We start from the raw sequence: 72089 nt of genomic DNA, 5'->3' as shown, positions 1-72089 counted from the left end.
GACAAAAATGACATATAATGTGTGTGCTCCTGAGTAAATATTGGCAGCATGACCGGGCGTGAAGCAGCAAGGTTAATAGTGGAGGTCCTCCATATATATGCTGCCACTGTGCTCTTACCAACACACACATCGTCCTGCTCTCAGCTGACACTCCACCATGGTAAGCTATGTGAATATTTTTTTCCTTCAGTATAAATTGAAGCTCTGATATTACACTAACATTTTTTTGATGTTAATGTCAGTTTTAATAGCTGTTAACCATAACTTTCGGTTTAACCTGAGATTAACACTAGTTTTGAAGCTCCCAAAGAAAAAGAAAAAGAATTTCTCTAGTATTTTAGCCTTAAGATAGAAAAGACAGAAGAAAATTAAAGTTTTCGTTATGTTTTCGTTATTAATTGGCTCAATATTTTGTTCATTTTTTGTACCGAAAAGTATATTTATTTTAAGATATTATGATGAGGCGAAATTCTGATTTTAAATAGCTGTTTACAGAACTTTTTAAAACTAATTCAAACAAGATTATTGAGCAGTTTTCCAAAATTCTTGCAACATTGATCAATGGTTATTTATATGTACATTGCAGAGGTTGGCTTGCATCTTTGTTGTGGTTACGCTGCTGGTCGTCTCCTGCAACGCTGATCCTGGAGGCTCAGGTGGAGGTGGAGGCGGTGGCGGCTACGGAAGAAGATCACGAGGAGGTGGAGGCGGAGGTTATGGAGGAGGAGGAGGAGGAGGCGGTGGTGGAGGAGGATACAGAGGCGGTGGACGTTCCGGAGGTGGTGGAGGCTACAGTGGTGGTGGTGGAGGTAGAGGAGGCGGAGGTGGTGGTGGTGGCGGATACGGAGGACGATCTCTAGGAGGAGGAAGCGGAGGCTACAGTGGTGGTGGTGGTGGAAGAGGAGGTGGTGGGGGCTACAGAGGAGGTGGTGGTGGCGGCTACAGTGGAAGTGGAGGCGGTGGTGGCGGCTACAGTGGAGGTGGTGGCGGCTTCAGTGGAGGTGGAGGCGGTGGTGGCGGCTACAGTGGAGGTGGAGGCGGTAGTGGCGGGTACAGTGGAGGTGGTGGCGGCTTCAGTGGAGGTGGAGGCGGTAGTAGTTATGGCAAATAAGTTGAAGATTTTCCATACAACGTGACAGTAGCACAGAGATATAAACAAAACTCGTCCATTTAAATGTTCAACAACATATCTCTCGACCTGAGAATTACAAACTATAAGCCACACACACACACCTCTGATATTTTACACAATTCGGAAATTGTCTGGTTTTCACCTCATAAAAATACGCAATTTTATGTAATGTTATTGATAATAAACAAAGAAAATTATTTAAAATTTTATTTATTCTTGACAGAAATTTTTGCCTAATTGTTAGGTGCTGAGGGCTCGATTTTGGTTAACAACGTCTAATTATTTTTTGTCTCTGAGGAAGGAGAAGGAGTTTCTCTAGGGCAATATATCCACTGGTACGTGACTGTCAGGTCACAATACATAACAAATATGCTTCTTCATTAGCGTATGAAATTTATAAATGACTACGTCTCACTTGGTTTACGAAGAATTGTAAGTCACTGACTATACAAGACTTGTAAATCATGCGAGAGAGTTGCCCTATGTTAAGTTTCACATACCACATAAGTGTATCTTATTTTCTCCCATTCATTGATTTCCTCATGACTTCCAGTTACGGTCAAAGAATACTGGTTCAAAGGTGGTTATAAAAGACACTACGACAGAATGGACACCTTTACTGAGACTACAGTTGCTTGCACACAAAACATATCAGGTCTACAAACTTGAAAAGGTTTAGTCTCGAAGCGAACCGTTTCCTCAACAAAGGTTTACATTCGCCAAAAATCATTTTATCAGTTTCATTGTTATGCAACCTATCCAGACAGCTGGCTTATCCAAGACGATTCTGAACTTTCTTCAGCTTCTTGAAGGCCGTTGATCAGATGCTGTCAAAATATTTTTGTTGCTCCTTAACAAACTAGTCTCTCATCCAATATTTCCTTCTAATACCATTAATTTTTTGCTGCATTGTATATTAAACTTTATGTACTAGATATATTTAGGAATGAAACCAAGGCACCATGTACATTCAGTTTCGTTGAATTTCCATGTTCAATCAAGTGCTGATCGAACCTATTAAGACAATATTAGGTATTTAAGTTTTTTGATGTTCTCAAATACATTTTGCATTTCAATAAAATGAAACGATGTATTCATTTTTTTTTTGTTTTAAGACTTTACAGCAACTCAAGGAAAATTTAAAGTATTTCATACAAAAATATATTTAAAGAAAAGAATTATACTGATTCTTTTCACTTTTACTTTTTTCTAGTGGAAATCGAAGACACAAATAAAGAATGGATGTTTTATTAATAAAACGTTTCGCTTGTAAATCAAGCTTTTCCAAATCTTAGAGAATATACTGGAAACGTGAGAATATAAAGGGAGAGTGAGAGAGAGATGTACATGGCTGAGTGTATGTACATTTGTGATGGTCACGTTGAGGAGTTTTCTGACGAAAAGGGATTTGTCAAGTTAAAAATTTCTTAATCCCTTTATCTGCTTGCTAATAGTATCTGTGATGTAGACTGTTTCATACTTATGGCCTCTGGTTACGCTGTTTTTCCCGTGGCTGTTTGAACATAGTTTTGCTTTCTGAGAAGAGGAGAGCAATTGGTGAAAATATTATTCCTGTTCGGGCGGCTGCTCACAAATTCTTTGGTTGAATACTAAGTGTCCCTGGAAACAAGAGGTATTCTAGAGATCAGGACCGCCGAAAACATTTGTGGAACTATTTGAAGGTGATTGTAGTATAGAGTGAAGCTAATCTATGGTCTATTACTTTACTTTCAACAGCACGTTGCCGTTGAAAGTACGATTGTGCAGGAACCTCTAATCTACACTGCCAATAGTAACTACACTGCATATATACTGAGCTGCGTTTGTATGTGCAATGTGTCACTAGTTCCTGAAGCGAGGTTCTCGGCACAATCTAAAAGACAAGTCCATTCCCGAAGAGGAGAAATGAAGTTCAGAACAGCAGAATCATGCGAGGGTAGAACTGAGAGATTACATATTTCCAGAGCAGTAAAGAAGCGAAACAAGTCTGTCGAGAAGATCAAGGATCAATCAAATAAACAGTATTTGGACCTAGTAAAAGTCTATAGTCTTCACAAATAAATAACAAAAAGGCACAATACCGTGACTGGAACGATACACAAATAACCCTGTTAGTGTGACTTTGTCAATGGTCCAAATCGGACCGAAACGTCGTCGTAAGCTTCTCTCTTTTATGTGCGGGTTATTTGTGTATAGTCTTCACATCTGGCATACTTTTCTATTTTTATGCCACTTTATGATTGAACGTCACAGCCGCACAAAGACATTCATTTCGCCGGTATAGTATGTATAACATTCTATATGGAAATTAATACAAGTCTGAGTAAGAGGGGTATTTAAGGGAACAGCGAAAATCCTAGACAAGAAGATCACTTAGCATGAATATGCACTACGCACCTACAAAAATAATGATTTTGTCACGCCCGCGAGCACACACACACACACACACACACAGGCGGGTCCAGGAGCTGAGTCTCGACCCCTGCAACTTCAACTAGGTGAGTAAACACACACACACATACACACACACACACACACACACACAAACAAACACACACACACACTAGCAAGTGATGTAGTGGAGGCAGGAACCATACATAGCTTTAAGACGAGGTATGACAAAATTCATGAAGCAGAGAGAGGACCTAGTAGCGGTCAGTGAAGAGAAGGAGCCAGGAACTGAGTCTCGACCCCTGCAACCACAATTAGGTGAGTACAATTAGGTGAGTACACACACACACACACACATACACACACACATACACACACACATACACACACACATACACACACACATACACACACACATACACACACACATACACACACACAGACATATATATATATATATATATATATATATATATATATATATATATATATATATATATATATATATATATTGAATCTCTAAGTGACATCTTATAAAATGGATTAAAGCTAAACCTAACATAAAGGAAGATGACCTATACAAATACAGTTGTTTAAATCACTGATGTGGAAAGCACCAGAGGATCCAGTGTATCAAAAAGGTCTTGGCCAAGTTAATCTTACAAGACACTGCCTTCATTCTGTATTACACCGGACCTTATTCATATGTATTCTCTAATTTTATTTACTCTGTATTAGACTGAAGAAGCTCATGGTGGGGGAAACATCTAGCAAGCATAAATACTCCATACTTTGGAACACTGTCTTCTTTATGGGCTAGTAGTATTAATAGTGAGGATCTGTTCGAAGTATGAAGGAGTTCATTTCTACAGACAAGGAAAACTCTTGGGAGAAAATTAATTTATTTCTCGTTCTGAAGTGTAATTACAAGATGAGAAAATTATATTGACTGGTGACTTTCCAATGGACTTTGATACAAACTTTCAGCGAGATTTGGACAGGAAACAGTCAAGAAATGGCAGTGTCATTGGCTCTTGCTCACACTCTCAAACAACGTTTTCCGGTGGGCGAATTAATAAAGCCCATTGACTGGGTGAAACTTCATTAGTAAAGATTTTTATTTAATTCCAATGTGTCTTTATCTCATACCATTACCTATCAAACACATATGTTACTTAAGTGTATACAGCGATATTAAGTAAAATTTCAAGGATAAATGCTTCAGCTATTATATGCAGTCAAAGATTTTATTTAAAAAAGAAGAGTGGAGCTTACGACGACGTTTCGGTCCGACTTGTTATTTTATACAAACTTTGTGTGTAATGATTCATGCTTTGTTAGAGGGTCAAAATAATAACTTTTGTTTTACCTCTTTTCTATTTTCTCAGAAGACGTTTCACAGATAAATATCAGTTTCAATTTCACTTTCAATAAGAGGAGATCATCTGCGCGAAGCACTGCGTTTTATGGTATAATGTTCGATATGTAAATTATGAGTGGCGAGTATATATCGAGCAAGCTTTCTCGCGCCGTACACCATCTGTTAGTCGAGCACCTGTGGCACAAACCTTTTGATATACGTCGGCAAGGATGACAGTACAAGCATTTACTCACAAGCAACTGTGAAGGCTTTAACTTCACTGCATTAAAATTGCTCACAATATACACAGGATGAATTGCTCTGTTAGAAACCTGTGATTCATAGATTACAACAACGAGCGATAAACTATACTGTCATCCTCAATACGATGCATCGACAAAAATGACGTATAGTGTGTGTGCTCCTGAGTAAATATTGGCAGCATGACCGGGCGTGAAGCAGCAAGGTTAATAGTGGAGGTCCTCCATATATATGCTGCCACTGTGCTCTTACCAACACACACATCGTCCTGCTCTCAGCTCGCACTCCACCATGGTAAGCTATGTGAATATTTTTTTTTCCTTCAATATAAATTGAAGCTCTGATATTACACTAACATTTTTTTCGATGTTAATGTCAGTTTTAATATCTGTTAACCATAACTTTCAGTTTAACCTGAGATTGACACTAGTTTTGAAGCACTAAAAGAAAAAGAAAAAGAATTTCTCTAGTATTTTAGCCTTAAGATAGAAAAGACAGAAGAAGATTAAAGTTTTCGTTATGTTTTCGTTATTAATTGGCTCAATATTTTGTTCATTTTTTGTACCGAAAAGTATATTTATTTTAAGATTTCATGATGAGGCGAAATTCTGATTTTAAATAGCTGTTTACAGAACGTTTTAAAACTAATTCAAACAAGATTATTGAGCAGTTTTCCAAAAGTCTTGCAACATTGATCAATGGTTATTTATATGTACATTGCAGAGGTTGGCTTGCATCTTTGTTGTGGTTACGCTGCTGGTCGTCTCCTGCAACGCTGATCCTGGAGGCTCAGGTGGAGGTGGAGGCGGTGGCGGCTACGGAGGAAGATCACGAGGAGGTGGAGGCGGAGGTTATGGAGGAGGAGGAGGAGGAGGCGGTGGTGGAGGAGGATACAGAGGCGGTGGACGTTCCGGAGGTGGTGGAGGCTACAGTGGTGGTGGTGGAGGTAGAGGAGGCGGAGGTGGTGGTGGTGGCGGATACGGAGGACGATCTCTAGGAGGAGGAAGCGGAGGCTACAGTGGTGGTGGTGGTGGAAGAGGAGGTGGTGGGGGCTACAGAGGAGGTGGTGGTGGCGGCTACAGTGGAAGTGGAGGCGGTGGTGGCGGCTACAGTGGAGGTGGTGGCGGCTTCAGTGGAGGTGGAGGCGGTGGTGGCGGCTACAGTGGAGGTGGAGGCGGTAGTGGCGGGTACAGTGGAGGTGGTGGCGGCTTCAGTGGAGGTGGAGGCGGTAGTAGTTATGGCAAATAAGTTGAAGATTTTCCATTCAACGTGAAAATAGCACATAGATATAAACAAAACTCGTCCATTTAAAGGTTCAACAACATATCTCTCGACCTAAGAATTACAAACTATAAGCCACACACACACACCTCTGATAATTTACACAATTCGGAAATTGTCTGATTTTCACCTCATAAAAATACGCAATTTTATGTAATGTTATTGATAATAAACAAAGAAAATTATTTAACATTTTATTTATTCTTGACAGAAATTTTTGCCTAATAAATTGTAAGGTGCTGAGGGCTCGATTTTGGTTAACAACGTCTAATTATTTTTTGTCTCTGAGGAAGGAGAAGGAGTTTCTCTAGGGCAATATATCCACTGGTACGTGACTGTCAGGTCACAATACATAACAAATATGCTTCTTCATTAGCGTATGAAATTTATAAATGACTACGTCTCACTTGGTTTACGAAGAATTGTAAGTCACTGACTATACAAGACTTGTAAATCATGCGAGAGAGTTGCCCTATGTTAAGTTTCACATACCACATAAGTGTATCTTATTTTCTCCCATTCATTGATTTCCACATGACTTCCAGTTACGGTCAAAGAATACTGGTTCAAAGGTGGTTATAAAAGACACTACGACAGAATGGACACCTTTACTGAGACTACAGTTGCTAGCACGCAAAACATATCAGGTCTACAGACTTGAAAAGGTTTAGTCTCGAAGCGAACCGTTTCCTCAACAAAGGTTTACATTCGCCAAAAATCCTTTTATCAGTTTCATTGTTATACAACCTATCCAGACAGCTGGCTTTTCCAAGACGATTTTGAACTTTCTTCAGCTTCTTGAAGGCCGTTGATCAGATGCTGTCAAAATATTTTTGTTGCTCCTTAACAAACTAGTCTCTCATCCAATATTTCCTTCTAATACCATTAATTTTTTACTGCATTGTATATTAAACTTTATGTACTAGATATATTTAGGAATGAAACCAAGGCACCATGTACATTCAGTTTCGTTGAATTTCCATGTTCAATCAAGTGCTGATCGAACCTATTAAGAAAATATTAGGTATTTAAGTTTTTTGATGTTCTCAAATGCATTTTGCATTTCAATAAAATGAAAACGATGTATTCATTTTTTTTTTTTGTTTTAGCACTTTACAGCAACTCAAGGAAAATTTAAAGTATTTCATACAAAAATATATTTAAAGAAAAGAATTATACTGATTCTTTTCACTTTTACTTTTTTCTAGTGGAAATCGAAGACACAAATAAAGATTGGATGTTTTATTAATAAAACGTTTCGCTTGTAGATCAAGCTTTTCCAAATCTTAGAGAATATACTGGAAACGTGAGAATATAAAGGGAGAGTGAGAGAGAGATGTACATTGCTGAGTGTATGTACATTTGTGATGGTCACGTTGAGGAGTTTTCTGACCAAAAGGGATTTGTCAAGTTAAAAATTTCTTAATCCCTTTATCTGCTTAATAGTATCCGAGATGTAGACTGTTTCATACTTATGGCCTCTGGTTACGCTGTTTTTCCCGTGGCTGTTTGAACATAGTTTTGCTTTCTGAGAAGAGGAGAGCAATTGGTGAAAATATTATTCCTGTTCGGGCGGCTGCTCACAAATTCTTTGGTTGAATACTAAGTGTCCCTGGAAACAAGAGGTATTCTAGAGATCAGGACCGCTGAAAACTTTTGTGGAACTATTTGAAGGTGACTGTAGTATAGGGTGAAGCTAATCTATGGTCTATTACTTTACTTTCAACAGCACGTTGCCGTTGAAAGTACGGTTGTGCAGGAACCTCTAATCTACACTGCCAGTAGTAACTACACTGCATATATACTGAGCTGCGTTTGTATGTGGAAAGTGTCACTAGTTCCTGAAGCGAGGTTCTCGGCACAATCTAAAAGACAAGTCCATTCCCGAAGAGGAAAAATGAAGTTCAGAACAGCAGAATCATGCGAGGGTAGAAATGAGAGATTACATATTTCCAGAGCAGTAAAGAAGCGAAACAAGTCTGTCGAGAAGATCAAGGATCAATCAAATAAACAGTATTTGGACCTAGTAAAAGTCTATAGTCTTCACATCTGGCATACTTTTCTATTTTTATGCCACTTTATGATTGAACGTCACAGCCGCACTTAGACATTCATTTCGCCGGTATAGTATGTATAACATTCTATATGGAAATTAATACAAGTCTGAGTAAGAGGGGTATTTAAGGGAACAGCGAAAATCCTAGACAAGAAGATCACTTAGCATGAATATGCACTACGCACCTACAAAAATAATGATTTTGTCACGCGCGCGAGCACACACACACACACACACACACACACACACACACACACACACACACAGGCGGGTCCAGGAGCTGAGTTTCGACCCCTGCAACCGCAATTAGGTGAGTACACTCGACCCTTGCAACTTCAACTAGGTGAGTAAACACACACACACACACACACACACACACACACACACACACACACACACACACACACAAACACACAAACACACACACACAAGCAAGTGATGTAGTGGAGGCAGGAACCATACATAGCTTTAAGACGAGGTATGACAAAATTCAGGAAGCAGAGAGAGGACCTAGTAGCGGTCAGTGAAGAGACGGGGCCAGGAACTGAGTCTCGACCCCTGCAACCACAATTAGGTGAGTACAATTAGGTGAGTACACACACACACACACACACACACACACATACACACACACAGACATATATATATATATATATATATATATATATATATATATATATATATATATATATATATATATATATATATATATATATATATATATGCAATAAGATCACAGTAAACAGGTGATTTCAAAATATGCAAAACAACCACTCTGAAAGAATAGAGAAATTCCAAGCGCTTTCGTGATTACTCACATTATCAAGGAACTATGTTCGTTGATAATGTGAGTAGTCACGAAAGCGCTTGGAATTTCTCTATTCTTTCAGAGTGGTTGTTTTGCATATATATATATATATATATATATATATATATATATATATATATATATATATATATATATATATATATATATATATATATATATATATTTATGTATATATATATATTATTTTTATTTTTTTTTTATTATCACACCGGCCGATTCCCACCAAGGCAGGGTGGCCCGAAAAAGAAAAACTTTCACCATCATTCACTCCATCACTGTCTTGCCAGAAGGGTGCTTTACACTACAGTTTTTAAACTGCAACATTAACACCCCTCCTTCAGAGTGCAGGCACTGTACTTCCCATCTCCAGGACTCAAGTCCGGCCTGCCGGTTTCCCTGAATCCCTTCATAAATGTTACTTTGCTCACACTCCAACAGCACGTCAAGTATTAAAAACCATTTGTCTCCATTCACTCCTATCAAACACGCTCACGCATGCCTGCTGGAAGTCCAAGCCCCTCGCACACAAAACCTCCTTTACCCCCTCCCTCCAACCCTTCCTAGGCCGACCCCTACCCCGCCTTCCTTCCACTACAGACTGATACACTCTTGAAGTCATTCTGTTTCGCTCCATTCTCTCTACATGTCCGAACCACCTCAACAACCCTTCCTCAGCCCTCTGGACAACAGTTTTGGTAATCCCGCACCTCCTCCTAACTTCCAAACTACGAATTCTCTGCATTATATTCACACCACACATTGCCCTCAGACATGACATCTCCACTGCCTCCAGCCTTCTCCTCGCTGCAACATTCATCACCCACGCTTCACACCCATATAAGAGCGTTGGTAAAACTATACTCTCATACATTCCCCTCTTTGCCTCCAAGGACAAAGTTCTTTGTTTCCACAGACTCCTAAGTGCACCACTCACTCTTTTTCCCTCATCAATTCTATGATTCACCTCATCTTTCATAGACCCATCCGCTGACACGTCCACTCCCAAATATCTGAATACGTTCACCTCCTCCATACTCTCTCCCTCTCTCCCTCATTTAGAGATTCAATATATATATATATATATATATATATATATATATATATATATATATATATATATATATATATATAAATATATATATATATATATATATATATATATATATATATATATATATATATATCAGATATATATATATATATATATATATATATATATATATATATATATATATATATATATATATATATATATATATATATATATATATATATATATATATATATATATATATATATATATATATATATATATATATATATATATATATATATATATTGAATCTCTAAATGACATCTTATAAAATGGATTAAAGCTAAACCTAACATAAAGGAAGATGACCTATACAAATACAGTTGTTTAAATCACTGATGTGGATTATTATTATTATTATAATCATGGGGAAGCGCTAAACCCGGAGGATTATACAGCGCCTGGGGGGGGGGATGTGGAAGGCATTCAGGCTTAATTCGGGGAACTGGAGCACAGATCCAATTCCCTAAATCAAGAGCCCCTCACCAACATCAAGGAACCTTCCTTGAGGGGACTCACTGATGTGGAAAGCACCAGAGGATCCAGTGTATCAAAAAGGTCTTGGCCAAGTTAATCTTACAAGACACTGCCTTCATTCTGTATTACACCGGACCTTATTCATATGTATTCTCTAATTTTATTTACTCTGTATTAGACTGAAGAAGCTCATGGTGGGGGAAACATCTAGCAAGCATAAATACTCCATACTTTGGAACACTGTCTTCTTTATGGGCTAGTAGTATTAATAGTGAGGATCTGTTCGAAGTATGAAGGAGTTCATTTCTACAGACAAGGAAAACTCTTGGGAGAAAATTAATTTATTTCTCGTTCTGAAGTGTAATTACAAGATGAGAAAATTATATTGACTGGTGACTTTCCAATGGACTTTGATACAAACTTTCAGCGAGATTTGGACAGGAAACAGTCAAGAAATGGCAGTGTCATTGGCTCTTGCTCACACTCTCAAACAACGTTTTCCGGTGGGCGAATTAATAAAGCCCATTGACTGGGTGAAACTTCATTAGTAAAGATTTTTATTTAATTCCAATGTGTCTTTATCTCATACCATTACCTATCAAACACATATGTTACTTAAGTGTATACAGCGATATTAAGTAAAATTTCAAGGATAAATGCTTCAGCTATTATATGCAGTCAAAGATTTTATTTAAAAAAGAAGAGTGGAGCTTACGACGACGTTTCGGTCCGACTTGTTATTTTATACAAACTTTGTGTGTAATGATTCATGCTTTGTTAGAGGGTCAAAATAATAACTTTTGTTTTACCTCTTTTCTATTTTCTCAGAAGACGTTTCACAGATAAATATCAGTTTCAATTTCACTTTCAATAAGAGGAGATCATCTGCGCGAAGCACTGCGTTTTATGGTATAATGTTCGATATGTAAATTATGAGTGGCGAGTATATATCGAGCAAGCTTTCTCGCGCCGTACACCATCTGTTAGTCGAGCACCTGTGGCACAAACCTTTTGATATACGTCGGCAAGGATGACAGTACAAGCATTTACTCACAAGCAACTGTGAAGGCTTTAACTTCACTGCATTAAAATTGCTCACAATATACACAGGATGAATTGCTCTGTTAGAAACCTGTGATTCATAGATTACAACAACGAGCGATAAACTATACTGTCATCCTCAATACGATGCATCGACAAAAATGACGTATAGTGTGTGTGCTCCTGAGTAAATATTGGCAGCATGACCGGGCGTGAAGCAGCAAGGTTAATAGTGGAGGTCCTCCATATATATGCTGCCACTGTGCTCTTACCAACACACACATCGTCCTGCTCTCAGCTCGCACTCCACCATGGTAAGCTATGTGAATATTTTTTTTTCCTTCAATATAAATTGAAGCTCTGATATTACACTAACATTTTTTTCGATGTTAATGTCAGTTTTAATATCTGTTAACCATAACTTTCAGTTTAACCTGAGATTGACACTAGTTTTGAAGCACTAAAAGAAAAAGAAAAAGAATTTCTCTAGTATTTTAGCCTTAAGATAGAAAAGACAGAAGAAGATTAAAGTTTTCGTTATGTTTTCGTTATTAATTGGCTCAATATTTTGTTCATTTTTTGTACCGAAAAGTATATTTATTTTAAGATTTCATGATGAGGCGAAATTCTGATTTTAAATAGCTGTTTACAGAACGTTTTAAAACTAATTCAAACAAGATTATTGAGCAGTTTTCCAAAAGTCTTGCAACATTGATCAATGGTTATTTATATGTACATTGCAGAGGTTGGCTTGCATCTTTGTTGTGGTTACGCTGCTGGTCGTCTCCTGCAACGCTGATCCTGGAGGCTCAGGTGGAGGTGGAGGCGGTGGCGGCTACGGAGGAAGATCACGAGGAGGTGGAGGCGGAGGTTATGGAGGAGGAGGAGGAGGAGGCGGTGGTGGAGGAGGATACAGAGGCGGTGGACGTTCCGGAGGTGGTGGAGGCTACAGTGGTGGTGGTGGAGGTAGAGGAGGCGGAGGTGGTGGTGGTGGCGGATACGGAGGACGATCTCTAGGAGGAGGAAGCGGAGGCTACAGTGGTGGTGGTGGTGGAAGAGGAGGTGGTGGGGGCTACAGAGGAGGTGGTGGTGGCGGCTACAGTGGAAGTGGAGGCGGTGGTGGCGGCTACAGTGGAGGTGGTGGCGGCTTCAGTGGAGGTGGAGGCGGTGGTGGCGGCTACAGTGGAGGTGGAGGCGGTAGTGGCGGGTACAGTGGAGGTGGTGGCGGCTTCAGTGGAGGTGGAGGCGGTAGTAGTTATGGCAAATAAGTTGAAGATTTTCCATTCAACGTGAAAATAGCACATAGATATAAACAAAACTCGTCCATTTAAAGGTTCAACAACATATCTCTCGACCTAAGAATTACAAACTATAAGCCACACACACACACCTCTGATAATTTACACAATTCGGAAATTGTCTGATTTTCACCTCATAAAAATACGCAATTTTATGTAATGTTATTGATAATAAACAAAGAAAATTATTTAACATTTTATTTATTCTTGACAGAAATTTTTGCCTAATAAATTGTAAGGTGCTGAGGGCTCGATTTTGGTTAACAACGTCTAATTATTTTTTGTCTCTGAGGAAGGAGAAGGAGTTTCTCTAGGGCAATATATCCACTGGTACGTGACTGTCAGGTCACAATACATAACAAATATGCTTCTTCATTAGCGTATGAAATTTATAAATGACTACGTCTCACTTGGTTTACGAAGAATTGTAAGTCACTGACTATACAAGACTTGTAAATCATGCGAGAGAGTTGCCCTATGTTAAGTTTCACATACCACATAAGTGTATCTTATTTTCTCCCATTCATTGATTTCCACATGACTTCCAGTTACGGTCAAAGAATACTGGTTCAAAGGTGGTTATAAAAGACACTACGACAGAATGGACACCTTTACTGAGACTACAGTTGCTAGCACGCAAAACATATCAGGTCTACAGACTTGAAAAGGTTTAGTCTCGAAGCGAACCGTTTCCTCAACAAAGGTTTACATTCGCCAAAAATCCTTTTATCAGTTTCATTGTTATACAACCTATCCAGACAGCTGGCTTTTCCAAGACGATTTTGAACTTTCTTCAGCTTCTTGAAGGCCGTTGATCAGATGCTGTCAAAATATTTTTGTTGCTCCTTAACAAACTAGTCTCTCATCCAATATTTCCTTCTAATACCATTAATTTTTTACTGCATTGTATATTAAACTTTATGTACTAGATATATTTAGGAATGAAACCAAGGCACCATGTACATTCAGTTTCGTTGAATTTCCATGTTCAATCAAGTGCTGATCGAACCTATTAAGAAAATATTAGGTATTTAAGTTTTTTGATGTTCTCAAATGCATTTTGCATTTCAATAAAATGAAAACGATGTATTCATTTTTTTTTTTTTGTTTTAGCACTTTACAGCAACTCAAGGAAAATTTAAAGTATTTCATACAAAAATATATTTAAAGAAAAGAATTATACTGATTCTTTTCACTTTTACTTTTTTCTAGTGGAAATCGAAGACACAAATAAAGATTGGATGTTTTATTAATAAAACGTTTCGCTTGTAGATCAAGCTTTTCCAAATCTTAGAGAATATACTGGAAACGTGAGAATATAAAGGGAGAGTGAGAGAGAGATGTACATTGCTGAGTGTATGTACATTTGTGATGGTCACGTTGAGGAGTTTTCTGACCAAAAGGGATTTGTCAAGTTAAAAATTTCTTAATCCCTTTATCTGCTTAATAGTATCCGAGATGTAGACTGTTTCATACTTATGGCCTCTGGTTACGCTGTTTTTCCCGTGGCTGTTTGAACATAGTTTTGCTTTCTGAGAAGAGGAGAGCAATTGGTGAAAATATTATTCCTGTTCGGGCGGCTGCTCACAAATTCTTTGGTTGAATACTAAGTGTCCCTGGAAACAAGAGGTATTCTAGAGATCAGGACCGCTGAAAACTTTTGTGGAACTATTTGAAGGTGACTGTAGTATAGGGTGAAGCTAATCTATGGTCTATTACTTTACTTTCAACAGCACGTTGCCGTTGAAAGTACGGTTGTGCAGGAACCTCTAATCTACACTGCCAGTAGTAACTACACTGCATATATACTGAGCTGCGTTTGTATGTGGAAAGTGTCACTAGTTCCTGAAGCGAGGTTCTCGGCACAATCTAAAAGACAAGTCCATTCCCGAAGAGGAAAAATGAAGTTCAGAACAGCAGAATCATGCGAGGGTAGAAATGAGAGATTACATATTTCCAGAGCAGTAAAGAAGCGAAACAAGTCTGTCGAGAAGATCAAGGATCAATCAAATAAACAGTATTTGGACCTAGTAAAAGTCTATAGTCTTCACATCTGGCATACTTTTCTATTTTTATGCCACTTTATGATTGAACGTCACAGCCGCACTTAGACATTCATTTCGCCGGTATAGTATGTATAACATTCTATATGGAAATTAATACAAGTCTGAGTAAGAGGGGTATTTAAGGGAACAGCGAAAATCCTAGACAAGAAGATCACTTAGCATGAATATGCACTACGCACCTACAAAAATAATGATTTTGTCACGCGCGCGAGCACACACACACACACACACACACACACACACACACACACACAGGCGGGTCCAGGAGCTGAGTTTCGACCCCTGCAACCGCAATTAGGTGAGTACACTCGACCCTTGCAACTTCAACTAGGTGAGTAAACACACACACACACACACACACACACACACACACACACACACACACACACACACACACACACACACACAAACACACAAACACACACACACAAGCAAGTGATGTAGTGGAGGCAGGAACCATACATAGCTTTAAGACGAGGTATGACAAAATTCAGGAAGCAGAGAGAGGACCTAGTAGCGGTCAGTGAAGAGACGGGGCCAGGAACTGAGTCTCGACCCCTGCAACCACAATTAGGTGAGTACAATTAGGTGAGTACACACACACACACACACACACACACACATACACACACACAGACATATATATATATATATATATATATATATATATATATATATATATATATATATATATATATATATATATATATATATATATATATATATATATGCAATAAGATCACAGTAAACAGGTGATTTCAAAATATGCAAAACAACCACTCTGAAAGAATAGAGAAATTCCAAGCGCTTTCGTGACTACTCACATTATCAAGGAACTATGTTCCTTGATAATGTGAGTAGTCACGAAAGCGCTTGGAATTTCTCTATTCTTTCAGAGTGGTTGTTTTGCATATACATATATATATATATATATATATATATATATATATATATATATATTTATATATATATATATATATATATATATATCTATATATATTTATGTATATATATATATATATATATATATATATATATATATATATATATATATTATATATATATATATATATATATATATATATATATATATATATATATATATATATATATATATATATATATATTGAATCTCTAAATGACATCTTATAAAATGGATTAAAGCTAAACCTAACATAAAGGAAGATGACCTATACAAATACAGTTGTTTAAATCACTGATGTGGATTATTATTATTATTATAATCATGGGGAAGCGCTAAACCCGGAGGATTATACAGCGCCTGGGGGGGGGGATGTGGAAGGCATTCAGGCTTAATTCGGGGAACTGGAGCACAGATCCAATTCCCTAAATCAAGAGCCCCTCACCAACATCAAGGAACCTTCCTTGAGGGGACTCACTGATGTGGAAAGCACCAGAGGATCCAGTGTATCAAAAAGGTCTTGGCCAAGTTAATCTTACAAGACACTGCCTTCATTCTGTATTACACCGGACCTTATTCATATGTATTCTCTAATTTTATTTACTCTGTATTAGACTGAAGAAGCTCATGGTGGGGGAAACATCTAGCAAGCATAAATACTCCATACTTTGGAACACTGTCTTCTTTATGGGCTAGTAGTATTAATAGTGAGGATCTGTTCGAAGTATGAAGGAGTTCATTTCTACAGACAAGGAAAACTCTTGGGAGAAAATTAATTTATTTCTCGTTCTGAAGTGTAATTACAAGAGGAGAAAATTATATTGGCTGGTGACTTTCCAATGGACTTTGATACAAACTTTCAGCGAGATTTGGACATGAAACAGTCAAGAAATGGCAATGTGTCACTGGCTCTTGCTCACACTCTCAAACAACGTTTTCCGGTTTGCGAATTAATAAAGCCCACTGACTGGGTGAAACTTCATTAGTAAAGATTTTTATTTAATTCCAATATGTCTTTATCTCATGCCATTACCTATCAAACACATATGTTACTTAAGTGTATACAGTGATATTAAGTAAAATTTCAAGGATAAATGCTTCAGCTATTATATGCAGTCAAAGATTTTATTTAAAAAAGAAGAGTGGAGCTTACGACGACGTTTCTGTCCGATTTGTTATTTTATATAAACTTTGTGTTTAATGATTCATGCTTTGTTAGAGGATCAAAATAATAACTTTTATTTAACCTCTTTTCTATTTTCTCAGAAGACGTTTCACAGATAAATATCAGTTTCAATTTCACTTTCAATAAGAGGAGATCATCTGCGCGAAGCACTGCGTTTTATGGTATAATGTTCGATATGTAAATTATGAGTGGCGAGTATATCTCGAGCAAGCTTTCTCGCGCCGTACACCATCTGTTAGTCGAGCACCTGTGGCACAAACCTTTTGATATACGTCGGCAAGGATGACAGTACAAGCATTTACTCACAAGCAACTGTGACGGCTTTAACTTCACTACATTAAAATTGCTCACAATATACACAGTCAGGAAGAATTGCTCTGTTAGAAACCTGTGATTCATAGATTACAACAACGAGCGATAAACTATACTGTCATCCTCAATACGATGCATCGACAAAAATGACGTATAGTGTGTGTGCTCCTGAGTAAATATTGGCAGCATGACCGGGCGTGAAGCAGCAAGGTTAATAGTGGAGGTCCTCCATATATATGCTGCCACTGTGCTCTTACCAACACACACATCGTCCTGCTCTCAGCTCGCACTCCACCATGGTAAGCTATGTGAATATTTTTTCCTTCAGTATAAATTGAAGCTCTGATATTACACTAACATTTTTTTCGATGTTAATGTCAGTTTTAATAGCTGTTAACCATAACTTTCGGTTTAACCTGAGATTGACACTAGTTTTGAAGCTCCCAAAGAAAAAGAAAAAGAATTTCTCTAGTATTTTAGCCTTAAGATAGAAAAGACAGAAGAAAATTAAAGTTTTCGTTATGTTTTCGTTATTAATTGGCTCAATATTTTGTTCATTTTTTGTACCGAAAAGTATATTTATTTTAAGATTTCATGATGAGGCGAAATTCTGATTTTAAATAGCTGTTTACAGAACTTTTTAAAACTAATGCAAACAAGATTATTGAGCAGTTTTCCAAAAGTCTTGCAACATTGATCAATGATTATTTATATGTACATTGCAGAGGTTGGCTTGCATCTTTGTCGTGGTAACGCTGCTGGTCGTCTCCTGCAACGCTGATCCTGGAGGCTCAGGTGGAGGTGGAGGCGGTGGCGGCTACGGAGGAAGATCACGAGGAGGTGGAGGCGGAGGTTACGGAGGAGGAGGAGGAGGAAGAGGAGGAGGAGGAGGAGGCGGTGGTGGAGGAGGATACAGAGGCGGTGGACGTTCCGGAGGTGGTGGAGGCTACAGTGGTGGTGGTGGAGGTAGAGGAGGCGGAGGTGGTGGTGGTGGCGGATACGGAGGACGATCTCTAGGAGGAGGAGGAAGCGGAGGCTACAGTGGTGGTGGTGGTGGAAGAGGAGGTGGTGGGGGCTACAGAGGAGGTGGTGGTGGTGGTGGCTACAGTGGAAGTGGAGGCGGTGGTGGTGGCTACAGTGGAGGTGGTGGCGGCTTCAGTGGAGGTGGAGGCGGTGGTGGCGGCTACAGTGGAGGTGGAGGCGGTGGTGGCGGGTACAGTGGAGGTGGTGGCGGCTTCAGTGGAGGTGGAGGCGGTAGTAGTTATGGCAAATAAGTTGAAGATTTTCCATACAACGTGAAAATAGCACATAGATATAAACAAAACTTGTCCATTTAAAGGTTCAACAACATATCTCTCGACCTAAGAATTACAAACTATAAATCACACTCACACGCACTGATATTTTACACAATTCGGAAATTGTCTTATTGTCACCTCATAAAAAATACGCATTTTTATGTAATGTGTTTGATAATAAACAAAGAAAATCATTTAAAGTTTTATTTATTCTTGACAGAAATTTTTGTCTAATAAATTGTAAGGTGCTGAGGGCTCGATTTTGGTCAACAACGTCTAATTATTTTTTTATCTCTGAGGAAGGAGAAGGAGTTTCTCTAGGGCAATATATCCACTGGTACGTGACTGTCATGTCACAATACATAACAAATATGCTTCTTCATTAGCGTATGAAATTTATAAATGACTACGTCTCACTTGGTTTACGAAGAATTGTAAGTCACTGACTATACAAGACTTGTAAATCATGCGAGAGAGTTGTCCTATATTAAATTTCACATACCACATAAGTGTATCTTATTTTCTCCCATTTATTGATTTCCACATGACTTCCAGTTACGGTCAAAGAATACTGGTTCAAAGGTGGTTATAAAAGACACTACGACAGAATGGACACCTTTACTGAGACTACAGTTGCTAGCACGCAAAACATATCAGGTCTACAGACTTGAAAAGGTTTAGTCTCGAAGCGAACCGTTTCCACAACAAAGGTTTACATTCTGCCAAAAATCCTTTTATCAGTTTCATGGTTATACAAGCTATCCACACAGCTGGCTTATCCAAGACGATTCTGAACTTTCTTCAGCTTCTTGAAGGCCGTTGATCAGATGCTGTCAAAATATTTTTGTTGCTCCTTAACAAACTAGTCTCTCATCCAATATTTCCTTCTCATACCATTAATTTTTTACTGCATTGTATATTAAACTTTATGTACTAGATATATTTAGGAATGAAACCAAGGCACCACGTACATTCAGTTTCGTTGAATTTCCATGTTCAATCAAGTGCTGATCGAACCTATTAAGAAAATATTAGGTATTTAAGTTTTTTGATGTTCTCAAATACATTTTGCATTTCAATAAAATGAAAACGATGGATTCATTTTTTTTATTTGTTTTAGCACTTTACAGCAACTCAAGGAAAATTTAAAGTATTTCATACAAAAATATATTTAAAGAAAAGAATTATACTGATTCTTTTCACTTTTACTTTTTTCTAGTGGAAATCGAAGGCACAAATAAAGAATGGATGTTTTATTAATAAAACGTTTCGCTTGTAGATCAAGCTTTTCCAAATCTTAGAGAATGTACTGGAAACGTGAGAATATAAAGGGAGAGTGAGAGAGAGATGTACATTGCTGAGTGTATGTACATTTGTGATGGTCACGTTGAGGAGTTTTCTGACCAAAAGGGATTTGTCAAGTTAAAAATTTCTTAATCCCTTTATCTGCTTAATAGTATCCGAGATGTAGACTGTTTCATACTTATGGCCTCTGGTTACGCTGTTTTTCCCGTGGCTGTTTGAACATAGTTTTGCTTTCTGAGAAGAGGAGAGCAATTGGTGAAAATATTATTCCTGTTCGGGCGGCTGCTCACAAATTCTTTGGTTGGATACTAAGTGTCCCTGGAAACAAGAGGTATTCTAGAGATCAGGACCGCTGAAAACTTTTGTGGAACTATTTGAAGGTGACCGTAGTATAGGGTGAAGCTAATCTATGGTCTATTACTTTACTTTCAACAGCACGTTGCCGTTGAAAGTACGGTTGTGCAGGAACCTCTAATCTACACTGCCAGTAGTAACTACACTGCATATATACTGAGCAGCGTTTGTATGTGGAAAGTGTCACTAGTTCCTGAAGCGAGGTTCTCGGCACAATCTAAAAGACAAGTCGATTCCTGAAGAGGAAAAATGAAGTTCAGAACAGCAGAATCATGCGAGGGTAGAACTGAGAGATTACATATTTCCAGAGCAGTAAAGAAGCGAAACAAGTCTGTCGAGAAGATCAAGGATCGATCAAATAAACAGTATTTGGACCTAGTAAAAGTCTATAGTCTTCACATCTGGCATACTTTTCTATTTTTATGCCACTCTATGATTGAACGTCACAGCCGCACTTAGACATTCATTTCGCCGGTATAGTATGTATAACATTCTATATGGAAATTAATACAAGTCTGAGTAAGAGGGGTATTTAAGGGAACAGCGAAAATCCTAGACAAGAAGATCACTTAGCATGAATATGCACTACGCACCTATAAAAATAATGATTTTGTCACGCGCGCGAGCACACACACACACACACACACACACACACACGCGGGGCCAGGAGCTGCAACCGCAATTAGGTGAGTACACTCGACCCTTGCAACTTCAACTAGGTGAGTAAACACACACACACACACACACTAGCAAGTGATGTAGTGGAGGCAGGAACCATACATAGCTTTAAGACGAGGTATGACAAAACTCAGGAAGCAGAGAGAGGACCTAGTAGCGATCAGTGAAGAGGCGGGGCCAGGAGCTGAGTCTCGACCCCTGCAACCACAATTAGGTGAGTACACACACACACACACACACACACACACACACACACACACACACACGCACACACACACACACACACACACACACACACACACACACACACACACACACACACACACAAGAGATTGGTGCAAAAACTGGAGGACCAAGCAGGGATAACAGGGAAGGCACTACAATGGATCAGGGAATACTTGTCAGGAAGACAGCAGCGAGTCATGGTACGTGGCGAGGTGTCAGAGTGGGCACCTGTGACCAGCGGGGTCCCGCAGGGGTCAGTCCTAGGACCAGTGCTGTTTCTGGTATTTGTGAACGACATGACGGAAGGAATAGACTCTGAGGTGTCCCTGTTTGCAGATGACGTGAAGTTGATGAGAAGAATTCACTCGATCGAAGACCAGGCAGAACTACAAAGGGATCTGGACAGGCTGCAGACCTTGTCCAGCAATTGGCTCCTGGAGTTCAATCCCACCAAGTGCAAAGTCATGAAGATTGGGGAAGGGCAAAGAAGGCCGCAGACAGAGTACAGTCTAGGGGGTCAGAGACTACAAACCTCTCTCAAGGAAAAAGATCTTGGGGTGAGTATAACACCAGGCACATCTCCTGAAGCGCACATCAACCAAATAACAGCTGCAGCATATGGGCGCCTAGCAAACCTCAGAACAGTATTCCGACATCTTAATAAGGAATCATTCAGGACCCTGTACACCGTGTACGTTAGGCCCATATTGGAGTATGCGGCACCAGTTTGGAACCCACACCTAGCCAAGCACGTGAAGAAACTAGATCGTTCTGAAGTGTAATTACAAGAGGAGAAAATTATATTGACTGGTGACTTTCCAATGGACTTTAATACAAACTTTCAGCGAGATTTGGACAGGAAACAGTCAAAAAATGGCAAAGTGTCATTGGCTCTTGCTCACACTCTCAAACAACGTTTTCCGGTGGGCGAATTAATAAAGCCCATTGACTGGGTGAAACTTCATTAGTAAAGATTTTTATTTAATTCCAATGTGTCTTTATCTCATACCATTACCTATCAAACACATATGTTACTTAAGTGTATACAGTGATATTAAGTAAAATTTCAAGGATAAATGCTTCAGCTATTATATGCAGTCAAAGATTTTATTTAAAAAAGAAGAGTGGAGCTTACGACGACGTTTCGGTCCGACTTGTTATTTTATACAAACTTTGTGTGTAATGATTCATGCTTTGTTAGAGGATCAAAATAATAACTTTTGTTTTACCTCTTTTCTATTTTCTCAGACGACGTTTCACAGATAAATATCAGTTTCAATTTCACTTTCAATAAGAGGAGATCATCTGCGCGAAGCACTGCGTTTTATGGTATAATGTTCGATATGTAAATTATGAGTGGCGAGTATATCTCGAGCAAGCTTTCTCGCGCCGTACACCATCTGTTAGTCGAGCACCTGTGGCACAAACCTTTTGATATACGTCGGCAAGGATGACAGTACAAGCATTTACTCACAAGCAACTGTGAAGGCTTTAACTTCACTGCATTAAAATTGCTCACAATATACACAGGATGAATTGCTCTGTTAGAAACCTGTGATTCATAGATTACAACAACGAGCGATAAACTATACTGTCATCCTCAATACGATGCATCGACAAAAATGACGTATAGTGTGTGTGCTCCTGAGTAAATATTGGCAGCATGACCGGGCGTGAAGCAGCAAGGTTAATAGTGGAGGTCCTCCATATATATGCTGCCACTGTGCTCTTACCAACACACACATCGTCCTGCTCTCAGCTCGCACTCCACCATGGTAAGCTATGTGAATATTTTTTTTTCCTTCAATATAAATTGAAGCTCTGATATTACACTAACATTTTTTTCGATGTTAATGTCAGTTTTAATATCTGTTAACCATAACTTTCAGTTTAACCTGAGATTGACACTAGTTTTGAAGCACTAAAAGAAAAAGAAAAAGAATTTCTCTAGTATTTTAGCCTTAAGATAGAAAAGACAGAAGAAGATTAAAGTTTTCGTTATGTTTTCGTTATTAATTGGCTCAATATTTTGTTCATTTTTTGTACCGAAAAGTATATTTATTTTAAGATTTCATGATGAGGCGAAATTCTGATTTTAAATAGCTGTTTACAGAACGTTTTAAAACTAATTCAAACAAGATTATTGAGCAGTTTTCCAAAAGTCTTGCAACATTGATCAATGGTTATTTATATGTACATTGCAGAGGTTGGCTTGCATCTTTGTTGTGGTTACGCTGCTGGTCGTCTCCTGCAACGCTGATCCTGGAGGCTCAGGTGGAGGTGGAGGCGGTGGCGGCTACGGAGGAAGATCACGAGGAGGTGGAGGCGGAGGTTATGGAGGAGGAGGAGGAGGAGGCGGTGGTGGAGGAGGATACAGAGGCGGTGGACGTTCCGGAGGTGGTGGAGGCTACAGTGGTGGTGGTGGAGGTAGAGGAGGCGGAGGTGGTGGTGGTGGCGGATACGGAGGACGATCTCTAGGAGGAGGAAGCGGAGGCTACAGTGGTGGTGGTGGTGGAAGAGGAGGTGGTGGGGGCTACAGAGGAGGTGGTGGTGGCGGCTACAGTGGAAGTGGAGGCGGTGGTGGCGGCTACAGTGGAGGTGGTGGCGGCTTCAGTGGAGGTGGAGGCGGTGGTGGCGGCTACAGTGGAGGTGGAGGCGGTAGTGGCGGGTACAGTGGAGGTGGTGGCGGCTTCAGTGGAGGTGGAGGCGGTAGTAGTTATGGCAAATAAGTTGAAGATTTTCCATTCAACGTGAAAATAGCACATAGATATAAACAAAACTCGTCCATTTAAAGGTTCAACAACATATCTCTCGACCTAAGAATTACAAACTATAAGCCACACACACACACCTCTGATAATTTACACAATTCGGAAATTGTCTGATTTTCACCTCATAAAAATACGCAATTTTATGTAATGTTATTGATAATAAACAAAGAAAATTATTTAAAATTTTATTTATTCTTGACAGAAATTTTTGCCTAATAAATTGTAAGGTGCTGAGGGCTCGATTTTGGTTAACAACGTCTAATTATTTTTTGTCTCTGAGGAAGGAGAAGGAGTTTCTCTAGGGCAATATATCCACTGGTACGTGACTGTCAGGTCACAATACATAACAAATATGCTTCTTCATTAGCGTATGAAATTTATAAATGACTACGTCTCACTTGGTTTACGAAGAATTGTAAGTCACTGACTATACAAGACTTGTAAATCATGCGAGAGAGTTGCCCTATGTTAAGTTTCACATACCACATAAGTGTATCTTATTTTCTCCCATTCATTGATTTCCACATGACTTCCAGTTACGGTCAAAGAATACTGGTTCAAAGGTGGTTATAAAAGACACTACGACAGAATGGACACCTTTACTGAGACTACAGTTGCTAGCACACAAAACATATCAGGTCTACAGACTTGAAAAGGTTTAGTCTCGAAGCGAACCGTTTCCTCAACAAAGGTTTACATTCGCCAAAAATCCTTTTATCAGTTTCATTGTTATACAACCTATCCAGACAGCTGGCTTTTCCAAGACGATTTTGAACTTTCTTCAGCTTCTTGAAGGCCGTTGATCAGATGCTGTCAAAATATTTTTGTTGCTCCTTAACAAACTAGTCTCTCATCCAATATTTCCTTCTAATACCATTAATTTTTTACTGCATTGTATATTAAACTTTATGTACTAGATATATTTAGGAATGAAACCAAGACACCATGTACATTCAGTTTCGTTGAATTTCCATGTTCAATCAAGTGCTGATCGAACCTATTAAGTAAATATTAGGTATTTAAGTTTTTTGATGTTCTCAAATGCATTTTGCATTTCAATAAAATGAAAACGATGTATTCATTTTTTTTTTGTTTTAGCACTTTACAGCAACTCAAGGAAAATTTAAAGTATTTCATACAAAAATATATTTAAAGAAAAGAATTATACTGATTCTTTTCACTTTTACTTTTTTCTAGTGGAAATCGAAGACACAAATAAAGATTGGATGTTTTATTAATAAAACGTTTTGCTTGTAGATCAAGCTTTTCCAAATCTTAGAGAATGTACTGGAAACGTGAGAATATAAAGGGAGAGTGAGAGAGAGATGTACATTGCTGAGTGTATGTACATTTGTGATGGTCACGTTGAGGAGTTTTCTGACCAAAAGGGATTTGTCAAGTTAAAAATTTCTTAATCCCTTTATCTGCTTAATAGTATCCGAGATGTAGACTGTTTCATACTTATGGCCTCTGGTTACGCTGTTTTTCCCGTGGCTGTTTGAACATAGTTTTGCTTTCTGAGAAGAGGAGAGCAATTGGTGAAAATATTATTCCTGTTCGGGCGGCTGCTCACAAATTCTTTGGTTGAATACTAAGTGTCCCTGGAAACAAGAGGTATTCTAGAGATCAGGACCGCTGAAAACTTTTGTGGAACTATTTGAAGGTGACTGTAGTATAGGGTGAAGCTAATCTATGGTCTATTACTTTACTTTCAACAGCACGTTGCCGTTGAAAGTACGGTTGTGCAGGAACCTCTAATCTACACTGCCAGTAGTAACTACACTGCATATATACTGAGCTGCGTTTGTATGTGGAAAGTGTCACTAGTTCCTGAAGCGAGGTTCTCGGCACAATCTAAAAGACAAGTCCATTCCCGAAGAGGAGAAATGAAGTTCAGAACAGCAGAATCATGCGAGGGTAGAACTGAGAGATTACATATTTCCAGAGCAGTAAAGAAGCGAAACAAGTCTGTCGAGAAGATCAAGGATCAATCAAATAAACAGTATTTGGACCTAGTAAAAGTCTATAGTCTTCACATCTGGCATACTTTTCTATTTTTATGCCACTTTTCTATTTTTATGCCACTTTATGATTGAACGTCACAGCCGCACTAAGACATTCATTTCGCCGGTATAGTATGTATAACATTCTATATGGAAATTAATACAAGTCTGAGTAAGAGGGGTATTGAAGGGAACAGCGAAAATCCTAGACAAGAAGATCACTTAGCATGAATATGCACTACGCACCTACAAAAATAATGATTTTGTCACGCCCGCGAGCACACACACACACACACACACACAGGCGGGTCCAGGAGCTGAGTCTCGACCCCTGCAACTTCAACTAGGTGAGTAAACACACACACACACACACACACACACACACACAAACAAACACACAAACACACACACACACTAGCAAGTGCTGTAGTGGAGGCAGGAACCATACATAGCTTTAAGACGAGGTATGACAAAATTCAGGAAGCAGAGAGAGGACCTAGTAGCGATCAGTGAAGAGGCGGGGCCAGGAGCTGAGTCTCGACCCCTGCAGCCACAATTAGGTGAGTACAATTAGGGGAGTACACACACACACACACACACACACACACACACACACACACACATACACACACACATACACACATACATACACACACACATCCACACTGGAGTTCAACACAAGAAAGTGCAAAGGTTTGCAACAAGACTAGTCCCAGAGCTAAGAGGTATGTCCTACGAGGAGAGGTTAAGGGAAATCAACCTGACGACACTGGAGGACAGGAGAGATAGGGGGGACATGATAACGACATACAAAATACTGAGAGGAATTGACAAGGTGGACAAAGACAGGATGTTCCAGAGATTGGACACAGTAACAAGGGGACACAGTTGGAAGCTGAAGACACAGATGAATCACAGGGATGTTAGGAAGTATTTCTTCAGCCACAGAGTAGTCAGTAAGTGGAATAGTTTGGGAAGCGATGTAGTGGAGGCAGGATCCATACATAGCTTTAAGCAGAGGTATGATAAAGTTCACGGCTCAGGGAGAGTGACCTAGTAGCGATCAGTGAAGAGGCGGGGCCAGGAGCTCGGAATCGACCCCCGCAACCTCAACTAGGTGAGTACAACTACCTGAGTACACACGCACGCACACACACACACACACACACACACACACACACACACACACACACACACACACACACACACACACACACACACATATATATATATATATATATATATATATATATATATATATATATATATATATATATATATTGAATCTCTAAATGACATATAAAATGGATTAAAGCTAAACCTAACATAAAGGAAGATGACCTATACAAATACAGTTGTTTAAATCACTGATGTGGAAAGCACCAGAGGATCCAGTGTATCAAAAAGGTCTTGGCCAAGTTAATCTTACAAGACACTGCCTTCATTCTGTATTACACCGGACCTTATTCATATGTATTCTCTAATTTTATTTACTCTTTATTTGACTGAAGAAGCTCATGGTGGGCGAAACATCTAGCAAGTATAAATATTCCACACGTTGGAAAACTGTGTTCTTTATGTGCTAGTAGTATTAATAGTGAGGATCTGTTCGAAGTATGAAGGAGTTCAATTCTACAGACACGGAGAGCTCTTAGTAAAAAATGAATTTATTTCTAGTTCTGAGATGTGATTACAAGAGGAGAAAATTACATTGGCTGTTAATTTTTCGATGGACTTTGATACAAAATTCTCAGCCAGATTTCCACAGCAAATAATCACGAAATAGCAGTGTCATTGGCTCTTGCTCACATTCTCTAACAACGTTTTCCAGTTTGCGACTTAATAAAGCCCACTGCCTGGAGGTTACCTGGAGGTTACCTGGAGGTTATTCCGGGGATCAACGCCCCCGCGGCCCGGTCCATGACCAGGCCTCCCGATGGATCAGGGCCTGATCAACTAGGCTGTTACTGCTGGCCGCACGCAGTCCAACGTACGAGCCACAGCCCGGCTGATCCGGCACTGACTTTAGGTATCTGTCCAGCTCTCTCTTGAAGGCAGCCAGGGGTTTATTGGCAATTCCCCTAATGCTTGATGGGAGGCTGTTGAACAGTTTTGGGCCCCGGACACTTATGGTGTTTTCCCTTAGTGTACCAATGGCGCCCCTACTTTTTATTGGGCGCATTTTGCATCGCCTGCCCAGTCTTTTACTTTCGTTTCGAGTGATTTCTGTGTGCAGATTTGGGACCATTCCTTCCAAGATTTTCCAAGTGTAGATTATGATATATCTCTCCCTCCTGCATTCCAACGAGTACAAGTCAAGTGCTTCCAAGCGTTCCCAGTAGTTAAGGTGCTTGACAGAACTTATACGTGCAGTAAAGGATCTCTGTACACTCTCTAGATCTGCGATTTCACCTGCTTTGAATGGAGATGTTAATGTACAGCAGTATTCCAGCCTAGAGAGAACAAGTGATTTGAAAAGGATCATCATGGGCTTGGCATCTCTCGTTTTGAAAGTTCTCATTATCCATCCTATCATTTTCTTTGCACGTGCGATCGTGGCACTGTTGTGATCCTTGAAAGTGAGATCCTCAGACATTACTACTCCCAGGTCCCTTACATTATTTTTCCGCTCTATTGTATGGCCGGAGTCAGTAGTATACTCTGTTCTAGTTATTATCTCCTCCAGTTTTCCATAACGGAGTAGTTGGAATTTGTCCTCATTGAACATCATATTGTTTACCGTTGCCCACTGGAAAACTTTGTTTATATCTTCTTGGAGGTTAACCGCGTCCTCAGCAGATGACAGCCTCATGCAGATCCTAGTATCATCCGCAAAGGATGATACGGTGCTGTGGTGTATATCTCTGTTTTTGTCTGATATGAGGATAAGGAATAAGATGGGGGCGAGTACTGTGCCTTGTGGAACAGAGCTCTTCACTATGGCAGCCTCCGATTTAACTCTGTTGACCACTACTCTTTGTGTTCGATTTGTTAGGAAGTTGAAGATCCATCTCCCCACTTTCCCAGTTATTCCTTTAGCACGTATTTTATGGGCTATTACGCCATGATCGCATTTGTCAAATGCTTTTGCAAAGTCTGTGTATATTACATCTGCATTCTGATTTTCTTCCAGTGCATCCAAGGCCATGTCATAGTGATCCAGTAGTTGTGAGAGGCAGGAGCGACCTGCCCTGAACCCATGTTGCCCTGGATTGTGCAGATTTTGGTAATCCAGGTGATTTGCAATCCTGCTTCTTAGCACTCTTTCAAAGATTTTTATGATGTGGGACGTCAGAGCTATTGGTCTATAGTTCTTAGCTAATGCTTTGCTGCCACCTTTATGGAGTGGGGCTATATCCGTTGTTTTAAGTGACTGTGGAATTTCACCCATGTCCAAGCTCCTCCTCCATAGTGTACTTAGGGCACGCGAGAGGGGTTTCTTGCAGTTCTTAATGAAAACAGAGTTTCACGAGTCTGGGCCCGGGGCTGAGTGCATAGGCATGTTGTCAATGGCTTTTTCGAAATCTATCGGAGTTAGGGTAATGTCGGAAATCTGGCATACATTTATGGAGCTTTCAGGCTCATTCATGAAGAAATCATTTGGGTCGTCGATCCTCAGACCGATTAGTGGTTCACTAAACACAGAGTCGTACTGGGATTTCAATATTTCACTCATTTCCTTGTTGTCATCTGTGTAAGTCCCATCCTGTCTGAGTGAGGGCCCGATACTAGATGTGGTATTTGCCTTGTTTTTGGCATATGAAAAGAAATATTTTGAATTTCTTTCAATTTCACTAATAGCTTTAAGCTCCTCCTGCCTCTCCTGGTTCCTGTAAGAGTCATTTAGTTTAAGTTCGATAGTTTCCACTTCCCTGGTCAGCACCTCCTTTCGTGTATCAGATATTCTAGCACTCCTGAGGAGCTCAGTGACTCTTCGTCGTCTTCTGTAGAGGGAGCGTTTTTTTCTCTCCAGTTTACTCCTGCTCTTCTTCTTTCTTAGGGGAATATGCCTAGAACATGCTTTGGCTACCAGGAAGTTGATCCTTTCAAGGCACTGGTTTGGATCCATGTCATTTAAGACATCTTCCCAACATGTTTCGTTTAGGACATGGTTTACCTGGTCCCAGTTGATGTTCTTGTTGTTGAAGTTGTATTTTGTGAAGACACCTTCACAGGTACATGCATTCTGCTGATCAGGACCCCTATGCATGTACGTCTGGACTTCGATTAGATTGTGATCGGAATTAGTTGTTTTTGATATTCTTATGTCTCTTATCAGGTCCTCATTATTTGTGAAGATAAGGTCAAGTGTGTTTTCTAGTCTTGTTGGCTCCACTATCTGCTGGCTTAAGGTGTGTTTTTCGCAGAGACTTAGTAGCTCATGTGTGTGTGACCTTTCATCTGCGCTACCTCCGGGGATTGTTTCAGCTATAACATTATTTGCTACATTCTTCCATTTTGTATACCTTAGGTTGAAATCACCAAGCAGTAAGATGTTTGGGGATGGAGCTGGAAGGTTTTCCAAGCAGTAATCAATTTTCAGTAGCTGTTCCTTGAACTGTTGTGAGGTTGCATCTGGTGGCTTGTATACAACCACAATGACTAGGTTTTGGTTCTCGATCTTTATTGATAGAACTTCAACTACCTCATTTGTGGTGTTCAGCAACTCCGTGCAGATAAGGGACTCTTTGACATACAGGCCAACCCCCCCCCCTTGTTGCCTGTTTTTTCTGTCGCATCTAAAAAGGTTGTAACCACTTATCCATATTTCACTGTCAAAGTGATCTTTTGTGTGAGTCTCTGTGAAGGCTGCAAACATTGCATTAGACTCCTCTAGAAGTCCACTGATAAAAGGTATTTTGTTGTTGGTGGATGGCTTAAGGCCCTGTATATTAGCAAATATGAACGAGGTTGTATTCTGTGTTTGTTGGGGGGATTTTGTTATTGGCATCAGTAGTTGTAATTCTGGAGGGCCATGGGTGGCCACTGGCTGCGCCTCCAGTCCAACAAGGCTCCAAGGTGGTGGACTATTTTTATTTCCTTCCATTTTCTTTTTTCGTTTCCTGCCACTAAAAAATCACCTGGAGTTGGGTTGTCGTAGCTACTATTGTTTGTCTTGTGGGGTCTGTGCCTCCTGGTCCCTTTTAGATGGTATGCATTGCACTCGATGTTGTAACACTGCTTCTGGAGGACCGAGGAGTGGCACATTTTTGGGTGAAAGAAAGTACAGGAAGAAGAACGACACACTCCTTTAGACAGGAGGTCGCTACATTTCTTGGGATGGTCAAAGTTGCATGTCCCATTTTTTTCCCCTGTTATTCCATGCTTACAGATGCCCCAAGCATAATATTTGCACAAATTCACCTTTGGTTGAGAATTGTTGGGAGGTGTGTTGTCAGTTTCTGCAGGTTCTGGGACTGCACTATAATCCTCAGTATCCAAGCCAGGGCCACCCCGTCCTGGATTCCATCTACTTTCCCCAGTAGAGGAAGAAGGAGGAGACTCCTCTCCAACATCTGTACTGTGGGCCACGGTCTTGTGCAATGATGGTTGTATATTTACGGTTTTAGATGGTTGTATATTTACTGTTTTTGTGGTGGTTTTGGTAGTGTCCCTAGGAGAGTCTGGGCTGGCAGTAAGGCTGGGGGCTGGGTCTGGGTCAGCACTGGGGCTGGGGGCTGGGGCTGGGTCTGGGTCAGTGGCTGGGCCTGGGCCAGCAGCTGGGCCTGGGCCAGCACCAGCACTGTGGGTATTAGTGCTATGACTGGGGGAGCCTGGGCCAGCACCAGCACTGTGGGTATTAGTGCTATGACTGGGGGAGCCTGGGCCAGCACCAGCACTGTGGGTATTAGTGCTATGACTGGGGGAGCCTGGGCCAGCACCAGCACTGTGGGTATTAGTGCTATGACTGGGGGATGGGTCTGGCTTAGCACCATGTGGGTGACTAGATAGTTTCGAGTCATCTGTTGTGGTATGGACATTCTGCATTTTTTGATACACTATCTCTTGCTCCCATGTTTTATATATTTTTGGTAGACTATCCAAGAGGTCATCCTTGTTTTCTTGATTATTTTTATCATTTATTACTCTCCTTAGTACCTTTCTGATACCTGCCCAAAGTTCTACATCTGTATTGCACAACCAGAAGCACCTTGCTAGTTCGAGGTCATTTTTTGAGGCTGTATTTAGTCTAGTACAAGAGATATGGTGTTTGGAAGAGCATAGGTTGCATGTGATTCTGGATGAAACTTCGTTAGCAAAGATTTTCATTTAATTCCAATGTGTAGTTATCTCGTGCCATTACCTATCCAACACATATATTAATTATGTATATACAATATTATTAAGAATATTTTCATGGATAAATGCTTCAGCTATTGTATGCAGTCAAACATATTAATTAAACTTTGGTTGTAATGAATCATACTTTGTTAGAGGATCAAAATAATTTATATTTTACCTCTTATCAGTTTCAATTTCACTTTCAATAAGAGGAGATCATCTGTGCGAAGCACAGTGTTTTATGGTATAATGTTCGATATGTAAATTATGAGTGGCGAGTATATCTCGAGCAAGCTTGCTCGCGTCGTACACCATCTGTTAGTCGAGCACCAGTGGCACAAACCTTTTGATATACATCGGCAAGGATAACAGTTAGTACAAGCATTAACTCACAAACCACTGTGAAGGCTTTAACTTCTCTGCATTAAGATTGCTGACAATATATACAGTCAGGATGAATTGCTCTGTTAGAAACCTGTGATTCATAGATTACAACAACGAGCGATAAACTATACTGTCATCCTCAGTACGAAGCATCGACAAAAATGACGTATAGTGTGTGTGCTCTTGTGTGAATATTGGCAGCATGACCGGGCGTGAAGCAGCAAGGTTAATAGTGGAGGTCCTCCATATATATGCCGCCACTGTGCTCTTACCAACACACACATCGTCCTGCTCTCAGCTCGCACTCCACCATGGTAAGCTATGTGAATATTTTTTTCCTTCAATATAAATTGAAGCTCTAATATTACACTAATCTTTTCTCGATGTTAATGTCGATTTTAATATCTGTTAAGCATAACTATCAGTTTAACCTGAGACTGACATTAGTATTGAAATACTCAAATAATTAAAAAAAAATTCTCTTGTATTTTAGCCTTAAGATAGAAAAGATAGAAGAAGATTAAAGTTTTTATTATGTTTCCGGTATTAATTGGCTCAATTTTTTTTTGTATCGAAATATATATGGTTTTCAAGATTTCATGATTAGGCGAAATTCTGATTTTCAGTAGTTGTATACATAAATTTTTTAAACTAATGGAAACAAGATTATTGAGCAGTTTTCCACAAGTCTTGCAACACTGATCAATGGTTGTTTATATGAACATTGCAGAGGTTGGCTTGCATCTTTGTTGTGGTAACGCTGCTGGTCGTCTCCTGCAACGCTGATCCTGGAGGCTCAGGTGGAGGTGGAGGCGGTGGCGGCTACGGAGGAAGATCACGAGGAGGTGGAGGCGGAGGTTACGGAGGAGGAGGAGGAGGTGGTGGAGGAGGATATAGAGGCGGTGGACGTTCCGGTGGTGGTGGAGGCTACAGTGGTGTTGGTGGTGTTAGAGGAGGCGGAGGTGGTGGTGGTGGCGGATACGGAGGCGGTGGAAGATCTCTAGGAGGAGGAGGCGGCGGAGGCTACAGTGGTGGTGGTGGTGGTGGAAGAGGTGGTGGTGGTGGCTACGGAGGCAGTCGAGGTGGAGGCGGTGGCGGCGGCTACAGTCGAGGTGGAGGCGGTGGCGGCGGCTACAGTCGAGGTGGAGGCGGTGGCGGCGGCTACAGTCGAGGTGGAGGCGGTGGTGGCGGGTACAGTGGAGGTGGAGGCGGTGGTGGCGGCTACAGTGGAGGTGGAGGCGGTGGTGGCGGCTACAGTGGAGGTGGAAGCGGCAGTAGTTATGGCAAATAAGTTGAAGATTTTCCATACAACGTGACCGTAGCACAGAGATATAAACAAAACTCATCCATTTAAAGGTTCAACAACATATCTCTCGAACTGAGAATTACCAAATATAATCCACACACACACAATAACCTATGATATTTTACACAATTCGAAAAGTGTTTGATTGTCTCCACATAAAAATAAGTATTTTTATATAATGTGATTGATAATAAACAAAGAAAATCATTTAAAGTTTAATTTATTCTTGACAGAAATTTTTGTCTAATAAATTGTAAGGTGCTCAGCGCTCAATTTGTTAGTAACGTCTAACTAATTCTTATCTCTGACGAAGGAAAAAGGGTTTCTCTAGGGCAATATATCCAGTTGTAGGTGATTGGCTACAAAATATAACAAATACGCCTTTTCATTAGAGTATGAAACTTATAAATGATTACGACTCACTTGGTTTACGAAAAATTGTGAGTCACTGATTATACAAGACTTGTAACTCAGGCGAGAAAGACGGCCTATATTAAGTTTTACATACCAAATAAATGTGTCTTATTTTCACCCATTTGTTGGTTTCTACATGTCTTCCGGTTACGGTCAGGGAATAAGGGAGGACAGCTGGTTTAGAAGACACTATGACAGAATGGACACCTTTACTGAGACTAAAGTTACTTGCAGACATAACATGTCAAGTCTACAGAGAAAAAGTTGAGTCTCTAAGCGAACCGTTTCCACAACAAAGGTTTACATTCTGCCAAAAACTTTCTGTCAGCTTCTTGGCTATACAACCTCCTTTCCAGGCAACTGACTTGTCCAAGACGAAGTTTCTTGAACTTCTTGACGGCCATAGATCAGATGTTCTCAAAATACTCTGTCGCTCTTTCCTTATCAAGCTAATCTCTGATCCAATATTCCCTTCTCCTGCCATTAATTTTTTAGTTTATTGTATATTATAAACTTTATGCATTAGATAAATTCAGGAATGAAACAAAGACATCATGTATATTCAGTACACAAATAACCCGCACACAGAAGAGAGGAGCTTACGACGACGTTTCGGTCCGACTTGGACCATTTACAAAGTCACACTGACTTTGTAAATGGTCCAAGTCAGACCGAAACGTCGTCGTAAGCTCCTCTCTTCTATGTGCGGGTTATTTGTGTATTGACATCTCTTGTTCTGAATGTTTTCATTATCCAGCCTATCAGTTTCCTCGCAGATGTGATAGTGGCACTGTTGTGATCCTTGAAGGTGAGATCGTCAGACATTACCACTCCCAGGTCCTTCACATTACTTTTCCACTCTATTGTGTGATTAGAGGTTGTAGTATACTCAGTTGTGGCTATTATTTCCTCCAGTTTTCCATAACGGAGTAGTTGGAATTTGGCCTCATTGACCATCATATTGTTCTCCGTTGGTTTATATCTTCATTGAGATTTGCCCTGTCCTCAATGAATGACACTCTCATGCATATCCTAGTATCGTCTGCAAAGGATGATACGGTGCTATGGTTTAAGATAAGATAAAATAAGATTTCGTTCGGATTTTTAACCCCGGAGGGTTAGCCACCCAGGATAACTCAAGAAAGTCAGTGCGTCATCGAGGACTGTCTAACTTATTTCCATTGGGGTCCTCAACATTGTCCCCCAGGATGCGACCCACACCAGTTGACTAACACCACCTATTTGCTGCTAAGTGAACAGGACAAGAGGTGTAAGGAAATGCGTCGAAATGCTTCCACCCGCCGGGAATCGAACCCAAGCCCTCCGTGTGTGAAGCAAGAGCTTTAGCCATCAGGCCACCGGGGTCCCCCCCGGGGGCCCCCCGGGGGGCCCCCCCACACCGGTTTACATCTCTATGTCTGATATGAGGATGAGGAACAGGATAGGTGCGAGTACTGTGCCTTGTGGAACAGAGCTCTTCACTATGGCAGCTTCTGATTTAACTCTGTTTACCACTACTCTTTGTGTTCGATTGGTTAGAAAGTTGAAGATCCATGACTCACGAAATCTTAATGACACGATTGCAAACAAACCATACCACGGGCGGGGATAGAACCCGCGATCAGAGTCTCAAAACTCCAGTTGGACGAATCTTATTGTGGCTAGTTGGTCCAGTGGCTAACGCGACGGTCTGGAGTTTTGAGACTCTCTGATCGCGGGTTCTATCCCCACCCGTGGTATGGTTTGAAGATCCATCTGCCTACTTTGCCAGTTATTCCTTTAACACGAACTTTGTGTGCTATTACACAATGATCGCACTTGCCAAAGGCTTTTGCAAAATCTGTGTATACATCTGCATTCTGTTTGTTTTCCAGAGCATCCAAGACCATATCATAGTGATCCAGTAGCTGCGAGAGACAGGAGCGACCTGCTCTGAACCAATGTTGCCCTGGATTGTGCAGATGTTGGAAATCCAAGTGATTTGCAATCCTGCTTCTTAGAACTCTTTCGAAGATTTTTATGATACGGTACATTAAAGTTATCCCCGACATAGGTTTAATCCCCGACATTGGTGGAAACGTTGGTCATAATTCCTTACACCTGTTGTCCCTGTTCACCTAGCAGTAAATAGGTAATCACTTGTTAGTCGACTGTCGTGGGTCACATCCTGGTCGACAAGATTGAAAGACCCCACTGGATATAAGACAAGAGTCTCTGATGACGCACTGGCTTGCTTGGGTTTATTCTATGTGGCTAACACCCCGGGTTAAAAAAAATCCAAACAAATCTTATCTTAAAGCAGTTGTAATCATCTAAAACTTGTTTAATTGTACTTGTGTATAAATGTACCTAAATAAACTTACATCACCAGACAAGAACGCTGGAGTTCCTAAAATTGGTATTCATCTCTATATATATAATTACACAGAGAAACATACACTTCTCGGCTCGTGCATCCTGAGTGTGGAAATCAGTTGGATTCCCACTGGATTTTAGACATTGATTTATCTACTTAAATCTAAATTATGTACTTTTTATATGCCCTTAATATATGTGTACCCTCAGTACTACTGGTTATTTTTTATGTTACATGCCCTAAGCCTCAATGAAACTTTACTACCTATATATAGTACCTATTACTTACTAGACAGAGTACAGAGAAGGTTGACAAGTTAGTAGGTAGGTATAATGTTTGTCAGGAAAGAGGACAAGTGTTTCCTCACGCGGGTCTTAGTCATATGATGACCCACAGCTGGAGTTTTTGGTCATCTGACCGAAAAAAAATCATGGTTATGATTATAACCGTTATTATCTATTGATGACAAAGTTGATCCCATGTATCAGAAATCTTCCCTACGAGGATAGACTGAGGATACTGAATTTGCAGTCTAGACAGCCGTGGAATTAAGGGGGATATGTTAAGTAAAAGGACACAAATGCAACTAATAAGACTATCATGGCAACTTTTCGCTCTCCAGGAGCTTCGAGAAGCTGTTACGGCAATGTTCCTGCCGAGGGAAACGCTGCCACAATAAAATGCCTCATTACCTGCACTTGTGTCCTTTTACTTAACATATTGTCGATAATTCTACTAACATTATAATAAGGGGGATATGGCTGAGGTGTATGAATGGAAAACTGGAATAAATAAAAGGGATTTAAATAACGTGCTAATTATTATTATAATCAAGGGGAAGCGCTAAACCCGGAGGATTATACAGCGCCCAGGGGGGGGGGATGTGGAAGGCATTCAGGCTTAATTCGGGGAACTGGAGCACAGATCCCATTCCCTAAATCAAGAGCCCCTCACCAACATCAAGGAACCTTCCTTGAGGGGAATAACGTGCTAAAAATATCTAACCAAGACGAGACTCTCAGCAATGAGTTCAAGTTGGAAAAATTTAGATAGAGGACATAGGAAAACATTGGTTTTGTAAGTATGTGCGGTTGTGTACACATACAGTTACACAAATTATCATACATAGTAACATATGTGTAAATTACCTAGGATAACCCTCAAAAGGTCAGACAAAGTGACTTATTTCCACTGGGGTCCTTGTAATATGTTATTATTATGAACCTTAAAGCGGTGGGCCGAGGGGGCGTTGACCCCCGAAATCCTCTCAAGGTATACTCCACCGTCATAGTGGTGTGACGTCATACCGCGTCCATCATGGCTGCCATGCGAGTGTTGCACGGGAGCGTTGCTGGAGTGTTGTTCTTAAGCTATTCAACAGTTTCTGTTTGTCAGGTAATATTTATTAGGAAACGGCGAAGAACAGTAAGTGTATATTACATTTGTTGTAAGAGTTTTGTTGTTAAGTTGTAGTAAAACGCACTTCAAGCTTGTGCTTGTGAGCTTTTAATTTATTTATTTATTAATTTGAACATGATACAGTGAAGTACAAAAGAATACAGTTAAATGCAGCATGCCAAAGCCACTTGAATGCATAGCATTACGGGCAGGCTTAAAATTAACTTAAGATTAACTAAGCAGTGAAGTATTCAGTGGTAAAACATTATTGTAAACAGATAACAAGCACAAATGAGTATTACAAAAACAATAATGATACACTAATACAATAATGAGATACATATATGAGATACAATTTATGAAATACAATTATTCAGTATTTATTTAGTTGTGGGTGAATAAGTGATCTTTGAGAAGAGACTTAAATTTATAAACAGACAGTGTTTCTTTTATATTTACAGGTAGTGAATTCCAGATTTTTGGGCCTTTTATGTGCATTGAGTTTTTGCATAGTGTGAGATGGACACGAGGAACATCAAAGAGTGATCTGTGCCTTGTGTTTTGATCATGTGTTCTGTTGAGGTTGGTAAGGAGATGTTTGAGGGGAGGGTTAATATCAGAGTTAAGTGTTCTATGTATGTAGTAGGTGCAGTAATAAGTATGGATGTTTTGTATGGTGAGTATTATTATTATTATTATAATCAAAAAGAAGCGCTAAGCCACAAGGACTATACAGCTGTATGGTGAGTAGGTTTAGTGTTTTGAATATTGGTGGAGTGTGCTGTCTGTAGTGGGAATTTGTTGTTATTCTGACTGATTATAATAATTGTTATCTGTTGAACCGTCTGCCAACGTTATATAAACATTTGCCAGGAGAGATTACATTGAAAATTCTAATCAAATTTTTTATTATTTGAATGCTGTACAAAAATGGTCAAACTCAAATTCACTTTTTTATTCCTGAGGACATGTAGTTTACATGTAACTTTGTTAGGCACAAAAGAAAGCCACTAGTATGTAATACATTTCAATTTATTAATAATAAAGATATTTGTATGAGTGTGATTAAGAGTTCCAGCCTCAAATGCTTGTGTTTTATGATAATTGTTTTAAGTGTATGACTGAGGTATTCACCCTAGTGGAAATGTTACCTTGATTATTTGGGGGTTACATATAACATACATGTACCTGATCTGATCTTTTTAATGATTAGCTGTTTGGAGGGATATGTTGTGTATTTTTATACATATATGCTTCTATACTGTTGTGTTCTGAGCACCTCTGCTAAAACAGTGATTATGTGTGAGCGAGGTGAAAGTGTTCAATGATGATGAAAGTATTTTCTTTTTGGGGATTTTCTTTCTTTTTGGGTCACCCTGCCTCGGTGGGAGACGGCCGACTTGTTGAAAAAAAAATAAATAACTCAGTTTACCTTATTCTTAGTATATCTTCTTTTATTGTAACTGCTTTTCGCATAGTTGAATTACTTAGCTGTTTTAACTTTGAAGGTTTAAATACTAAGGTATTACAAGGACCCAATGGAAATAAGTCACTGGTATTTATCATTCATGTAACTATGTGTACCTATACCTGGATAAACTTACTTATTTACTATCCTAGGTAATTTACATCAGGTATGATAATCATACTTGTGTGTACCTGTGCCTAAATAAGCTTATTTAGCCAACAGTACCCTAGTTGAGGTATGGGTAGATGAGGGTAGTGTTAGTAGCTGAGACTAGCAAACAAAATTTTGGAGAATGTCTACAATTTTTTAGGTGCAGGTACATATAAAGTACAATTTTCATACCTAGTAATGTGTAAATTACCTATTAAATTTCCACTAAACTGTAATTGTTTATCTATGATCAGACCTAGGAATTTACCCATATTCTTCTTTCTACTTTTGTATCGTTAATTTTGATGCCTTTATTGTCAACTCGGCAGACGATGCAACATCTCCCCAGTGAAAAGCATAGGCGCCACTAGCACGATGCCTCCCAGCATAATAAGGGGGATTGCCAGTAGACCCCAGGCTGTCTTTAAGAAGGCACTGGACAGGCACCTAAAGTCAGTGCCTGACCACCTGGGCTGTGGTTTGTATGTCGGATTATGTGCAGCCAACAGTAACAGCCTGGTTGATTAGGTCCTGATCCAACATGAGGCCTTTTCCCAGACCAGGCTGTGGGGGTGTTGACCCCTGAAACCCTCTCCAGGTATACTCCAGGTATGATTTATTCCCAAAAGTTATATAGAATGTTTGTATTCTATATCAGGAGGGAGTATATTTATCATGTGGGTGTAGACCATTTTTAGTTGAGCATTAACTAGAGTGTATTTAAAGTCAGGGGCTTGAAAACTTGTAAGATATAGTGTTTCTTGAGCAGTAAATTTATTTAGGTGTAGGTATACATAAATGCAACTTTACAAATTAGCATACATAAGAACGTGTGGAAATTACCTAGGATACCCCCCCCCCCCCCCCCCCACCAAAAAAAAAAAAAAAAAAAAAAATTAGAAGTGGCTTATTTCCGTTGGGGTCCTTGTAATATCTTTATTATTGAAACCTTAAAAGTTAATGGCAAAATAACTCAAATGTGTTAAAATCCATTATAGTAAAGAGAGATACTAGGAGTAAGGTAAACTGAGTTATTTACATTAACATTAAAGAGAGGGATCAGCTTAAAAGAATAGGTACATGGATGTTAGCTATACAAGAAATCATTCTCCTTCCATTCTGTAGCTTCATTCATTAGTATTTATACCTTGGGAGTAGCCGCCACCACTAGTCACCTAATGATGTATTTTATTCACCATGTTTCTCTGTTATTTATATTGTTTATTATGTCATATTAGGTCAATTATGATAGATAAATAAGCCGTAGAGTTGATATTAGCATTATATTGAAGTATTTTCTCTTGCCTCCCAAGAGTTTTTTGGGGGGACTGGAACAGATTAATGGCATTTCAGTTAATTTCAATGAGGAAAATTGATCTGATATACATACAAGCAAATTGAGTTACGAGCTCGGTCACGGAACAAATTAAACTCGTAAGTCAAGGTACCACTGTACATCCAACTATTTAGTTCCACATCCACCTATTTAGTTCTACATCCACCTCTAGTTTTACAACCTCTTCTCATTTACCGATGGACTCGTTTACTGATGACTCAGACTTATGATGGGCTCTCTGACCATTGTGCATACTTAAATAATATGTATTAGAGCTGATTTCCTCCATTCTGTTTCTTACAATATACAGTAAATTACTGTGTAAATATTTAAAAATATACCAGAAATGTTATAAATGGTGCAAAGGTAACATTAAAACAGCATCAAAGATGGTTGACACAAACCCACTACCATTATAGTATGCTCCTCACTTAGTGGCGAATTCATTTACCGACGTGGTCTTAGGAATGGAACTATGTCGTTAATTGAGGAGAGGCTGTTTTGTGAAATTCAAACATCAAGTGCTCTTGGGATACAGTAAATCTTCTGTTTACTGGCCATCCATTCCCTGTGATTAGTCTTTTAACCCTTTGAGGGTCGACAGGCCCTCTCCGAAACTCATTCTCAGGGTCGGCCAAATTAAAAAAAAAAAAATAATAATTTTCTCTTATGAAAAGATAGATAATCTTTTCCCGATCATAATGACACCAAAAGTTTGAAATTTGATGGAAAACTTACGGAATTATGCTCTCGCGAAGTTAGCAGTCTCGGCGATGTTTACGCATCGGCGATCTTGCCCACTTTGAGCCCCATTTTCGGCCAATTCCACTGTACTAGTTGACAAAAAACATGAATATTTCGCTAGAACGCCATTTTTTCTATCGAATGAGTGCAAGAAACCACCCATTTATCAATTTCAACTATCCAGTACAGTGGTCAGAATTTAGCAATTTTTCCAATTTCACACAAATTTCAAAAAATGCCAATTTCCGAATAGGGTCCAGAATAAACAAGAAAGACATTCCTGGCACTAAAATGACATTTTCTCTGTTCATTAGTCACGTCTCAAGGCCCCTCTTACATTCTTTTGCTTTCTACTTTGAATTTTTATTCTCACAAAAAATAGAAGATTTACTGTTATGCAGACTACTGCATTAGTGTAAAAAATGGTATAAATAATATTGGCATACTTGCGTAAGAATATTAGACTCACCAGTTGACGTGTATTGGACGCTTGGCATGATTTGTTTACTTTCAAACTTTGGTAAAAATTGAACATTTCTGCTATTTTGAGCTCAATTTCAAGGTACTTTTCATTGTAAAACCAGTCAAAATCATCTCTATTTCTGTAATATGTCTTCCATTCTATAAAATGAGACCAAGAAAACTAGAATACAACAATAAATACCATACGAAAATACAGTGCAAAGTCGTTGTTTTATTAAAAAAAAACGGTCAAAGTTTTTTTCTCATTATGCACTGCGTGCTGCAGGATTTTTTTTATACTGTGCACACTGACCACATAGACCCATTCTTTCATATGTAGGCCTACCAGCTTTCTCCCACTAGATTTGAGGGCGCTAGAATTTAGGCGTACTAGTACGTCAAAAACCCTGGGTCGTAAGCCGTACTAGTACGGCCGAAACCCTCAAAGGGTTAAATAAAGGATTTACTGTACTGCTTGAATTTCACAATATTAAGTGGATTTTAAATAATGTTGGCTGGACTTGTAGGAAATTTCATAACTAATAAAGCTTGCTTCTTTGCAGATCAGGGATGGTAACTGGGCTCATCCTTTTAATGTAGCCTGTGACAAACCAAGAGTCCTTGGGTAGATACTAAGATAAAAATACAAGGATCATTGGAGAACTACATGGAGATAATACAATGAAAAATTCCATGGATATAACAATACAAGATCATTGAAGACTTAAACAACTGCCCAAGTAAGACTACATGCTCTTTCTAACAACAGTTTGAATATTAAAATGGTATAAAATACCAACAGGTTGTTAGGTAAGACACACGTGCAACAGTTAGGTATCTTTATTTCGAAACGTTTTGCTTACACAGTAGGCTTCTTCAGTCTCTTCTATCAACTTCTCTGTAATCAACTGAAGAAGCCTACTGTCAACTTCTCTGTAATCAACTGAAGAAGCCTGTGTAGGCAAAATGTTTCGAAATAATGATACCTAACTGTTTCATATGTATCTTACCTAACACACAACAATTTGCTTCGTGAGAGTGGGATCACCTTCTGTGGTGGGAGGGCTTAAGTAACTTTGTCTATGAACCCATCTCTCCCTCCCCCTCCATTATTTGGCTAGCTTAGTGGATTTTTCACCATTTGTTAAATTTACTTTGGAGGATTATGGAATATGTCATTGCTGTCTTGCCAACTGGTCCTCAAAGTTCCAAGGGAATTCAGTTGTCAAGAGTCTTTGAGTGGGTCACAGGGTGGTAAATGTGGTGGCAGAGGTATTACTGGAAGTCACCTTCGAATCCAGGAGTAGTGAGTGAAAGTGTACAATTCTCGGTGTTCTTTCCAGTTTGCCTTCAGGTACTACAAGTCGAATGCTGATAGCTTTTCTTAGGCTCTGCTTAACCCTTTCACTGTCTAGAGTCTAGACTCTAGACCTTCAAAATTAATATTGCTCCCAGTGGCTACCTTTAAAAAGATAAATTCTGAAATGGTAGGAAATCTTTTTTTAACCCTTTGACTGTTTTGGTCGTATATATACGTCTTATGAGGTACTGTGTTTGACGTATATATACTCATAAATTCTAGCGGCTTCAAATCAAGCAGGAGAAAGCTGGTAGGCCCACATGTGAGAGAATAGGTCTGTATGGACAGTGTGCACCATATACAAAAAATCTTGGAGCATGCAGTGCATAATGAGAAAAAAAAACTCCGACCGTTTTTTTTTTTAATTAAAATTCCGACTTTGTGGTCTATTTTTGTATAGTATTTATGGTTCTATTCTATGGAAAACATATTATATAAATAGAGGTGATTTTGATTAGTTTTACTATAAAAAGAACCTGGAAATGGAGCTCAAAGTAGGGAAAATGTTTGATTTTTGCCGATGTTCAAAAGTAAACAAATGATGTCATTGTCCAATAAATGTCCAACTAGCCATTCTAATATGCAGTCATGAATGGGTTGACATTATTTGTACAATTATTAAAATATTGCAGTAGTCTGCATAACAGCAAATCTTCTATTTTTTGTTTGAATAAAAATTCGAAGTAGAAAGCAAGAGTAATATCAGAGGGGCCTGGAGACGTGACTAATGAACAAAGAAAATGTTATTTTAGAGCCAGGAATGTCTGCATTGTTCATTCTGGACCTTATTTTGAAACTCATATTTTTTAATTTTTCGTGAAATTGGCCAAATTGCAAATTTCTGACCATGTTATTGGGTAGTTGAAATCGGTAAATGGGCAGTTTCTTGTACCCAATCGATAGAAAAAATGGAGTTCTAAAGAAATAGCTATGAGTTTGGTCAACTGGAACAATGGAATTAGCCGAAAATAGGGCTCAAATTGGGCGAAATCGCCAATTTGTAAATATCGCCGAGGTCGCTAACTTTGCGAGAGCGTAATTCCGTCAGTTTTCCATCAAATTTTGATTTTTTCATGTCATTATAATTGAGAAAAGATTCTCTTATCATTTCATAAGAATTTTTTTTTTTTTTTTTTTTTTTTTTTAATTTTGCGACACCAGGAGACACCTCAGGATTGGGGGTTGCGACAGTCAAGGGGTTAAAAGTCTTAGTATGAGCCAGTTCAGGAAGAGAGCTAAAAGGTTCCTAATGAATGAAGCTACAGAATGGGAGGAAAGTGATTTTCTATGTGCCTAACGGTCATGTACCTACTATAATAAACTGATTTTTCTCCATATAATGTTCATGTAAATAACTAATTTCACTTTATTTTTATTGTTCCTCATTTTAGTACAACTGATTTTCAGGCAGTTGAGTTGCATAGTTGTTTTAATTTTTAAGAATATGATCATAAAATATTTCTGCTGTATCTTATAACTAGAATTTGAATAATAATATATTACAAGGATCCCAATGGAAATAAGTTACTTCAACTACTTTTTTGGGTTATTCTAGGTAATTTCTGTACATTACTATACAGTAGTCCTCCCCATACCCGCGGGTGATATATTCCAAGACCTACTGTGGGTAATAGCGAACCCAGTATATGTCGTTTTTTGTTTATATACATACCTATAAAGTTTATTTGATAAATTATGCTCAATAAGACATTAAGATGTTGATGATTGGGGATCATCGATAGTAGACATGGTTTGTTTTTCAACCTTTTGAAAAAACATTGTGATAGGAAGTTGTTGTTGCAGAGAGTGAGAATGCTAGAGGCTGACTGGATACTAGTAAAACGGGCCAGTGTGGGGGATAGAGGACAAAGAGAGACAAGTCATGTACTGAGCGTGGCAGGGCAGGAAGGTTTCACCACATTATTCAGAATGGTGCACAATGTGAAACTTTTGAGTTTTTTTATTTCTGGAATTTTCCATTTAATATTTTGAGGCTGCTGTAAAAACTGCAGATAACTGAAACTGCTGAAACTGAATCTGCAGATACAAGGGTTCTACTGTGTGTAATTATTGTAATCACCTAATTGTATTTGTGTACCTGAACCTAAATAAACTTACTTGGCTAGTTACCTAGCTAGCTAGCTTTTAAGATATTTAGCTAACTAGGTATTTAGTTGTACTTTTATTTGGGCACCTGTTTAGACATTTAGTTGGTTAGCTATTTGAGCTATTTGGCTAGCTATTGATTTATAGCAAACCTCCAATTTAACCCATTACTTCCAAGGAAATAAAATCTTCATTTTTTGTGAAACCATATTAATTTCATCGTTTTGAATGTAAATAGTGTCCTAAAATAAGAATTTTTTTTTTTTTTTTTTTTTTGAACTTGAGTTATAGATGGTGACTGTATGGTTACCTAAGGAGACTGTGGATACAAAAACTTCAAGAGATTTCCATTAAGAGTACTTTATTGGCTGCATCTATTTCATATTGTGGTATGAAGCAAAGCATGGAATACAACCTCTCTTGGTTAACTCAACCAACAGTAGAACTGTAGTGAAGAAATTATAAAAGAAAAAATGGTATGGAAACCTTTCTGCATTTTCACTGTATTCTTCAATGAGATGTATAACAGTAGATGCAGCTTTACCAAGTTCACTCTCCATGTTTTCATTCCCTTTGTGAGTCCTTCCTTGGTATGGGTCAAAAGCTTGCAGATAACCAGAATGGGTGTCTTGACACCATAATTTGTAGCCAAAACATACAGGTTTGTTATGAATTGACCGCTTACAGCCATGCTTACCAAAATATTTCACCATTGCCTCGTCATGCAAAATATTTTGTGAAGGGATGAAGTGTTCCATAAACTTCTTTTGAAGGTGTGTGATCAGAGGACGCAGTTTAGTGTACTTAGCACTTGTGTCTAGGTTGTGAGTTGCTTTGAAATGAAGGGATTTTCTGATGGAATCAAATCTGTCTCGACGCATTGCATTACTTATAGCTTGATTGTATACATCATGGTCATGCGACCAATACATAGATTTGCTGGGCAATGAATTGTAACCAGAAACAAGCAAAATAGTCAGGAAATCTATTAGTTCACTTACACTTACTCAAACGTCAGGCCAATTTTTCATCATACAGTACTTTGTCATTTGCTCTTGTGTGTGTCCAAGGATTTCTTCATTAAAGAAAAGCTCCAAGAGTTCAACTACACTAAAGTCCCAATACTTGCTGAAGTCTGCTTCAGGTAAAATTCTGGTACATGCTTGTGTTTCTTTATTTTTCCTCCACTTTATCTTTGTAGAAGTTTGTCACCTTACATATCTTCCTTTTGGGTTTTTCACTTGCATCCTCCGGTTGTTCTACACTTAATTCTTCCTCTTCTTCATCATGACGAAAGACTCGAAACTCACCAGGGGCTAATAATTTCTTGTGTTTCTTTATTTTTCCTCCACTTTATCTTTGTAGAAGTTTGTCACCTTACATATCTTCCTTTTGGGTTTTTCACTTGCATCCTCCGGTTGTTCTACACTTAATTCTTCCTCTTCTTCATCATGACGAAAGACTCGAAACTCACCAGGGGTTAATAATTGATTCCCAGACAGGCTTTCAGGGTGAAAGACATTTCCTTCATCTTCGGTGCCCGAAATCTTCATCAGTCAGGCTGCTCACATCTGTGGGCTCAATGTAGAGATCTTCAGCTTCCTCCAGCTCATCTAGAAGGTCTAAGGCTTCATTGACAGTTAATGTTTTTTGCCTGAAAAAAGAATACAATTGTCAAAAAATACTGAAACCACATGGACATATGAATGTCAATAACTGTACATGTATACTCCTAAGGTAACCATGTGGTTACCGAAAATATAAACCTGAATACGTACTACTTGAAATTAAAATTTTACATGAAACTTTTGCAGTAAATAATACATATATAGCCCTATTCTATGTCACAATATGATGTAATTTATAAAGGACAATTATATTAATCTCCATGGGGAAGCGGAACAGAATTCTTCCTCCGTAAGCCATGCGTGTTGTAGGAGGCGACTAAAATGCCGGGAGCAAGGTGCTAGTAACCTCCTCTATATACAGTGGACCCCCGCTTTACGATCAGCTCCCAATGCGACCAATTATGTGTGTATTTATGTAAGTGCATTTGTACGTGTATGTTTGGGGGTCTGAAATGGGCTAATCTACTTCACAATATTCCTCATGGGAACAAATTCATTCAGTACTGGCACCTGAACATACTTCTGGAATGAAATAATATTGTAAACCGGAGGTCCACTGTATTACTAAATGTAAAAGGAGAAACTTTCATTTTTCCTTTTGGGCCACCTCGCCTTGGTGGGATATGGCCAGTGTGTTGAAAGAAAGAAAGAATTATATTAATCTCCATGGGGAAGCGGAACAGAATTCTTCCTCCGTAAGCCATGCGTGTTGTATGAGGCGACTAAAATGCCGGGAGCAAGGGGCTAGTAACCCCTTCTCCTGTATATATTACTAAATTTGAAAGGGGAAACTTTCATTTTTCCTTTTGAGCCACCCCCACCTCAGTGGGATACGGCTGGTACGCTGAAAGAAAGAAGAATTATATTAATCAAGGCTAACCTTTTTGCACTTGCCATTCTTGCCACCACCAAAACAGAGATACTCATAGAGAAGAGTGTCTGCACTCGGTAACTGTAGCTCAGAAGCTAATTTCACTACCTGGCCTGAGAGAGGGAGGAGTCACACACTCATTGGAACCTGTTGTAGCCTGTTTCTTATGAAAGTTTTGTTAACAGGCTGAAAGGAAAATGGGTTTCATTATAATAACCATATGGTCATTTAGGTAGTAGGTTGGTAGACAGCAACCACCCAGGGGGGGTACTACCATCCAGCTAAGTGAGTGTGAAACGAAAACCTGTAATTGTTTTACATGATGGTAGGACTGCTGGTGTCTTTTGTCTGTCTCATAAATATGCAAGATTAAAGGTACATCTTGCTACTTCTACTTACACTTAGGTCACAGTACACATACATGTACATGTTTATTTATACACACTCATATGAGTTTTCTTTGATTTTATCTTAATAGTTCTTGGTCTTATTACTTTACCTTTTATATCCATGGAGAAGTGGAATAAGAATCTTTCCTCCCTAAGCCATGCGTGTTGTAAAAGTCAACTAAAATGCCAGGAACAATGGACTAGTAAAACCTTTTCCTGTAATAATTACTAAAAAGAATAAGAAGAAAATTTTCAAAGTGGGATGTCTGAATGTGCGTGGATGTTGTGCAAATGATAAGAAAGAGATGATTGTGGAAGTTATGAATGAGAAGAAGCTGGATGTCCTGGCTTTAAGTGAAACAAAGCTGAAGAGGGTGGGAGAGTTTCAGTGGAGAGGAATGAATGGGATTAGGTCAGGGGTTTCAAATAGAGTTAGAGCTAAAGAAGGAGTAGCAATAATGTTGAAGGATAAGTTATGGCAGGAAAAGAAGGACTACAAACGTATTAATTCAAGGATTATGTGGAGTAAAATAAAGATTGGATGTGAAAAGTGGGTTATAGTAAGCATATATGCACCTGGAGAAGAGAGAAGTGTAGAGAGAGAGAGAGAGAGAGAGAAATTTTGGGAAATGTTGAGTGCATGGGGAGTTTTGAACCAAGTGTGAGAGTAATGGTGGTTGGGGATTTCAATGCTAAAGTGGGCAAAAATGTTGTGGAGGGAGTAGTAGGTAAATTTGGGGTGCCAAGGGTAAATGAAAATGGGGAGCCTTTAATTGAGCTGTGTGTAGAAAAAGGTTTAGTAATAAGTAATATATATTTTATGAAGAAGAGGATAAATAAATATTCAAGGTATGATATAGTACATAATGAAGGTAGTTTGTTAGATTATGTATTGGTGGATAAAAGGTTGATGGGTAGGCTCCAGGATGTACACGTTTATAGAGGGGCAACTGATATATCGGATCATTATTTAGTTGTAGCTACAGTTAGAGTAAGAGGCAGATGTGAAAAGAGGAAAATGGCAACAACAAGCAAGAGGGAGGTGAAAGTGTATAAACTGAGGGAGGAGGAAGTTTGGGTGAGATATAAGCAACTATTGGCAGAAAGTTGGGCTGGTGCAAGTATGAGTAGTGGGGGGGGGGGGGGTTGAAGAGGGTTGGAATAGTTTTAAAATGCAGTATTAGAATGTGGGGAAGAAGTTTGTGGTTATTGGAGAGTGGGTGCAGGAGGAAAGAGGAGTGATTGGTGGAATGATGAAGTAAAGGGTGTGATAAAAGAGAAAAAGTTAGCTTATGAGAGGTTTTTACAAAACAGAAGTGTTATAAGAAGAGTAAAAGAAAGGTGAAGAGAATGGTGAGAGAGTGCAAAAGGAGAGCAGGTGATAGTGGGAGAGGCACTGTCAAGAAATTTTAATGAAAATAAGAAAAAAATTTTGGAGCGAGTTAAACAAGTTAAGAAAGCCTAGAGAACGAATGGATTTGTCAGTTAAAAACAGAGTAGGGAAGTTAGTAGATGGGGAGATGGAGGTTTTGGGTAGATGGCAAGAATATTTTGAGGAACTTTTAAATGTTGACGAAGAAAGGGAAGCAGTAATTTCATGCACTGGCCAGGGAGGTATACCATCTTTTAGGAGTGAAGAAGAACAGGATGTGAGTGTGGGGGAGGTGCGTGAGGCATTACATAGAATGAAAGGGGGTAAAGCAGCTGGAACTGATGGGATCATGACAGAAATGTTAAAAGCAAGGGGGGATATAGTGTTGGAGTGGTTGGTATTTTTGTTTAATAACTGTAGGAAAGAGGGAAAGGTACCTAGGGATTGGCAGAGAGCATGTATAGTCCCTTTATATAAATGGAAGGGGACAAAAGAGATTGTAAAAATTATAGAGGAATAAGTTTACCGAGTATACCAGGAAAGTGTACGGTAGGGTTATAATTGAAAGAATTAGAGGTAAGACAAAATGTAGGATTGCGGATGAGCAAGGAGGTTTCAGAGTGGGTAGGGGATGTTTAGATCAAGTGTTTACATTGAGGCATATATGTGAACAGTATTTAGATAAAGGTAGGGAAGTTTTTATTGCATTTATGGATTTAGAAAAGGAGTATGATAGAGTGGATAGGGGAGCAATGTGGCAGATGTTGCAAGTATATGGAATAGGTGGTAACCTGGAGTTTACCTGGAGAGAGTTCCGGGGGTCAACGCCCCTGCGGCCTGGTCTGTGACCAGGCCTCCTGGTGGGTCAGAGCCTGATCAACCAGGCTGTTACTGCTGGCTGCACGCAAACCAACGTACGAGCCACAGCCCGGCTGGTCAGGTACTGACTTTAGGTGCTTGTCTGGTGACAGCTTGAAGACTGCCAGGGGTCTATTGGTAATCCCCCTTATGTATGCTGGGAGGCAGTTGAACAGTCTCAGGCCCCTGACACTTATTGTATTGTCTCTTAACGTGCTAATGACACCCCTGCTTTTCATTGGGGGGATGTTGCATCGTTTACCAAGTCTTTTGCTGTCGTTGTGCAAGTTCGGTACTAGTCCCTCTAGGATTTTCCAGGTGTATATAATCATGTATCTCTCCTGCCTGCATTCCAGGGAATACAGGTTCAGGAACTTCAAGTGCTCCCAGTAATTGAGGTGTTTTATCTCTGTTATGCACGCTGTGAAGGTTCTCTGTACATTTTCTAGGTCAGCAATTTCACCTGCCTTGAAAGGTGCTGTTAGTGTGCAGCAATATTCCAGCCAGGTAAGCTACTAAATGCTGTAAAGAGTTTTTATGAGGATAGTGAGGCTCAGGTTAGGGTGTGTAGAGGAGAGGGAGACTACTTCCCAGTAAAAGTAGGTCTTAGACAGGGATATGTAATGTCACCATGGTTGTTTAATATATTTATAGATGGGGTTGTAAAAGAAGTAAATGCTAGGGTGTTCGGGAGAGGGGTGGGATTAAATTATGGGGAATCAAATACAAAATGGGAATTGACAGTTGCTTTTTGCTGATGATACTGTGCTCATGGGAGATTCTAAAGAAAAATTGCAAAGGTTAGTGGATGAGTTTGGGAGTGTGTAAAGGTAGAAAGTTGAAAGTGAACATAGAAAAGAGTATGGTGATGAGGGTATCAAATGATTTAGATAAAGAAAAATTGGATATCAAATTGGGGAGGAGGAGTATGGAAGAAGTGAATGTTTTCAGATACTTGGGAATTGACGTGTCGGCGGATGGATTTATGAAGGATGAGGTTAATCATAGAATTGATGAGGGAAAAAAGGTGAGTGGTGCGTTGAGGTATATGTGGAGACAAAAAACGTTATCTGTGGAGGCAAAGAAGGGAATGTATGAAAGTATGGTAGTACCAACACTCTTATGTGGGTGTGAAGCTTGGGTTGTGAATGCAGCAGCGAGGAGGCGGATGGAGGCAGTGGAGATGTCCTGTCTAAGGGCAATGTGTGGTGTAAATATTATGCAGAAAATTCGGAGTGTGGAAATTAGGAGAAGGTGTGGAGTTAATAAAAGTATTAGGCAGAGGGCTGAAGAGGGGTTGTTTAAGTGGTTTGGTCATTTAGAGAGAATGGATCAAAGTAGAATGACATGGCGAGCGTATAAATCTGTAGGGGAAGGAAGGCGGGGTAGGGGTCGTCCTCGAAAAGGTTGGAGGGAGGGGGTAAAGGAGGTTTTGTGGGCGAGGGGCTTGGACTTCCAGCAAGCGTGCATGAGCGTGTTAGATAGGAGTGAATGGAGACAAATGGTATTTGGGACCTGACGATCTGTTGGAGTATGAGCAGGGTAATATTTAGTGAAGGGATTCAGGGAAACCAGTTATTTTTATATAGCCGGACTTCAGTCCTGGAAATGGGAAGTACAATGCCTGCATTCTAAAGGAGGGGTTCGGGATATTAGCAGTTTGGAGGGATATGTTTGTGTATCTTTATACATATATGCTTCTAAGCTGTTGTGTTCTGAGCACCTCTGCAAAAACAGTGATTATGTGTTAGTGAAGTGAAAGTGTTGATGATGAAAGTTTTTTCTTTTTGGGGATTTTCTTTCTTTTTTGGGTCACCCTGCCTCGGTGGGAGACGGCCGACTTGTTAAAAAAAAGAAAAAGTCATCTTAGGAGATAAAGGGTTAATGGACTAATAGGAGAGAGCAGGTAGCCGAGTGTTTGTGGTGGATGGAGATGAAATTGTTTTGCCTGATTGTAACAATACTGGATAATTTTGTAACCAATGAACTTGGTCTTTTATTTAAGAGCTGGCTACCACTTGGTTAGTTAAAATCTAATTGATGACTGCATTCCAAGTACCTTTCAGGTAGAGTAAATAGACAATGGGATAAGCCAAATGGTAATTCAAAGACACAACATGGCTTGATGAAGCTACACTGTGGTTGGTAAAGGTTCACTTAGTTAAACATTGTAAAATAAGGGTCTTCTCTGCCTACCTACTATGACCCCTGAGATAGCATGTTTTTATTATTGCCCTGTGCATTGTGTTCAACCAGGTCCCAGTACCCTACAATCTGCCATCTACTATCCCACATTGGATTGCATTTTTTTTTTTAAACTAACAGGAAGTTTCATAGCTAATGATCTGGGTCAGCTCCAGACAGTTGGCAGTTCATCAAAGCCTAAGAGAAACCATGAAGTGCTTCCCATCAGTGACAAGTGCTAATATTCCACTTCTTATGCTTAATTTATTATTTAAACTTTATCATAGGTATGTATGTAAATTGTAGGTAGTAGGTTGGTAGACATCAACCGCCCAGGGAGGTACTACCGTCCTGCCAAGTGAGTGTAAAGCTGAAGCCTGTAATTGTTTTACACGATGGTAAGATTGCTGGTGTCTTTTTTTTATCTGTCTCATACACATGCAAGATTTCAGGTATGTCTTGCTACTTCTACTTACACTTAGGTCACACTACACATACATGTACAAGCATATATATACACACCCCTTTGGGTTTTCTTCTATTTTCTTTCTAGTTCTTGTTCTTGTTTATTTCCTCTTACCTCCATGGGGAAGTGGAACAGAATTCTTCCTCCGTGAGCCATGCGTGTTGTAAGAGGCGACTAAAATGCCGGGAGCAAGGAGCTAGTAACCCCTTCTCCTGTATATATTACTAAATGTAAAAGGAGAAACTTTCGTTTTTCCTTTTGGGCCACCCCGCCTCAGTGGGATATGGCCGGTGTGTTGAAAGAAAGAAAGAATGTATGTAAATGAAAAATGGTCTTGAAACATATCACCTGTAGATACAGGGGAAAACTACTGTATTTTTTATTTGTTTACCCATCTTTATAACCCTTTCCCCATAGCACTGCTACTGATAATGAGATTTTCTTTTTTACAGAAGATTGAGATGGTAACCTGATATATTCTGTGATTGCAGATGTGATGAATTCCCACTTATTGTGGTATAAATTGTAGATACGAAGATGATATGAGGGGGGAGCGTTAAGGAGCTGTGATCTATTCGGGTTGAGCACGTCTCCCTGAGTGTAAGTACTGCAGCCCAGGTATTGACATGAGCTTTGTTTCTAACATCAAATTATTCCATGTTGTACAGTGGACTTGTCCTTTACTAGAGAACTCTCAGATTAACTGAGCAGTGGCTTTTGTGCTACAACTATTGCAGAGATTTTCTGGAAAATAGTATAGGGATTTCTTGTAGAGTTTTTAGGGATTTTGTAGATTATATCATGGATTTTGTGAAGACTATTGTAGGGATACTTGCAGGGTGGGAAGAAGATTAGCAGAGCTGTATCAAATTATTTTGCCATGCCATTTTTTAAGGAGGAATATTGTAATTTGGCAAGCTATTCAAATTGCTAGAAATAAACAAGATTGATTTTTAATAGTAAAAATATCATTGATATAAATTTGTCCCAGAATTGAGAAACTTATTTTTGTTAGTAAAGTTAAATTTCATGTGTAACAGGTATCAGGAATACTGATTAAGATGACTATATATAAGTTTTATATATTGTTAAGGATATTACACAAAAGTAATGCATACGTAAAAGAATACCAGTGTGTGAATTAATCAGAAGTCAAATGGGAGAGCACTGTTTTCAGAAATTGACAGTTTAATACAAAATTTTCAGGAATTTAATTACAGTACAATAAACCCTCCATTTAACAGTCTTTGGAAATACAGAATTAAACCCTGTGTGTTAATTGATTTAGAAACAATGTACCAAATCTTTTGGTTGTCAAATTGTTCATTGTTATGATCACAGCAAAACAATATTTTCTTTATCTGGCCATTGTTACTTACTATTTAAAATAAACTTAATACAGCCTATCCTCACTTAGCGACGTACTCGTTTACTGACGACTTGGACTTATGACAGGCTCTCTGACCAGTATGCATACCTAAATAATGTATATTAGAGCTGATTTCCTCCATTCTGTTTATTACAATATACAGTACACTACTGTATAAACATTTAAAAATGACATTTAAAGGTGACATTAAAACAATGTCAAAGATGGTTGACACAAACCCGCCACCATTATAGTATGCTCTTCACTTAGCGGTGAATTTGTTTACTGACGTGGTCTTAGGAACGGGACCCTGTCGTTAAGTGAGGAGAGGCTGTATTGTGAGATTCAAACATCATATGCTCTTGGGGTACAGTAAATCCCCTGTTTACTGGCTATCCATTCCCTGTGATTAGTCTTTTAAATAGAGGATTTACTGTACTCCAACACAATTTGATGCTTGAATCTCGCAATATTAAGTGTATTTTAAATACACTTAATATTGGACTTTCAGGAAATTTCATAACTAATAAATCTTACATCTATGCAGATCAGAGATGGTGACTGGGTTTATCCTTTTAATGTAGGCTGTGACAAACCAAGAGTCCTTGGGTAGATACTGGGATAAAAATACATGGATCAGCAGAGAACTATATGGAGATAATACAAGGATCACTGAAGGCCTAAGCAACTACCCAAGTAAGACTACGTGCTCTTTCTAACAATTCTCTCCCTGAGGGTGGGGTCACCTTACTGTGGTGGGAGAGCTTAAGTAACTGTCAAAGAACCCATCTCTCCTTTGCCTTCCATTATTTGGCTAGCATGGTGGATTTTTCACCATTTGTTAAATTTTACTTTGGAGGATTACGGAACATGTCACTGCTGTCTTGCCAACTGATCCTCAAAGCTCCAAGGGGATTCAACTGTCAAGAGACTTTGGGTGGGTCACAGGGTGGTAAATGTGGTTTCAGAGGTATTACTGGAAGTCAGCTTCAAATCCAAGAGTAGTGAGTGATAGTGTACAATTCTTGGTGTTTTTTCCAGTTCACCTTCGGGTACTACTAGCCGAATTCTGATAGCTTTTCCTAGGCTCCACTTAACCCTTTCACTCTGCAAACCTTCAAAGTCAGTATTGTTCCCGGTGTCCACCTTTAACCCTTTCAGGGTTTTAGCCGTACTAGTACGTCTTATGCACCAGGGTTTTTGATGTACTAGTACACCTAAATTCTAGCGCCCTTAAATCTTGTGAGAGAAAGCTGGTAGGCCTACATATGAGAGAATGGGTCTATGTGGTCAGTGTGCGCAGTATAAAAAGAATCCTGCAGCACACAGTGCGTAATGAGAAAAAAAAATTTGACCGTGTTTTTGGATTAAAACAGCGACTTTGCACTGTATTTTCGTATGGTATTTATTGTTGTATTCTAGTTTTCCTGGTCTCATTTTATAGAATGGAAGACATATTACAGAAATTGAGATGATTTTGACTTGATTTTACAAAGAAAACTACCTTGAAATTGCGCTCAAAGTAGCAGAAATGTTCGATTTTTAACAAAGTTCAAAAGTATACAAATCATGCTATGCGTCCAATACACGTCAACTGGTGAGTCTAATATTCTTTCACAAGTGCGCTGATAATATTTATACCATTTCTACAATGCAGTAGTCTGCATAACAGTAAATCTTTTATTTTTTGTGAGAATAAAAATTCAAAGTCGAAAGCAAAAGTACGTAAGAGGGGCATGGGGACATGACTAATGAACAGAGGAAATGTTATTTTAGTGCCAGGAATGTCTTTCTTGTTTATTCTGGACCCTATTTGGAAATTGGCATCTTTTGAAATTTGTGTGAAATTGGCAAAATTGCTAAATTCTGACCACTGTATTGGTTAGTTGAAATCGGTAAATGGGTGGTTTCTTGTACTTATTCGATAGAAAAAATGGAGTTCTAGCGAAATACACCTACCATCCGACTTACGACCGAGTTCAGTTCCGAGAAACCGGTCGTAAGTCAAAATGGTCGTAAGTCAAACTTTACTACTGAATATCAACATCACATTTTTGTAATGACTTTATTTTATTGTTTTATTTTGGTATTTCATGTTTTAGTTTACTTTTTTGCTGTTAGTGCTGTATTTTATACTGTAAGGTTTAGGATAAACACTGTGTACAACACAAATAGTTGTGTATTTCCCAGAAATTTGGCATAAAAAACACGGTCGTAAGTCGAGTGGTCGTAAGTCGAGCAGGTCGTAAGTTGGATGGTAGGTGTAGTTATGATTTTTGTCGACAAGTACACTGGAATTGGCCGAAAATAGGGCTCAGAGTGGGCAAAATAGTTGATGCATAAACATTGTCGAGACCGCTAACCTCGCGAGAGCATAATTCCGTAAGTTTTATATCAAATTTCATACTTTTGGTGTCATTATGATCGGGAAAAGATTCTCTATCTTTTCATAAGAAAAAATCATTTTTTTTTCTTTTGAAATTTGGCCGACCTTGAGAACAAGTCTCATGAGAGGGCCTGTCGACCCTGAAAGGGTTAAAAAAATAAATTCTGAAGTGATAGAAAATCTTTTTCTAAAAATTTTATGGAATTATGCAGTGAAAGAGTTAGTGTTCTGGGTGCAATTTATGCAGCATCAATTTCACCAAGTTTGAGTCCAATTTTAAGTCATTTTCAGTATTCATTTCAACTAAATTCTTAACTATTTCACCTGTATGCCTTCCATTCTATGAATCGAGGATAAGAAATGGTCCATTCAACTATTATGACTACACTGTAAATTGCACAGAAGTTGGTTATTTTGGCCAGTTTTACACAAATTTAAAAAATAATGTGGACATTCCTGGCACTAAAGCATTTTTTCTGTTCATTTATCAGGTTCTTAGGCCTTTCCAACACTTGCCCTCCATTCTGAATTCATAATCACTAAAATAAAAGATTTACTCCATCTTCTGGATAATAAAATATAGCCAGTAATGATTCATCATGGTTTATGACATCCCAATAATTGAATCAGACTTACTGAGAATCCATTAAACAGACCAAGGGGTGCAAGGGCAATCATACCTCTCCTTAGGAAAATCAGCCAAGTTGAATATTTCTTCTACTTTGAGCAAAATTTCAAGCTACTTCTGATCCTGAAACCAAACAAAATTATCTCTATTTTGAGTAGTATGCCTTCCATTCTATCAAATGATACCAAGAAACAGCTAATAAAACCATAAAAACCATCTGAAAGTCGCTATTTTAAGCCATACACATGGTCAGTTTTGCTTTTCCTGTTGTGTACCACATGGTGCAGGATTTTTTTTTTTGTATTGTGCACACTCACCACACAGATCCAGTCTCGGATATCTAGGTCAACATTTACCACTCACAGCTTATCAGAGTGAGCTGAGCTCATTATGTTGAAGTATGTGAGGGGTCCTGGCCTCAGTGACGTAGTTCTACATGACAGCCGCTGAAGGGGTTAAATAGGCTGTTTTGCTAAGTCTTCCTCTGTTACTTGTTGGAGAAGAATTGTGGGGGTTGTGCCCTGGGTAGAGTGAAGGGTGATCCCTGGGAAAGTTGGCACTGTTACAGTGGTTGGGATTATGGAGACTAGTGGAGGGTAATTATTCATTTTTATCAGTAATTGGCAGTCTCCCTTTTTTCTATGTGCATTTGTACATTGTGCTCTCTTCTTCATATTGACAAGATTGTGACAAGAGGCAAACCTACTCTGCTGGTTGCTGAAGGAGCCTATGTCTGGATCTAGTTCATGAAAGTGACCCAGAACCAACCGCTGCCAGGTAACTTGTGCTGCTAGCCCTGATTATGGCTGGCACTTGGAAAGCAGTTTGCTTGATATCCCAGCCAGTAGTAGTTTCTGGTCATCCTTAACACTTAGGTACTTCATCTAAGGGTTAGGTGCAACACAAAGTACAGTACTTGGTTACAGAAACATTTAGTCAATACTAACTCCAGTTACCAGTTTTAACAATTGTTCGTCATGAAAGCTTCATTTTTCTTAAAGAAGCATGAAGGAAAATTGAGTGCTTTTGCCACAGACACTGCCAGTTAAAATGCTGCAGCAAAGGAGGCTTCATTATGTTCCTCCTCCATAAATATCATTTCCTTAGACAAGGAGACAGGAGCATCTGGCAGTCTTGCAACTATAAAATCGGAAATGCTGGACCCGAGATTTTTATCTGACTTATATAGTCTTGGCTGGATCATCATCTTTCTTTCAATAAACTGTATTTTGTTTACCCTATGCAGCATCCAGGACCTTGTAATAATGGTCCAGTAGCTGGGACAGGCAGGAGCGGCCTGCTCTAAACTCGTGTTGCCCTGGGTTGTGCAATTGTTGGGTATCTAGGTGGTTGGCGATCTTGCTTCTTAGAACCCTTTCAAAGATTTTTTGATATAGGTTTTAGTTCAATCAGACTCTATTATTATTATTATTATAATCAAGGGGAAGCGCTAAACCCGTAGGATTATACAGCGCCTGGGAGGGATGTGGAAGGCATTCAGGCTTAATTCGGGGAACTGGAGCACAGATCCAATTCCCTAAATCAAGAGCCCCTCACCAACATCAAGGAACCTTCCCTGAGGGGAATCAGTCTCTAGTTCTTTACAATTGCTTTACTGCCACCTTTGTAGAGTGGGGCTATGTCTATTGTTTTTAGTGAGCGTGGGATGACCCCTGTGTCCATGCTCCCTCTCCATAGAATGCTGAAGGCACGAGACTGGCTTCTTGCAGTTCTTAATGAACACGAAGTTCCACGAGTCTGAGCCTGGGGCAGAGCGCATACACATGTCATTTATTGGCTTTTCAAAGTCTTGTGGTGTTAGGATAATATCTGAGATTTTTGAGATGACCAAATTTTGGGTCTCTTTCATAAAGAATTCATTTGGAGTGTTGATTGACCCTTAGTCTGGGTAACAGCTCGCTGAACACTGAGTCATATTGTGACTTTAGTATCTCGCTCATTTCTTTGTTGTAATCTGTGTACAGTAGGGCCCCACTTATACGGTAGGTTAGGTTCCAGGCTACCGCCGTAAAGTGAAACACCCTTTTTTTCCACTTATAAATGCATACAAATACTAGATAACAAGTTTACACTAACATATATTAATTTAGCAATAGAACTAGGCATTAAAAAACAATAAAAAAGTAAAATACACATATAGTGCACTCATTACTTACCTTAAAATATTTGTAGTCTTAATCTAGGGTGAGACAAGTAGTATTTATTGTAAGAAATCAAGTGTGGTATGTATGGTAGTCAACCAGGCTACCATTCCAGGCCACCCTACCTACACATAATATTCTATGACATTTAAGCATCCCAGACCAATAAAATGCATATACAGTTCACTCATTATTTACCTTAAAATATTTGTAGTCTTAACCCCTTGACTGTCGCAACCCCAAATCCTAAGGTGTGTCCTGGCGTCACAAAATTTCCAAAAAAAAAAAAAAAATTTTTTTCTTATAAAATGATAGAGAATCTTTTCCTGATTGTAATGACACCAAAAGAACAAAATTTGATGGAAAACTGAAGTTATTGACCTCGGCGATATTTACAAAGCGGCAATTTCGCCCACTTTGAGCCCTACTTTTGGCTAATTCCATTGTTCCAGTCGACCAAACTCATAGCTATTTATTTAGCACTCCATCTTTTTCTATTGATTGAGTACAAGAAACTGCCCATTTACTGATTTCAACTACTGAATAACGTGGTCAGAAATTTGCAATTTGGCCAAATTCACGAAAATTAAAAAATATGACACTTTCAAAATAGGGTCCAGAATGAACAATGCAGACATTCCTGGCTCTAAAATCACATTTTCTTTGTTCATCAGTCACATATCCTGGGCCCTCTGATATTACTCTTGCTTTCTATTTTGAATTTTTATTCAAACAAAAAATAGAAGATTTACTGTTATGCAGACTACTGCAATGCATGTATTGTAATAATTGTATATATAATGTCAACCCATTCATGACTGCATATTAGAATGGCTACTTGGACATTTATTGGAAAATAACACCATTTGTTTACTTTTGAGCATCGGTAAAAATCAAACATTTCCCCTACTTTCAGCTCCATTTCAAGGTTCTTTTCATAGTAAAACCAAGCAAAATCACCTCTATTTTTATAATATGTTTTCCATTCTATCAAATGAGACCAAGAAAACGAGAATGCAACCATAAATACTATACGAAAGTAGACCACAAAATCGGCATTTTAATTAAAAAAAACGGTCTTTTTTTTTTTTCTCATTATGCACTGCGTGCTGCAGAATTTTTTTTATATGGTGCACACTGACCACACAGACCCAATCTCTCACATGTGGGCCTACCAGCTTTCTCCTGCTTGATTTGAAGCCGCTAGAATTTGAGTATATATACACCTACCATCCGACTTACGACCTGCTCGACTTACGACCACTTGACTTACGACATTTTTATGCCAAATTTCTGGGAAATAAACAAGTGTTTATGTTGTACACAGTGCTTATCCTAAACCTTACTGTATAAAATACAGTACTAACAGCATAAAAAGCAAAGTAAAACATGAAATACCAAAATAAAACAATAAAATAGTCATTACAAAAATGTTATGTTGATATCCAGTAGTAAAGTTCGACTTACGTCCATTTCAACATGCGACCGGTTTCTCGGAACCGAACTCGGTCGTAAGTCGGATGGTAGGTGCACGTACGTCAAAAACGGTGGCTCGTAAGATGTATATATACAACCAAAACAGTCAGAAGGTTAATCTAGGGTGAGATGAGTAGTATTTATTGTGAGAAATCAAATGTGGTACATATGGTAGCCAGCCAGGCTACCATTCCAGGCCATTCCACCCACACAATATTCTATGACATTTAAGCGTCCCAGAGTGATAAAATGCGTATACAGTTCACTCATTACTTACCTTAAAATATTTGTAGTCTTAATGTAGGGTCAGGGGTGAGTGAACGAGATAAAACAAATAAATGAGAGAGAGAGGGAATGAGTACATGAGAGAGGACAGGCGAAGAGTTACGTAAACAAACCAAGCGAATGAAAGTTTTGTAAACAAGCCAGGCATACTTGTCTGGTTTGTGTACAAGTTGTCTCTACATTGATACAGTAAAATAAATAAAGAGGAACACTCCCATTCTCATGTAACACCATTTTTAGAAGTAATGATGCTCTGAGTGAAGGCAATGGAAATAAGTCACTCTGACTTTTTTGGGTTATCCTAGGTACTTTACACATATGCTGCTATGTGTGATAATCTATGTAACTGTATTTGTGTATACCTGAATAAACTTACATATGAAAGGAATAATTTTCTACAGTTACCCCCAGTAACACATTTTCTCTTATGTTGGACCAGAGAAAATGTTATTCTTGCTGTCACTTGTACAGGTTATCTGGCTACCACATCTCATATTTGTTTATTTATTCTACTGTGGGGTGTATTTATCATCTTTATATGTTATGTATCATGTTTATTATATAATTTTGAAAAAACATCATAGATGGATTAATGAAAATGTGTATATTAACGTAATATACGACCAGAGGCGTCGTAAGGGGGGGGGGCCGCCCCGGGTGACACCATTTAGGGGGTGATACCATAGAGCCTCTAAAGAAGGTGACACTAATGCACAAAACATCGCCTCACCAACATAAGAGAAGAATCCTTCATTGATTTTGATGATTTGATAGAATGATTTTGATGATGTGATGATTCTGCATATTGAAAGCAAGGAAATGTAAGATCAGATTCACTGAGATGTTACCTGTACTCATGGTCAAATCAGAACTAGTGTTTCTCTGATATTGCAATGTTTTTCTTTATTTTTCAAGTTTTTTCTTTTTGTTTTGGCATTGTTGAAGATGAATAAATGTAGGATCTGTTACCTGTACTCAAAGTGGTATTTGAGTTTGTTTCCTCAATATTACTACGATTATTTATCATTAATAAAGTTGAGAAGTATTCTCCTGTTCGGTTTATGGCCCTTAAACGTTCTCATTGTTAAACATTTGTCACTGACTGGTCATGCAGTAGTGACGTAACTGGAGTTTACCCCCCATCCCCCTGCCCTTGAATTTCATGAGGGTGACACCAAAGATGCCACCCCGGGTGACACCAACTCTAGCGACGCCAGCCCACCATTCTCGCAGTACTGGTTGCTTATGTCTCGCCCTAACCTCCTTCTCCCTTAGTTTATAAACTTTCACCTCTCTCTCTCTTACTTGCTGTTGCTGTTTACCTTTTGCTCCATCAACCTCTTACTCTAACTGCAGCTACAACTGAATAATGATCCCATATATCTGTTGCCCCTCTATAAACATACACATCCTGAAGTCTATCCATCAACCTTTTTTCCACCAATGTATAATCTAACAAACTACGTACTTTCATTAGGTACTATGTCATATCTTGTATACTAATTTATCCTCATTTTCTTACAATAAAGTGGAACCCCGATTTTTGTCCAGTCCGGTTATCGTACAATTCAGTTTTTGATCACTTTTTTTTCGGTGAAATTTTCCTCGTTTTCGTACATCTGCTCAGAAATCGTCCATACCAGATGCATCTACCTGCCACTCGTATGTTCGTGACTCAGTCTGCCTCTGTTACTCCTTCAGCGAGCATTACTCTGCGCATTCATCCGAAACATTTCATAATACATGTAATCCATTGCTTTTTGTGCTTGCGACTGCTAAATAACCCACCATGGGGCTAAAGAAAGTTCCGAGTGCCAGATTTTTTGTGCGACGGGTCCAGTGACTCTCAAGCTTGTCCTAGTGCCAGTAAAAGACAATGAAGGGAAGTAACCCCAGATAGGGCTTAGATACCTGAAGTCCTTATGGAGGGGGATTCCCGTTTCAAACAATAACCTCTCTTCCCTCTCCCCTCCTTGTCTTTCATATACCAACAAGAGTCTTCAATAAAGGTAAAAGTGATGTTCAGTGTTCATTTATCCATTTCTTTAATCATTTATATTTATTTCTCATTTTTTCTTTGTAAAACTATAGTTCTTCTCTATAAAATGTATTTTTTGTTAATAGTTATGGGTGTTGGAACACCCATGTTATTTCAGTTTTTGTACAAATTGGTTTTCGGCTGACCTTCTGGAACGGATTAAAGACAAAAACAGGTTCCATTGCATGTATTACTTACAGTGGACCCTCGAGTTTCGGCAGCCTCGAGTTTCGTGATTAGACTCATGTTTCGGCGACTGTCCGGTACCCGTCCACCCGTCACCACGCACACAAAGCCAGTCTCCCACGCCATTCACTCTGTGTGCCATTGTTTACCAACACATGACCATTACCCCGTGGGTTCATACAATACATTTCATAATAATCCATTGTTTTTTGTGCTTGCAACTGCTAAATAAGTCATCATGAACCCAAGGAAAGCTAGTGCAAGCCCTTTGGTAACCACTGACAAACTGCAAGAGCTTCAACTGGAATAGCATCAGACCACAGCTGAGGAACTTGCTTCAGAGGAGGAGGAAAAGAGAGTGAAGGAGGTTCCTTCTTCAGTGATTAAAGACGTGTGGAATGAGTTGCAAAGTTTTGTTGAAAAGTATCACCCTGACCAAGATGAAACAAGCCATATCTGCAACATGTGCAATGACAGTGTTGTGTCCCACTTCAGGGAAATCCTAAAGAAACGCCAGAAAAAGACCTCTCTGGACAGATACTTTGTGCGACAGGGGTCCAGTGACTCAAGTTGTTCCCAGTGGCATTAAAAGAAGAAGGGAAGTAACCCCAGATAAGGACTTCATACATGAAGTCCTAATGGAAGGAGATTCTCCTTCCAAACAATAGTGTACACCTTCCTCCTATCCCCTCCCTTCCCTTTTTCCATCCACACAGAAGTCTTCAGTAAAGGTAAGTGTAATGTTATTATTTTTTTAAATGCATGTACTTGATTTCTGATTTTCATTATGTAAATCTTTATTTAATTTGAAAAAAATATTTTATTTTAATATTTTTGGGTGTCTGAAACGGATTAATTTTATTTCCATTATTTCTTATGGGAAAATGGTTTCGAGTTTCGTGAATTTCAGCCTTCGGCAGGCTCTCTGGAACAGATTAATCACGAAACTCGGGGGTCCACTGTATTACCAAACCTCAATCTAGACATAGTTCAATTGAAGGCCTCCCCATTTTCATTTACCCCAGGTACCCCAAACTTGCCTACTACTCCCTCCACAACATTTTTACCCACTTTAGCATTTAGGTCCCCCACCACAAGTACTCTCTCACTTCCTTCTAAACTCCCCATGCACTCACCCAATATCTCCCAAAATCTCTCTCCTCTACACTTCTTTCTTCTCCAAGTGCATAAACACTTATAAACCACTTCACATCCGACCCTTATTTTACTCCACATAATCCTTGAATTTTTACATTTACACTCTTTTTTCCTGCCATAACTGATCCTTCAACAATATTGCTACTCCTTCCTTAGCTTTCACTCTATTAGAAACCCCTGACCTAATCCCATTTATTTCTCTCCACTGAAACTCTTCTACCCCTTTCAGTTTTGTTTCACTTAGAGCCAGAACATCCAGCTTCTTTTCTTTCATAACATCCACAATCATCTCTTCCAACATCCATGCACATTCAAGCATCCCTACTTAAAGGTTTTATTTTTATTTTTAGTAAACTGTATGGGAAAAGGGGCTACTAGCCCATTTCTCCCGGCATTTTAGTTGACTTTTACAGCACACATGGCTTACGAAGGAAAATTTCTTATTTCAGTTCCCCAGGGATATGAAAGGAAAATAATAAGAACGAGGACTATTAAGAAAAAACCAAAGAAAACTCAGATGAGTATGTACATATAAATGTGTACATGCATGTATAGTGTGACCTAATTGTAAGTAAAAGTAGCAAGATATACCTGTTAGCTTGTGTGTTTATGAGACAAAAAAGACACTAGCACTCCTACCATCATGTAAAATAAATACAAGTTTTTGTCTTACACTGATTTGTGAGGACAGTAGTACCTCCGTGGGTGATTACTGTCTACCAGTCTACTACTAATATTAAAATATATGCACTTATCCGTTTATGTTATACAGTAATGAAGTCGATAAGGTGGATGTAGGTGAACGGTCATATATCAGTGTATCACTTTAGCCAGTCAGAGATTCTCTTACGCAGGTGGAAGGAGTAAGTTCTTATGAAGCTTCTCTATTTGGTGCTTTTTTTGGGGGGGGGGGGAATTTTATTGAAAAATTACATCCACACTTGAATATCATGTTGAAAGGCCTTCATAGTACACACTAATTAATTTTGGATGCACTTTTTTTTAGTTGCATTCACAAAAAATATAACACTAGAGGAGCTTACAGGTGGAAGCTAACCTACATAGTTGGATTCTATATACAGTGGACCCCCAGTTAACGATATTTTTTCACTCCAGAAGTATGTTCAGGTGCCAATACTGACCGAATTTGTTCCCATAAGGAATATTGTGAAGTAGATTAGTCCATTTCAGACCCCCAAACATACACGTACAAACGCACTTACATAAATACACTTACATAATTGGTCGCATTCGGAGGTGATCGTTATGCGGGGGTCCACTGTATATTTATGTGGAAGCACTAAACCCATAGGGGTCATACAGTGCCTGGAGAATAAGAGAAAATTATTGTCAGTCCAAGGAAGGGAAGGACAATTCCAGTTTCTTGGATAAAGTGCCCCTTGCCTGCAACAAGGACCCCTTCCTTGAGCAGTACATAGGCAGGAAGACTCCTACGTAGGTGGGTGACAAACACTGGCAAGATAAACACAGGTGAAACACACTTGTGGGAGAGGGGGTATGTTGTGTCACTACTATGACTTCATCAAAGTTAAAGTTTACTTATCAGATCGATATTCTAATAAGAAAGAATAGTTAACCACATTTACATAAGTCAAAAACTGATGCACTTACGTTTACCGCTAAAAGGTCGAGTAGTTCCCCAGGCCTCATCAGACACCATCTAAACTTTTTAGAAATGTTGTATTCAAGATTATCTTTGGAATTCAGAGTCCCACTATCAGAGCCCCTATCAGTTAAACAAATAATTTTTCCAGCTTTGTGTTGGCTTACATTAGTGTGTAGTATTAAGAGAAATAAATGGTAACACTATGGCAGGGTATACTGACTATATAAAAGCACATGATGTGGGTTATGACATTTTATTATGAAAGTATTTCTTAACCCTTAAACGGTCCAAACAGATCGACGTTCAAATCCGTAGTGCTCCAAAAGTAGATCTACGTTTTTTTACATATTTTCGAACATAACAAAAAATCAAATGTTGAAAAAATGTATATATATGTTTGGACCATTTAAGGGTTAAAGGACTTCATTAGTTTATAATGAAATCCTTGGTGGATTAATTTTCTTCACAATGAAATGCCATAACCCTTACTGTTATGACTTCTAGATTTACTCATACAGTCAGTTGTCTTCCCATATTGTTCTGTGATGTACTATTAATTAGAAGTTTTCTTCTTGCAGTTGTGGAAGGTTCAATGGACTGGTCCAATAACTTCAGCAACTACTTTCCACACTGAAGGCAGCCATGTGGAGGTCTGTAGCAGATGTTGATGATAAGCAGAAAACAGTCATCCCTTTGGTCTGCTTGTCGAGGATCTCTGCTTCGGTGAGGGATGTAGAAGCAGGTAGGTGGCAAGGAAAAGGGGACTGGAGGGATATAAAGATAAAAAAAGGAAAGGGCAAAGAGGGAGAGTAGAAAGAGAAATGGGAGGCAGATGGAAAGAAAGATTTAGGAAAGGGAGGAAATAGAAGTGTAAGGTGAGGAAGAGGGAAAGCACAAAAAGGGGTTAGGAAATGCAAACACACGAGAGGAATAAGGAAGAAAAAAGGAGAGGGAGTAACAGAGGGGTCCACTGTATTTACTGTTGTAAAAGCTTGGATATCTCTGTAACAAAACTTTATAACCAAGTTTTCTCCTGTTTAAGTCGAATATTAAACTTTCATTCCAGTGAAAGGAGTTGACAGAGAAAGTTCCTTTAACACAAAACTGATGTTCTTCAACTTCGCCAGAGAGTGAGAGATGGCGGCCACCATCAAGTATTTCTTGATGCATGTGACAACTGTAAGCTTCCCAAGTGCCATCTTTAAGTGTGATGCCTACTTTAATGTAGTAATCATTAAGGTGTTTGGTTGACTCCAAGTTTAGGATCAGGATTCATGGATATCTTTTAGGAGTGGTGAGTGCAAAGACTTTGTCAGAACCCCATGCATTTTGAGAAGCTCCTCTTGATCATTTTTTACTACTAAGTGTATCCTATGGACCAATAAACCTTACCTCCATAGTGGGAAAATTTATGGAATCTATAATTGCCGAAGCAATTTGTAGCCATCTCGAAAGGCATAAATTGATTAATGAATCTCAGCACGGTTTTACAAGGGGGCATTCCTGTCTTACGAATTTATTAACTTTCTTCACTAAGGTATTTGAGGAGGTCTATCATGGTATTGAATATGATATTGTGTATATGGACTTCAGTAAGGCTTTCGATAGAGTTTCACATCAGAAGCTATTGAGGAAACTTAAGGCACACGGAATAGGAGAAATTTTTTACTGGGTTGAGGCATGGTTGACGAATAGGCAGCAGAGAGTTTGCATAAATGGGGAGAAATCAGAGTGGGGGCATGTCACAAGCGGTGTTCCACAGGGGTCAGTGTTGGGCCCCTTGTTGTTCACAATCTACATAAACGACATAAGCAAATTTGCTGATAACACCAAGATAGGCCATCCAATTCATTCTAATGAGGACATTAGAGCACTCCAGGATGATTTGAATAAACTCATGCAGTGGTCAGAGAAGTGGCAGATGCAGTTTAATATAGACAAATGCAAAGTTCTAAATGTTAGACAGGAAAATAACCATGCTACATGCAAACTACCTCCCTGGCCAGTGCATGAAATTACCGCCTTCCTTTCTTTGTCGACATTTAAAAGTTCTTCAAAGTATTCTCGCCATCTACCCAATACCTCCTCCCCATCTATTAACTCTCCTACTCTGTTTTAACTGACAAATCCATTTGTTCCCTATGCTTTCTTAACTTGTTTAACTCATTCCAAAATTTTTTCTTATTTTCATTAAAATTTCTTGACAATGCCTCTCCCACTCTCCTTTTGCATTCTCTCACCACTCTCTTCACCTTTCTTTTACTCTCCATATACCCTCTTCTTATAACACTTCTGCTTTGTAAAAAAAACTCTCATAAGGTACCTTTTTCTCTTTTAACACACCCTTTACTACATAATTCCACCAATCACTCCTCTTTCCTCCTGCACCCACCCTCTTATAACCACAAACTTCTGCCCCACATTCTAATACTGAATTTTTAAAACTATTCTAACCCTCTTCAACCCCCCTACTACTCATACTTTCACCAGCCCACCTTTCTGCCAATAGTTGCTTATATCTCGCCCGAACTGCCTCCTCCTTTAGTTTATACACTTTCACATCCCTCTTACTTGTTGTTGCCATTTTCCTCTTGTCCCATCTACCTCTTTAACTACAACTAAATAATGATCCGATATATCAGTTTGTCCTCTATAAACGTGTACATCCTGAAGCCTACCCATCAACCTTTTATCCACCAATACATAATCTAACAAACTATTTTCATTATGTGCTATATCATACCTTGTATATTTATCCTCTTTTTCATAAAATATGTATTACTTATTACCAAACCTCTTTCTACACATAGCTCAATTAAAGGCTCCCCATTTTCATTTACCCCTGGCACCCCAAATTTACCTACTACTACAGCGCTGTATAGCCCTTGTGGCTTAGCGCTTCTTTTTGATTATAATAATAATAATACCTACTACTACCTCCACAACATTTTTACCCACTTTAGCATTGAAATCCCCAATCACAGGCACTCTCCATGCATTCACTCAACATTTCCAAAAATTTCTCTCTCTCCTCTACACTTCTCTCTTCTCCAGGTGCATATATACTTACTATAACCTGCTTTTCACATCCAACCTTTATTTTACTCCACATAATCCTTGAATTAATACATTTATACTCTTTTTCCTGCCATAGCTTGTCCTTCAACATTATTGCTACTCTTTCTTTAGCTCTAACTCTATTTGAAACCCCTGACCTAATCCCATTTATTCCTCTCCACTGAAACTCTCCCTCCAGCTTCTTCTCATTCATAACATCCACGCACATTCAGACACCCCACTTTGAAAATTTTCTTATTCTTTTTGGTAATTTTACAGGATTAGGGGTTTCTAGCCCATTGTTCCCGGCACTTTAGTTGACTTTTACAACACGTATGGCTTAGGGAGGAAAGATTCTTATTCCACTTCCCCATGGATATAATAGGAAACAAGAACTCTTAAGATAAAATCAAAGAAAACTCAGATGAGTGTATATAGATAAACATGCACATGTATGTGTAGTGTGACCTAAGTGTAAGTAGAAGTAGCAAGACATACCTGTAATCTTGTATATTTATGAGACAGACAAAAGACAGCAGCAATCCTACCATCATGTAAAACAATTACAGACTTTCGCTTTACACTCACTTGGCAGGACAGTAGTACCTCCCTGGGTGGTTGCTGTCTACCAACCTACTACTAAATAATGTAGATCTTAATATTATGGATTGCAAAAAGGATTTAGGAGTTCAGGTTAGTAGTAATCTAAAACCAAGACAACAGTGCATTAGTGTTTGCAATAAAACTAACAGAATCCTTGGCTTCATAGCCAGAAGTATAAATAATAGAAGTCCTCAGGTTGTTCTTCAACTCTATATATCTTTGGTTAGGCCTCATATAGATTGTTGCACAGTTTTGTTCACCGTATTACAGAATGGATATAAATGCACTGGAAAACATACAGAGGAGGATGACAAAGTTGATCCCATGTATTAGAAATCTTCCCTATGAGGATATTATTATTATAATCAAAAAAGAAGCGCTAAGCCACAAGGGCTATACAGCGCTGCAGGGTAGGGAAGGAAGCAAGGGAATTGGATGGCAGGAGGGAGGGGGGATGATCAGCAGGTTACAGAAAACAGCGGGGCAGGGGATAGTACGGGGGTAGAGGGTAGCAAGAGATACAAGTAGAAAGGGCTGAAAGTATCAGAATTTGTGAAGTAAGTCAGTCGTTGTCAAAAAGTCAATAAGAGAGTCCGGATGAAAGGTGGGTCCATCAGCGAGAAGGGAAGGTAAAGAGAGAGCAGCGGGGCGAAGACGACGACAGAGGTAAATTCTGCGTGCTCGTTGATAAAGTGGGCAGTCCAACAGAATGTGGCTGACTGATAATGGAGCTTGGCAATTCTCACAGAGAGGAGCAAGTCGCCTCTCCATGAGATATCCATGAGTAAGACGAGTATGGCCAATGCGAAGACGGGAGAGAGTAGTCTCCCAACCTCGACACTGGTGATAAGAAGACGGCCAGTAACCTATACTCGGTTTAATAGACTGAAGTTTGTTGCCGAGCATAGTAGACCAACGTTGTTGCCAACGGGTGTGAAGGTGGGAAGATATTACAGCAAAATAGTCCGTACATGGAATACCTCTATAAGAAACTGGTAGGTCATGTACTGCTGACCGCGCAGCAGTGTCTGCCTGTTCATTGCCCTGTACGTCAACATGACCAGGGACCCAACAAAAAACAATATCTTTATGCTTAGTAAAGATGCGGCGTAGCCAAAGTTGGATACGGAGGACTAAGGGGTGAGGTGTATCAAATTTTTGTATAGCCTGTAAAGCACTAAGGGAGTCTGAGACAACCACAAATGATGACACAGGCATAGATGCAATACGGATAAGTGCTG

The 72089-nt window shown here is 39.1% G+C and overlaps 1 long non-coding RNA gene across 8 annotated transcripts; it reads left to right on the top strand.

Moving 5' to 3' along the window:
* Positions 1 to 38361: 38361 nt before the first annotated feature.
* Positions 38362 to 68596, top strand: LOC128697753 (uncharacterized). Of its 8 annotated transcripts, none has more exons than XR_008408345.2 (8): positions 38382 to 38476; positions 38941 to 39061; positions 40427 to 40706; positions 43203 to 43379; positions 54365 to 54473; positions 55790 to 55938; positions 67767 to 67930; positions 68255 to 68596. It is a non-coding gene; the product is annotated as an uncharacterized lncRNA (long non-coding RNA). The 8 variants fall into 8 exon arrangements; XR_008408343.2 differs by having other exon boundaries at positions 38407 to 38506; XR_008408348.2 differs by lacking the exon at positions 38941 to 39061 and having other exon boundaries at positions 38362 to 38476.
* The last annotated feature ends 3493 nt before the right edge of the window (positions 68597 to 72089 follow it).

Source organism: Cherax quadricarinatus, chromosome 68, assembly GCF_038502225.1.
Source record: "Cherax quadricarinatus isolate ZL_2023a chromosome 68, ASM3850222v1, whole genome shotgun sequence".
Classification (NCBI taxonomy): domain Eukaryota; kingdom Metazoa; phylum Arthropoda; class Malacostraca; order Decapoda; family Parastacidae; genus Cherax; species Cherax quadricarinatus.
Note: the sequence above shows the minus strand (reverse complement) of the source record. Positions and strands in the feature narration are given on the sequence as shown.